General features: G+C 39.9%; 1 protein-coding gene across 2 annotated transcripts; it reads right to left on the reverse strand.

Moving 5' to 3' along the window:
- Window positions 1-20473: 20473 nt before the first annotated feature.
- Window positions 20474-31868, reverse strand: LOC114665280 (KH domain-containing, RNA-binding, signal transduction-associated protein 1-like). Of its 2 annotated transcripts, none has more exons than XM_028819749.2 (9): window positions 31552-31868; window positions 30437-30561; window positions 29895-30011; window positions 26773-26919; window positions 23868-24001; window positions 22986-23184; window positions 22803-22870; window positions 21647-21705; window positions 20474-21556 (listed from the first exon to the last, which is right to left on the reverse strand). In XM_028819749.2, the coding sequence occupies exons 1-9, from the start codon at window positions 31643-31645 to the stop codon at window positions 21465-21467; spliced, it is 1035 nt and encodes a 344-aa protein (XP_028675582.1). In that variant the 5' UTR covers window positions 31646-31868; the 3' UTR covers window positions 20474-21464. The 2 variants fall into 2 exon arrangements, with proteins under 2 accessions (XP_028675582.1, XP_028675581.1); XM_028819748.2 differs by having other exon boundaries at window positions 23868-24004.
- Between the last annotated feature and the right edge of the window lie 40221 nt (window positions 31869-72089).

A 72089-nucleotide genomic window follows, 5' to 3' on the forward strand; every position in this document is an offset into this window, starting at 1 on the left:
AAGCTTTCGAGGCAACTCAGGCCCCTTCTTCAGGCAAGATGTAAACATAAATGCATAAATAAGAGAATAGAAGTTCAAGTGGTCCCAGCTGTACATTGTGCAATCAGCTTTGCTGAGAATCATGGGAATAGGAAGTGTCCTGATATGAAATCCTGATACAAAATGCTGACAAATTATTTCATACTTTTGTTTTTGGTTGACTAGATTACTGTAATGCATTCCTAACTGGTCTACCTAAGAAAGACATCAATCATTTGAGATTAGTTCAGAATTCAGCTGCAAGAACTCTTAACTAGAAAAAAGAAAACCTGAACACACCTCACCAGTGTTAGCGTTTTTACATTGGCTACCCATATCCTTTAAAATTGATTTTAAAATGCTACTAATACTATACAAAGCTTTAAAACAATCTTGCTCCTTCCTATATTTTGTAGTGCTTGTCCCCCCACATCCCAAGTCGTAACTTTAGATCTGCTACTAGTGGTCTGCTTATTATTCTAAGATGCTAAGCATAAAGGGATTGCTGAGACGGACTTTTCCTGTTATGCACCAAACATGTGGAATACTTTACCAACAGAAATATGCCATGCTAACACTGTTTAAATTTGGCTTATTCATAGTTATATTTCAGTTGTACTCCTAATAGAATACACATGCATAGAATGATCATATTCTTAAGGGATTTACAATCATTACTGATCTCTACCTCTTTTTGCACCGCCAGCACCTGACTAAAGCACTGTGGAGCCACATGCGAATCTCAAATGAAGGTGGATGCCCCTGCTATCAATGAGACCTACAGCATCAAATCCTCCTGACAAACCCTGGAAGCAACGAAGAATGAGAATAAAGAAGTCGGTGTTGGGTAGAATGCCCACAAGGGGGTGAGTAGTCTTTTGGCCTTGGAAACCTGCGGATGTTATTTTTTTCTTCCAGCTTTACTGGAGTTTTTCTGACCTTATTAATATTATACATGCTATGCTATGTAAGCTCGCATTTATTTATTTTTTGTTATTTATTCATTATTATTCTGCCAAATTTAACTTGTTTTTTTTTATTGTAACAATTTCTTCTACATTTTGTAAAGCACTTTGTGCTACATTCTGTGTATGAAATAAGAATTATAGAAATGAAATGTTGTTTTGAATCTTATGACTGGTCACTATCTGTGTAGAACTGCATGGGCTTTTCTGGGCTTGGGATTTGAGATTTGGTTACTTGCAGGGACTCTATCCATTCTTCAAAAGGTGAAAGCTGTGCAGAGGAGAGAAACCAAGTGCATTCCAGGACTTAAGAACATGTCCTACTCTGATAGACTCAAGAGAATTCAACCGGTTTAGTCTCAAGAAGAGGTGACTGAATGGGGATGTAATCCAGTTATTTAAAATTCTTAAAGGTATCGATAAAGTAGATTCAGAAACATTCGTTCAGCTTAAGGGTGAATCACATACTCAAAGACATCAGTGGAAATTAAGGGGAAGTGCATTTAAACTGAAGCCAGAAAGCACTTCTTTACATGAAGAGTTGTGGATTCTGGAACAAACTACTGAGACATGTAGTTGAAGCAGAAACCTTGACAGCCTTTAAGAAGATTTTGGATGAGATACTGGGACAGCTAAGTTATTAAGATAAACAAACGGTCTTGATGGACTGAATGGTCTCCTCTCGCTTGTCAAAATATGTTCTTATGTATGAAACCCTCTGTCAAGAAACCAAGAAGAGAGGGCCATTCCTCCAGTCTCGTCTCCACTACCATTAATACAGGAAGTGAATCATTTCAACAATTGTTTCAAGAAAAATATTTTAAACACTAAAACATTTTGTTTTGTTTTTCAGATTTTGTAACAATTTTTCTTTAATTTGATTTGATATGCATTGTTAATTCCCGAGGGGAAATGGAATTTTTGCATTACATTTGGAGGTCAGAGCTCAGGGTCAGTCACTGTACAGCACCCCTAGAGCAATTTTCAGGTTAAGGGCCTTGCTGACACAATATTCTTCCTCTTTATCCTTCTCTCTATACCTTTACAATGTTGGGACAAAACAATATACAGTATGCAAAAAATAATGTTATCCGGTTAGTATTCATTATTGCAGTATGAAAGTTGCATCACAATTCAATGAATTCTGCTAGCATTGTTTAATCTAAATTGTCCCATTGGGAGCAAAATCTTTGAGGGGAAAATTCTGGTATCCCATAGACATGTGAAAACATCACATGTTCTCAACATCAGAGCCAGTGTAGCAAAGACCTGCAACACCAGACTTTCCATTATCACACATCAGGCCATATGGAAATACAAACTATTAGCACAGTATTGTGGGGACGGAAAGGTGATGGGTCATGAGGTGATGCATTTAGGCAAAATCTATATATATAATTCACTAAGTCCATGGCAAGCAAGACGCACACAGACATGGCAAGCAAGACAGAGCCCCGCCCACCAACTCTAACCCTCCTCCCCGAGGCATGCGCACTTCCTGCTCATGTGCCCGCCCCCAACTCCTCACCTGAGTCGCTTTCATCTGTGTAGGTGCGCAAGAGAGACACACACAGGCCCGAGAGAATCACAAACACACACAGGCACACGAGAGAGAGACACACACACACACAGGTGCACGAGAGAGAGACACACACACACAGGCACGCGAGAGAGAGACACACACACACAGGCGTGCGAGAGAGAGACACACACACAGGCGCAAGACAGAGAGGGGGATGGACGCATAAGGCAGAGAAGGCAGTTAAAGAATGCACCAGGCTTGATTTTCTTTTCACTACTGTTTACAGCAATCAGTTCGTAGCATGCATTGTTGCAATGTTTCTTTTCGTGGTGGTTTATTAAATTACGGATTTTTCAAATGTTCATTTTTTTCCCTGTGCTTAAAACTCATTAAAAAGTGTTTTTAGCGAGCAGTTTGTAGCGCTATAGCGCACACTCTTGCAGTGTTAAATTTTCTCTGTTGTTCAAGGTTTTCTCAGTGTTGTTCAATGTTTTTACATTTAGTTTACTATTACGCTGTGCATTCTATGGTATAGTTAACTATATTTAAAAACTTTAAACAATATATATTTACATACAGTTCGTATGGTCTGGAACGGATTAATTGTGTTTACATACAATCCTATGGGGGAAATTACTTCGGTTCACGACATATTATGACCAGAGTTTTGGAACGAATTATGATTGTGAACCGAGGTTCCACTGTACTGGAGTGTAAAACTATCGCAGCTCCTACCTCACAAACTGTCCTTATTCCCCAGATATCCCTGACCCCATCAGATTCAAATTTGCCTTTTACTTTTACACGCAATTTCCTGTTAGATTGGCCTTTGCAATGACAATTAATAAGGCACAGGGACAAAACTTTCAAAACGATATGGGCTGTATCTGCCAAAACCAGTTTTCACTCACGGACAATTGTATGTTGCTCTCGCCAGAGATCCATCTTTTCATTCATCCACAGTCGTATCCTCAAACCCACCCCATTTGGACAACTGTGTCGTTCAGGAAGTATTCACCCATCAATAAATAATTATGCGGCGTAGGCTAGTAATATATATAAGAATATATAAACAATATAAAACTAAAAAAAAAATCACCCACACATTGAGTTCAAATTTCCCAACTGTACATAATACACAAAGGCTGGTCCACAATATCAAGATGCTCCTGCTTAAGGAATCTTCAGAATATCTCTGAAAGTGTTTATTTCAGCAATGATGGTTTTGCAGTTTCCAAAAGTATAAGCAAATACATACTTGACAATGCTGGAGTATTTTTTATCATATATATATATATATATATATATATATATATATATATATATATATATATATATATATATATATATATATATATATATATATATATATATATATATATTATAAAAGAAATCCTGTCCCCTGTCCTGATAGTCTACGATACGTGATCTTTCTCGGAAGATAATTTAAAGACTCGTGAGATGAAAGAGACCTGCCATGGTGCGTCTCACGGGAACATAGAACGAGAGTCTCATAGCTCCAGGGCTCTCAGTGCATATAAAGTGTATAAGGTCAATACGGTAGAAATGAAACGTCGACGATTAAAAGAAGAATAAAGAAAAGCGGGGAGAAAAGAGACTCAAATGCGTTGGACAGAAAAAAGAGCAAAAAAGAATAATCGAGGTGCAAATTCAGAAAATAAGGAAAGTAATTATCAGCCCGGAACAAGTGGAATTGAAAAAAAAGCATGTCCAATCCGGCTCAGAATTAAATGACAGTGAGTAAAATGACAAAGTAGAACTTCATAAAGACGTTTACAAACGTTGGCGCTAAACACATGCAGAGCAGGTTAGAGACTATGAAACCAGGGAAATTAGAAAGGCTCAAAAAAAAAAAGGCTCAAAAAAAAACCTTGGCGCTATACACATATGGAGAAAGTTAAAGGATATGAAAGTAGGAAAATTAGAAAATATAAAAAAGTAAAGATCACAGTAGTCCGAACAAACAAACTGCCTCATTTAACTATGTACCAGTCTAACTTTGGTTTTGCACAATAATTACTACACTATTGAACCTTAACACTTAATTCTACTTTATTCACATAATTTTACTTATTTATTATGTTCTACTATACTGTTATCTTTCGATCTATGACTTTTTGTTAATCTAACTGATATTCTTCTAACTTTGCACAGTTTTTGATAAGCGGATCAGGATGCATTTCACTACATGTTAACCTGTATAACTATACATGTGACAAATAAAGAATCTTGAGAATTTCAAAAACGGAGTTTACTGCACATGCATTTATTGGTTACTTTGTTAGTGTATATATATTTATCTGTCTGCTTATTTAAAAACCAAAATTTACCCCAGGAGTCAAAAACGTTCTGTCTAGCCCTTGTACAAAAACCTAGACAAAAGCTGGGTTATCACCTTGGTAAACCATGTACTTTTGGAACTGTGGAGAGGAAAATAGCATGACTTTACAGACAGGAGTCCAATGCAGAACTCTACTTACTTTGTTACTTTGTAAAAAAAAATGATTAAATGCTGATGATGTAGATCGTTTTGTCTGTGCTGAAATTCCAAACAGAGAAATCTATACTGACCATCATTAAAAAGATTCAGCATATTGGGACTCGCAAGATTACAAATATTGTTTTTTACAGAAGTTCAGAAATAAAAGTGAAACTAATGAAATAGCAACAATTCAAAGAAAAAATAATCTTAAAAGTGTGTATCCGGAAAACCAAACACGGGGGTTGGCGAGCGAAGCGAGCAGGGGGCGAAGCCCCCAGTATATATATATATACAGTGCATCCAGAAAGTATTCACAGCGCATCACTTTTTCCACATTTTGTTATGTTACAGGCTTATTCCAAAATGGATTAAAATTCATTTTTATCCTCAGAATTCTGCACACAACACCCCATAATGACAACGTGAAAAAAGTTTACTTGCGGTTTTTGCAAATTTATTAAAAATAAAAAAACTGAGAAATCACATGTACATAAGTATTCACAGCCTTTGCTCAAGACTTTGTTAATGCACCTTCGGCAGCAATTACAGCCACAAGTCTTTTTGAATATGATGCCACAATCTTGGCACACCTATCCTTGGCCAGTTTTGCCCATTCCTCTTTGCAGCACATCTCAAGCTCCATCAGGTTGGATGGGAAGCGTCGGTGCACAGCCATTTTAAGATCTCTCCAGAGATGTTCAATCGGATTCAAGTCTGGGCTCTGGCTGGGCCACTCAAGGACATTCACAGAGTTGTCTTGAAGGCACTCCTTTGATATCTTGGCTGTGGTGCTTAGGGTCGTTGTCCTACTGAAAGATGAACCATCACTTCAGTCTGAGATCAAGAGCGCTCTGGAGCAGTTTTCATTCAGGATGTCTCTGTACATTGCTGCAGTCATCTTTCCCTTTATCCTGACTAGTCTCCCCAGTCCCTGCCCCTGGAAAAACATCCCCACAGCATGATGCTGCCACCACCATGCTTCACTGTAGGGATGGTGCCAGGTTTCCTCCAAACGTGACGCCTGGCATTCACACCAAAGAGTTCAATCTTTGTCTCATCAGACCAGAGAATTTTCTTTCCTCATTGTCTGAGAGTCCTTCAGGTGGCCTTTTGGCAAACTCCAGGCGGGCTGCCATGTGCCTTCTACTAAGGAGTGGCTTCCATCTGGCCACTCTACCATACAGGCCTGATTGGTGGATTGTTGCAGAGATGGTTGTCCTTCTGGAATGTTCTCCTCTCTCCACAGAGGACCTCTGGAGCTCTGACAGAGTGACCATCGGGTTCTTGGTCACATCCCTGACTAAGGCCTTTCTCCCCCGATCGCTCAGTTTAAATGGCCGGCCAGCTCTAGGAAGAGTCCTGGTGGTTTTGAACTTCTTCCACTTACGGGTGATGGAGGCCACTGTGCTCATTGGGACCTTCAAAGAAGCAGAAATGTTTCTGTAACCTTCCCCAGATATGTGCCTCGAGACAATCCTGTCTCGGAGGTCTACAGACAATTCCTATGACTTCATGCTTGGTTTGTGCTCTGACATGAACTGTCAACTGTGGGACCTTATACAGACAGGTGTGTGCCTTTCCAAATCATGTCCAATCAACTGAAATTTACCACAGGTGGACTCCAATTAAGCTGCAGAAACATCTCAAGGATGATCAGGGGAAACAGGATGCATCTGTGCTCAATTTCGAGCTTCACAGCAAAGGCCATGAATACTTATGTACATGTGCTTTCTCAATTTTTTTATTTTTAATAAATTTGCAAAAAACCTCAAGTAAACTTTTTTCATGTTGTCATTATGGGGGTGTTGTGTGTAGAATTCTGAGGAAAATGAATTTAATCCATTTTGGAATAAGGCTGTAACATAACAAAATGTGGAAAAAGTGATGTGCTGTGAATACTTTCCGGATGCACTGTATATATATATATATATATATATATATATATATTATATATATATATATATATATATATATATATTTCGCAGTTAGGAGACCCGGGTTCGCTTCCCGGGTCCTCCCTGCGTGGAGGTTTGCATGTTCTCCCCGTGTCTGCGTGGGTTTCCTCCGGGCGCTCTGGTTTACTCCCACAGTCCAAAGACATGCAGGTTAGGTGGATTGGCGATTCTAATTGGCCCTAGTGTGTGTTTGGTGTGTGGGTGTGTTTGTGTGTGTCCTGCGGTGGGTTGGCACTCTGCCCGGGATTGGTTCCTGCCTTGTGCCCTGTGTTGGCTGGGATTGGCTCCAGCATACCCCCGTGACCCAGTGTTCGGATTCAGCGGGTTGGAAAACGGATGGATGGATATATATATATATATGATGCATACAGCCGCCCCCTAACCCCGACACAGACGGGCAGGACTTGAGTTCCAGTCCAGTGCACACATTTATTTACAGCTGTAGAGTGGAGTGAGGCGACTCCTTTTATTCAGCTTCTGGGAGTGCTCCAGGTGACTCATCAGTATTACCTGGAATCACTCCCAGGTGTGGTGGAAGTCCACTATAGGGCTGTGCAGCTCTCCCTGGCAGCCCCCACAGAAGCCAAAAGGGCTGTATCCAATTTCAAGTCCCAGAGTGCCCTGCAGGAATCCATGGTGCCACAGCCGCCCAGGAGGGCTACCCTCTAGCATCCCATGGGAGGTAGTGCCTTGCATATGCTCTCTCCCCTAGTCCTTCCATCCAGCTGGTGTCCCGGCCAGGTAATGGCCGAGGTCAGCCATCGCAATATATATATAGTGAGGTTTCTGAATTTTTTAGGACCCCCTCCCCCAACAGGATGACACGCCATGTTAAAATATGTGTTTTTTAGCAGTGTTTTAAAGTGCTCCACTGTATTAGCCTGGCAAAATTTCTATTTGTAAGCTATTCCAGATTTTAGGTGCATAACAGCAGAAGGCAGCCTCACCACTTCTTTTAAGTTTAGCTCTTGGAATTCTAAGTAGACACTCATTTGAAGAGCTAAGGTTACGATTTGGAGTGTAAGGTGTAAGACATTCCGAAATATAAGATGGAGCAACATTACTTAAGGCTTTGTAAACCATAAGCAGTATTTTAAAGTCAATTCTAAATGACACGGGTAACCAATGTAGTGACATCAAAACTGGAGAAATGTGCTTTTTCTTTTCCTAGTTAAGATTCTAGCATCTGCATTCTGCACTAGTTGCAATCGATTCATGTCTTTTTTGAGTAGTCCTGAGAGGAGTGCGATACAGTAATCTCGTCGACTGAAAACAAAAGTGTGAACTAATTATTCAGCATCTTGCAAAGTTATAAGAGATCTAACTTTAGCTACATTTCTTAAGGGAAGAAATGCTGTCCTAGTAATCTCATTATGTGATTTAAAATTTAGGTCAGAGTCGATGATTACCCCTAAATTCTCTACCTTCATCTTGACTTTTAATCCTAATACATCAAGTTTATTTCCAATACCCTCATTATATCCATTTTTGCCAATCACTAAAATTTCTGTTTTCTCCTTATTTAGTTTGAGAAAATTACTACTCATCCATTCAGAAACACAAGTAAGACATTGTTTCAGTGAATCAAGAGTGTCGAGGTAATTTACGTTATGCACCAAGATAATCTGACCTAAGCATGTAAATCGAAAAGAGCAGCGGACCCAGGATAGAGCCTTGTGGAACACCATATAGAATATCATGTCTCTTTGAAGTTTAATTACCACAACTAACGAAAAGGTTTCTACCTGCCAGGTAGGATTCAAACCAATTTAAGACACTGGCAGAGAGACCTACCCATTGACTAAGGCGATTTCTAAGAATACTGTGGTCAATGGTATCAAATGCGGCACTCAGATCTAAGAGGATGAGAACAGATAAATGGCCTCTGTCTGCATTTACCCGCAAATCATTTACTACTTAAACGAGTGCAGTTTCTGTGCTGTGATTTGTTCTAAAACCTGACTGAAACTCAAGAATAGCAATGTTTATTGAGGTGGTCATTTAGCTGCATAATGACTGCCATTTCTAGGATTTTAGAAATAGGTGTAAAATTTTCAAAAAAAAGAGGAGTCAACATTATTTTTCTTGAGCAGGGGTTTAACAACAGCAGTCTTAAGGACAGTCGAGGAAGACCCCTGTATCTAATGATGAATTTACAATGTCAAGAATACTATCAATTAACATGCCGGATACTTCTTTGAAAAAACTTGTTGGTATTGGTCAAGGACACAAGTGGGTCTCAGTTGAGAAATTATTTTATATAAATCAGGAAAATCTATCCTGGTGAAAAAAAATTAATTTTTTTAAAATGGAGTACTGCGGTTTAATTGGATCAGTATTGGGGAGATGTACTATATTATTTTTAATATCATTAATTTTATAATTAAAAAAATATAAGTTTCAATGGAAGTTCTTTGGAGGCATTCCATTGAGTGACCTGGGGTTTAGCAAACGATCAATAGTAGAGAATAAAGCTCTGGGATTACTAGCATTGTTATTTATAATTCTAGAGAAATAGTCTGTCTTGAGAGACGGTGTTATGTTGTTGTATTCTGTTATTTTAGCCTTCAGTATCTTCTAGTGGATAGTCACTTTAGTTTTTCTCCATTTAAGCTCATCTCTCTGGCATGTTTTCTTTAGACCAGACACTCTTTGGGTCTTCCATGGGTGTAATAGTGCTGGAGGATTTTTTAACTATCTTTTCAGGTGCAACTATGTCAGCAGCAGCTCTCACTTTAGTATTAAAATTTTCCACCTTACTATTTACATTATCCTCACTATTGCAGTAAGCACTACAAACGGACTGGTTGCTTAAAATGTTTGTAAACTTTGAATCCACAGATGAATCAAAGAAGCGTTTTTAAAAAATATGTTTCATGTTAATTTTTTCTATCATTATTTCAATATTAAATAGTAAATAACAAAATGTTATTTCCCGTCAGTAGTCAGACAGCAAGCTTCACGAATAGTCAGTGTGTGTTAGTCCCATTGAAGCAAAGCATTACAAAGCAAAGTATTTTTTTAAAGTTAATTGGATAAGTTTATAGAAACTTTATATTGTTAATTTTAAATCAGTAATTATTTGTTATTTGCCTCTTCTCATAAAATTGAAATAAAATTGGAGCAAGGCGCTATCTCTTGGCTGTATGAATCTTTTGTGAAGTTTTCTGGTTCAAACGCTAAAGATGCCCTTGAGCTGTTTGTTTACATTATAGCTCCTGATCCATGTTATGCTATTATATGAACATGCATTAAAGCCAAATGGGATCACCCCCCACTTCCACTCTTCAATTTTATATGCATGTAAAACCTTGTGCAGCAATTACAGAGATATCTGGAAATCCAAAAATGCCCCTGGACCCCTCATGAGCTACTCTACTGTAATATACATTCATGTTTACAAACATTCAAAGAGAACACCCCCACCCTTGACCTTGTATGCAGCATGTCAAGGGTAAGTTCCAGTGACCTAATATAATTATTAATATTTATTATTTGACTGATGTCTATACCCAAGGCAACTTACAACATCTGAGGTACAGTTGGTTGCATTTCTTTTGCTTTTCCAATTGGATAACAGACCGGTGACTTGCTCCTGGTCACAGTGTCAGTAGCAGGCTGTCAACCTCCAACGAGACAGTTTGAAGTCCAGAGCTTTAAGTACTACACTGCTTAGCGATAAAAATTAGTCCTTGGTAAGAGGAAAACGACATATATATTATACAGAAAGTCAGTTACATATTTCTCACACACTTCATTAACTAATGACAGTATAACAGACGGCCAATGATCAGTTGTGCTTAAATGCTGAGAACCTTTCGACCAGTTATAGCAAGAAATACACATAACAGCTTAGATATAGATCGAAGACATTAAAAATGTTAGATCCTTATGTATATCAATTAAACATTTGTTTTAGATTATCATCTAAAGAACCTCATACACAAGAGGTGTGGGCCCCTTCTTTATTACATGGCAACTTTTCAGTAAAGATTCAGCCACACAGACAACATAACCAGGCACAGCATATCGATCTCTGGCTGCCCTGTCAGTAAGAGTGCGTTAGAGTGGTGAGAATGCTGGCCTAGAATGAACTACAGCTCCCATGAGATGCCTTGAAACACAGGATTGTATAGCACTCAGCTTGGCTTTCTCCTCTGCACCTCTTCTCTGAAAACTGACACCAAAAAAGAAGGCAGTCAATAGCAGATGATTATTTTGTATGCAGAAGATATTCTTGGAATGAGTTAAATTACAGCCAGTGCCCTGATAACTTGGAAATTGATCCCAGCACCGCACATGCCCAGCTGTCACTGCCACTCAACATACAGCTCTGTTGTTCTGTTGGCAGATGATCATTTTATATATGAATAAATGTGCACCAAGTTTGTAGCTCCTCACAGTGTATGACAGAATGAGGCCACTCCACTTGTATGGCATTTTCGCAAGCTGGCAGCAATGAGGCGTTTCTTTTTCACACTAGTTTCTGGCAGAGCCATGATTTCATATTTTTTTTCCAATATGCTTCCACCCCTTTGGATGAAGGTGGATCTTGCCGTCGCTGTCCCAGTGTCAAAAAACACACTTTCACCTCGGATGTATGCAGCTCTATTCACATAAATTCAATCTGCTACCATTCCACCACCGATACTACAAAAAGAGTAGGCTGCATTTAAAAGGGGCTTGGAAAATGAACTTTACCTTTCACAATGCTTGCCTTTCTTTTCCCACGGCTTAAAAAGAAGGCAAATAAAATAACTTTTTTTTACAGTACTATTTACAAATTGTGCCATGCAACATCTAATTGAAAAGGGTCAGCATCGCTTTTGTGGGGAAATAGCTGGGTGGTTACCAATAATAGACTGCTCTCTTCAAGCCGTTTTGATGGGATTTAGGTCAGGGATCTGACTAGGCCAAATAGAAACATACATGGGGTCACACATGTCAAAAGGGGAACCATTTTCAACTTTCTGTCCAAGGACCACAGACCTTCTGCAAGTATTTGCCTGTACTTTGCTCCACACATTCTCCTGAGAAGTGCTCAAGTCTCCGATGAAAGGAAACACCTCACCAATAGAATGCTGCCACCACAATGCTTTACAGTAGGATATTACATTCCAAAAACACCTGTTTAATCTTCCTTTCTTCATTTTTGGTTTTACTTTGACCACAGCTCTTACAGTCACTTGGCCACAAAAAAGTGCCTCAAAGACTTAACAAAACAAATGAAACAACTTTTCTGATTTTTGGGCAAAATTTATCCTTAACAAGCTTCCAACTATGTCTCCGTGTTCCTGATGGAACTCATTTTAAAATAACAGTCTCGATCCACTGCACTAATTCCCTTCATAATGTTAAATACTACAATCATGTCACATCTTTTATTACTTAAACTAAAAAGGCTCAGCTCTTTTAATCTTTCTTCATAATTCCTCCCCTGTATCCCTGGAATGAGCCTAGTCCCTTTTGTAGTGCACTGACCAAAACTGCACAAAGTATTCCAGGGGCCTCATGTATAAATGGCACATACGAAGAAAAATGTTGCATTTGCCTGTTTCCACACACACTTTCAGATGTATAAAAACAACTTGGCATAAAGGTTACACACAATTTTATGCCAGCCTCACACGGTGTCTACGCACGTTTCTGCTCCATTTTCCAAACTGATGGCACCACTGTCAAAGCAGTGGAAACTGTTTGTGTGGTCTCCTTTTTTTCAGATTCACAACAATGACATGGGATTTACCAAATTCACAAAAATGAATGGCATCATTTACAAATTTAAATTCACTTGATTGTAATCATTCATGTAACAATGGTGCATAGAATAGTAAAAACTACTCCAACTACCGTAGCTTCTTTAGCATTGTTCGAAGACATTGCAAATGGAAGAATTAGAAGAGAGTGCATAGAACATGGACTCTTCAAAACTTAACATTGAAATATCTTTGTAGTACATGTTTAGTTATTCCAACCTGAGTCACACCAGCCTCAGCACGAGGAAGGAACAATCCCTGAATGGTGTACATTTAATAGGGTGGAAAAAGGTGGTAATCATGCAGAGGTGCCACAGATAAAAGCTTCTGTATCTTCTGAAGTACTTCCAACATTACAGGTGGTGCAGTGGCAGTGCTGCTGCTTTGCAGTTAGGAGACTGTGGAAGATTGTGGGTTCGCTTCCCGGTTCCTCCCTGTGTGGATAGCGCTTTGAGAACTGAGAAAAGCACTATATAAATGTAATGAATTATTAATATTGGTTCCATATTCTGAGTGAAGGAAGCGCAATTGGGTTACTATATTGGCGATGACTTGTATTTATTGGGGTATACAGCAAGGAACATAATGAAGTACTACAGGGTTTTATATCTATTGTGGCCCAAGCCTGTGTATGTTCATCTGTGTCAATGTCCAGGTTTTTACAGCTTGTATATTTGCCACCCGGTAATAAAATTGAAGGTTAGGTAGAGCCATGCCTCTTTCAGCCTTTGTAGGGTTGCCTTTTGGATACATGGATGTTTTGAATTCCAAATAGATTGAATCATAATCATTTTTTAGGAAGTTAAATGAGGTTGTGTATATTAGAATGTTTTTAAATAGAAAAAGCTTAGGAAGGACATTCATCTTGACAGTGTAAATTGTTCCAGCTGAAATGAGATAAAGGGTAGACTATTCAAGTCTTGCTTAATTTTTTTCTATGCAGACAGCACAGTGAGCATATTATATTATACACACACACACGTAAATGTTTTACGTAAAGAGCACCACAAAACAATTACAATCAGGACTTTGCACGATACAATGGCAAACTCTGTAAGCCGTACTGCTTCGTTGAAGGACAGGTGTGGGGCAGACTGACATCGGACCTCTTCCTGTATCCAAGTGGTCCCATCTTTTGCCTGGTGCTGCTGCGTTATGTGTGAGTAGAAGTTTTTTGCGGGGAGGACTTCTGTTCTTTTTCCAACGTAGAATCCTCTATCTGATCCGAATTCACCTCTTGGTATAGCATGTCTATTTGAAAACTAACCACGTCAGACCAGGGGAAGCATGAACGTGACAGAATAAAACAGCTAACCATACATTTAGTCTGTTACTATTATACAGTAAAAACATTTGATTAGTCTGTAACAGTAGGTGCAGCTCACCACTCAAAACCTGAACCAGCGACCTGTTAGGAGTCAGCAGTTGTTACCTACCAAAGCAGTCATGACAAGGCACACAAACCATTTTTTTCTTCGGTTATAGTCTGGAATAAAAAGCTCACTTGTTCTGTTAAATAAGCACTTTCACAAAAGGTACAAATGTGATATTTGGACTTGTCTTTACACACACACACGTCAATTTTTTTCTAAGTACTAAAACATTAAGTTTGTCTTTTAGGTATATGTTCAAAATCTCTTGCATTGACTGTCATCCTACACTTAGATCTTTGTAGAGACGGAACACGTGTTCCAAATAACCATATATTTTTTAGCCTATGGAGCTCTACTGTAGGTACCCGACTCCCTGATAAACGAGGCTTGAGCTGGGAGAGGTTTTTGCCGTTTCTGTGGCAGTGGGAGGATGGGATAGTTGGCTGTTTGGGCTTAACACATTTACAACACAAAAGACATTGATGGAGAGGTGTAAGCAGATTTAAGGTGGGCCGGGTTTATGAGTTTTTTGTAAGCTTTGGAAAATCTAGTGTTAAGGCAAGTAAGTGCATATCTGGTTAACCAGTGGTGTAGGTAAATAACCTAAAAGCAATTAAAAGAAACAAAAATCCCAGTTTAAGGCATGCACCACAGTTAAGGTGGTGTCCAGCTTATGGTGAATCTCACAGGTCCTCCAGTATAAAAGATGGAAAATATCTAGCAGCACGACTGAGGAGTGGTGTTATCCTATAGCTTTGTCCAATTCTTGATTTAATTCTTTGAGAGCAATTTTCTTTAAACAAAATCCTCTAATGTCCTGCCTATTTCACCTACTTTGCAATGGTGGTTTAAATCAAGACTCATTTTAAAACGGTCTAAATTAGAGCAAAGTGCTAGTTTTCATTAAGCATTTTTAAACCGAACATAAGCTATGAATTTACAGTCATGGCCGAAATTATTGGCACCCCTGGAATTTTCCCAGAAAATGCACCATTTCTCCCAGAAAATTGTTGCAATTACAAATGTTTTGGCATACACGTTTATTTCCTTTATGTGCATTGGAACACAATTTTTTTTTTTTTTACACAAAACTCAAAAACCGGGCTGGACGAAGTTATTGGCACCCTCTACTTATTTGGTTGCACACCCTTTGGAAAAAATAACTGAAATCAAGCGATTATAACCATCAACAAGCTTGTTACACCTCAACTGGAATTTCCGACCACTCTTGCAAACTGCTCATGGTCTCAGATTTGAAGGGCACCTTTTCCCCCCCCAACAGCATTTTTGAGATCTCTCCATAAGTGTTCAATCGGATTTAGATCCGGACTCATTGCTGGCCACTTCAGAACTCTCCAGCGCTTTGTCTTCAACCACTTCTGGGTGCTTTTAGAGGCATGTTTGGGGTAATTGTCCTGCTGGAATACCCATGACCTCTGACGCAGACCCAGCTTTGACACTGGGCCCTACATTGCGCCCCAATATCTTTTGGTAGTCTTCAGATTTCATGATGCCTTGCACACAGTCAAGGCATCCAGTGCCAGAGGCAGCAAAACCTCCCCAAAAATATCTTAGAACCTCCACCATGTTTGACTGCAGGTACTGTGTTCTTTTCTTCATAGGCCTCATTCCATTTTCTGTAAACAGTAGAATGATGAGCTTTACCAAAAAGCTTTACCTTGGTCTCATCTGTCCACAAGTCATTCGCCCAGAAGGATTTTGGCTTCCTCAAGTACAATTCTGGCAAACTCCAGTCTGGCTTTTTTGTTTGTGTCAGCAGTGGGGCCCTCCTTACTCTCCTGCTGTAGTGTTTCATTTCGTTCAGATGTCGACGGATAGTTCGAGCTGACACTGTTTCACCGAGTCTGCAGAACAGCTTGAAAATGTTTTGAAGTTGATTGGGGTTGTTTATCCACCATTCGGACTATCCTTCATTGCAGTCTATCAATTTTTCTCTTCCATCCACATCCAGGGAGATTAGCTACAGTGCTATGTGTTGTGAACTTCTTGATTATGTTGCGCACAGTGGACAAAGGAATATGAAGATCTCTGCAGATGGACTTGTAGCCTTGAGATTGTTGAGGTTTTCCCACAATTTTTGTTCAAGTTCAGACAATTCTCTGCTCTTCTTTCTGTTGTGTCTGTGTTCCACACTAAGCATGGAGAACAGAAAGGTTGAGTCAACTTTTCTCCATTTTAACTGGCTTCAGGTGTGATTGCTATATTGCCAGCACCTGTTTCTTGCCACAGGTGAGTTCAAACGAGCATCATATGCTTGAAATAAATGATTTACCCACAATTTTGAAAAGGTGCCAATAATTTTGTCCGGCCCATTTTTGAAGTTCTGTGTGACATGTCAGATTTGGCTTTTTTCTGTTTTTTCGTGTTGTTCCAATGCACATAAAGGAAATAAACATGTATATACCAAAACATTTGTAATTGCAACAATTTTCTGGGAGAAATTGTACATTATCTGGGAAACTTCCAGGGGTGCCGATAATTTCGGCAATGACTGTACAACAGCACTGCATGCCTATAAAGCTGGTAGTTCAATGGGCAAAGTTCACAGAAACATTTAATCTGCAAGAATCATTCAACAGGCAGTGTCAAGGTAATGTCTCCAAATACATGAACAAATACATACAGAAGTCAACTAAAAAAGAATTTACAAAAAAAATTTCTGGAAAGCATTTTATTTGTCAATTCAACAAAGCTTTACACCAACAATAAAAAAAGCTGCTAACAAAGTAGTTTGCATCAGATGCAACAAACCAAACTTTATACATTAACAAGTTCTCTTAACATTTAAACATCTCGGTGTCTGGTACTAATTGCAACACTCAATCAGCTGATAGGTACCCATCATTTACCTTCATGTAGACAGCCAATTTATGGATAACCAGTCCTGCAAAACAAAGACATCTGGCTAAGTTGCATCACAAATTAAATATAGAATTCATGATTTAACTGGTCACTCAATTTACAATTATGAAAATGAAAGTAGAGAGGTTTTTAATGTAGTTCTAATGAAGGATGAAACAAGGTCAATATTACACATTCACATTTGAAAAATATCTGGTGTCTGCAGGAGCTTTATAGCTTTTAACAAAAAATGAAGCAGTTAAACTTGCACATTTTAGCTTTGACTTGTCTTTCCTAAATCCTTACTGGTATCAATTTATTGGTCACAAAGTTTCACAAAAAAAAAAAAAGTCATGCTTTAAATTAAAAAGGCACAACTCTCGCATTAATTACAAAATCCCATGGCAAGCTTTCAAATAGATTAAAACGATCAAATGGGAGGTGGGGGTAACCATGCTCGCTACTATACCTTAGAATTCTGATTGAACTGAAGCTGAAACCAGTTCAGGAACAGCTGCCTCAAGTAACCTTCAGTTGTTGCAACAAGTTAACCTGCGATTTCAAAAAAGCCCATATTTTCAGTGTGATACACACGAGTCTCCTGCTCACCTGTGGACACAAACAAGCTGCAACAAACATCTCTTAATTTTGCAAGTCTCCAACAGCTAAAGTACATTCTATATGCTTATTTAATTACTAAAAAGAACTTAAAGCATGTAATAATGAAAAATATACCTTCAATATTATTGTGACTACAAATCCATCTCTAGTCTTAGATCATGCTTCTATTGTGAACAGAAATGCTACTATACTTGTAAATGAATGGCAGTTTGAATGGAACAAATCAGTCCAACATTAGCATTCTTTAGTGCAAGGCGAGCATCACAATATTCTGGATTGTCAGTTTTATATTAACTGCCTGTGTATATACAGAAGTTTTCAAATTTAAGTTTTGCTCTCCACCTTCAAACCGGCTTATTCATCAGATATCCTTTGCATTTTAAATGCATTTATATTATAAAAGCAACAAACTGAACATAAATGCCCATGACAGCATCTTAAAATTCCAACCTTTAGCAGGATGATAATCTCTTCAAGAATTCTCTCAAGTATGGATTACCTACCAAAGAACAAAACTTTAATACTAAAAGCTTTGAGCAATTAATGCGAGTCTGTAAGGCATTACTTACAGCACCAGAAAATTCCACAGTATATCAACTAAGGACATTAGAGGGCAAATATAAACCATCCTATAAAGGGCAGACACTGTTAATAGGAAAGCATTCACCTATTTACAAGAAGGTAGTCTGGTCTTCTCCCATAGTCCAAAGACATGCAGGTTAGTCATACAGGCCATGGTGAACTGGCCCTTGCACGTGCCATAACCCTGCCCAGGGACTGTTCCTGCCTTGCACTCTACTGCTGGGAAAAGCTCCAGCTTTCCAAAACCCTGCTCTGGTTAAAGATGGTTTAGAAAAAAGGATAGTTATTTCCCTTTGAGGAAACTTAATTGAAATCTGTTATAAAAGTTTCAAAGATTTTATCCAGTGCCAAGGACGCCATTTTGCTATTAAACCTTTTGGAAGGATTACTCATCAAATTTAAGGCTAACATGGGGAGAATTGAAGGAGATTATAAATGCATTCCTACAAAATAATTCTATTCAGAACATGGAGGTTATGTAGCGGAAATAAACTGTTACCCTCAGTACTTCATACTATTTCTGGCACACTGCTTTATGATCATGGTTTTCAAAGCGATGAAACCACCAGGCTTCTGTACAACTTTATAGGCCTACTGTGTTTCTGAAGACATCTTACATGGCTACCACCTTCCTGCTCAGTTTTTGCTCTTTTGTAGTAGTAGCCGCGGCCAACATTAGATAAGATGCAGAGACCCATCAAAATCCATTTTTGCATTGGATACTATAGTCTGACAGATTCACTCCCAAATGTTAGGATTTAAATTCACCTTTGTCAGTCAGGTAAGTCCATCTCTACCAAAAGGTAATCCCAAATTCTACACAGCCAAGTGATGGAGGACCCCTTCCATTACATCAGTGTTTTTCCAATCTGCTTGATGTTGGTCTTAAAGCCTAAAAAGGCATCGCTGACCAGAATCTTGGACTTTGAAACAAATACGTTTTGCCTCCAGTGTTTCCAGTATCAATAGTGGTATGGAATTCACAACTGGCAAAGGCTTGTCTGCCATGCCTATTATGGCAAACAGGCCCATGCTGTAAAAACACTAAGCAGCATGGTGTTGCACTGTTTTAATAGCTACATTCATTATGAGAAATGTCCGTGTAGAAAAATTGGTGAGCTAAGAAAACGGACTCAGACCTGTCAAGGGCTGTTTCACACCTTGGGCTCAGTACTGCATTTAAGGCTTCGGGTCCCTATAACCAACACCCAGATTTACTTTATACTACATTAACAAAGTTGGTCTTACCTGAAGAAAAATGGGCCAAGTCATTTTTCTGGCACATCTTTATTTCCTGCAGAAAAGAAAAACACTTAACTCAGAAAGCCAAAAGAAGAGTCATGCAATGTTTTCTTACTAAAAATGAAAGCATGCAACTCCATCCTTAAACTTCTAAGTTCATGTAAATATTTAAGTTTGTACAAACAGATCAGCAGCAGCTCAACTGTTCACCATAAATGCCAATATCGATTTGTAATTTTAAAGAGTTGCATTACAAATATCACACTGGGGAATATTGAATATTAGAACAAAACTAGTACTAAATTTATCATTTTATGACTACATAATTTATTTTTCTACGAGCTTTTTTTCTCTTTTTTAAACTGAACAGATTTTTTAAGCAAAAATACGGAGGTGCTATCACAGTTTATATAAAATATATTAAATTACAGATTTAGGGTTAGGGTTACCTTTTTTGTGATGCGCTCTAGGTTTACTCATCCCTTCTCTCTCCTGCGATAATTTTCGTTAATAAAACCAGCCACGTTTCTTTGCATCAAGCATGACATAAGTACCCTGCAAGCTGACTTGAATGGTTGTGGAAGTTATTTCAGAGACTACAAATACATTGATCTCATTAAGTGTATATACATTCAGATTATTATTATTTTTTTTTTTTTTTTTTTTTTTTTTTAAGATTGGATTTTATTAATATACAAACCCAGACATTACTTCATTTCTTAACTTGTTTTGACAACATAACCTAAATTAAAAGCAACTATAATTGGTTTTATTTTATATGGGATATAAAAAATTCTTACCTCTAGGGTTTTTTTTTTTTTATAAATATATATATATATATATAAATGAATACACCCAAAAGCAAACAAAAAAAAAAAAAAAAAAAGATACCATAGTCTGGGTGCACTAGTATTTGTTTCAGACATTTTACATTTTTTTTTTTTTAAACTAACTCCAAAAACTACATGCAAAATAAAATTTAATGTTTGAAATGTTAACCACTATCTTTGGAAATTTTTAAAGTCATTTTTTTTTTTTTTTTTTAAAAAAGGGAAAGAAAGTAACAAGTTTAAGTTTGATAAAAAAAAGACTAAACTTTATTGACAAACTGCTGCAAAACATTTTTGGACAGATATTTAGTTACCTATTTAGGCAAGCTTACACATGGAGCATTATGCATTTTAGAGAGAAGGTACAGATTTAAATGCAAATATACACTTGTTTTATGTATATACATAGAATCGAGTTTTAGCTGCAGTGTCCCGCTTTGTAAGCATCCATAGACCCAGTGAAAAATAGCCCCCAAAAGCCAATAAAAAAAAACTACTTCAAATTGTTTTCTAAAATTTTTTTCAGGTAACCAACAAAACCATAGTTTAGGCCACACCTTTGGTTAATTATCCATATACATAAATAAAAAAAAAAAAATCAAACTTGGCTCTTATAACATTTAATGACTATTTCTCAGCAAGGTCTATTGGGGCTATATTTCAAAACTCCTTAAAAAAAGATTTTTACGTAACGTTTTAAGACTATTTAAAATTAATCTTAACTATAGCATTTGCATGAAGTGTTAAAAATGTTCCCTACAATTTACTTAAACCAAGTCTAAATTTTCAGTAGATTTTTACCCAGTTGACATTTTAAACGATGGCATTTAATTCTGGGGGGGGGGGAGGGGGGGTGGAAGAGAAAGAATTTTGAAATGTAGCCGAAATGGGAATCTGCAACTGTAATTTTAAAGTACGGAAAAACAAGTCTTACAGGATTTTAAGCTACACATTTGAAAAATTTTCATTTGTTAGTTCAAAAGGGTATTTTGATTTAGACAAATTTCACCAGGATGCAGAAACGAAGGGAAGATAGAGCTTGTAAACAAAGTTTAGCTCTGCATTGCCTATCTTGGCCAAGATTAATGTTCAATGCATACAGAAGCAATTTTCAAAAATGACTGAAGTCCACAGAGTAGAAAAACAAATGGACAATTACTTTTGTCTGGTAAAGCGAAAGTTGCCACAGAAGACTGAAGTCAGTGAACAATGTGCTTTTTGAAATTAACGCCCTTTCAATATCGCACATATGGGTGATCCCTGTAAGCCCCTTTAAGCGTCCGTGGAGCTTTCATTGATGCCCGAGTACCATTCCAGTCATCCTGACCTATACAGAAGGAAGGAAAAAAAAAAAAAAAATAACTATACATTTCACAAAAAAAAGTAGATGAAAGCAGAGTTCAAGAAGAGGCCTTACCATAGGGTTCATAAGCATCCTGAGCTTCCCCATGTCCATAATCATAATACTCGGTATCCCTGGAAATAAGAAAATCGTCAAACTTTATAACAGAACTCACCCATTTAAAAACCAAACCAAAGTATGAACAGATGACGATCTTCTGCCATCAATGAATCTAAAGAAGGTAGTTTCACGCCAACTCAACATCTCCATTCTGGACAAGCCATTTGGCAGTATGTTGGTCACAGTGTGAATAGGTCATTAGTCAGGCTTGATGGGTCTAGGAGTGTGTGTGTGGGGTGGGGGTTTGATAGCCTGGTGTGGAATTAAAGATTAGGAGTTTCATGATGCTAGCTTCAACTCAAATTGACTAAATGGTGCATGGACGCATTTATCATTCCAAGAAAAGCAGTAAAACAGAAGAAAAATATCCCACAGTTCTCTTAATGGAATTTGCACTACTGTCTAAAGGGTGGGCTGCTTAGTAAACTTAACATTCTACAACTGAGAGCTTGTTCTCTTCACATGCTGAACATTGGCCAACAATCAAACTCTGGAACCCTCTACGTAGAGCTACTACTGCCATGCCAGTACCCTAGCACCGGCATACAGGGTGCCAGGCAAACCCAGGGCCAGATTTTCTCTAACAGGTACGGGGCACTTCCAAAACGGAACTTACTTTTTGCATTTCTATTCTCACTCAAAGCATAGTCCCTCAGAGCTCTTCTACCAGGTTGAAAAAGGGCTGTGCACCTGTTAAACACAACCTTAAAACCCAATACCATTTGAAGAATGGAAGTTGTGTATTCGTGTATTTTTGCTACAAAAATTTAAAGCACACTTCAAATACAAGTAGCGATATCAGGCTACATAGTCAGAGAGCCAGACTACAAGAACAGAGACTATTAACAATGGGGAATGTTCTAGGACAGCAGCTTATTGCCCAACTCCTGTCCCGTTCTCAGACGGCAACAGAGTCCTGACCAGAAATCCTGCCAGAATTGGTAACAAAAGCCTATGATTTATATAAATCAAAGTAAAGACAGCTTAAAAAATGTTAACTAAACTGGCTACCTTATGTAACGCCTTTGACTAGTTTACTTTTCTAAAATAAAGTCTGGAAGTAAAAAAACCACCCACACTGTTTTACAAAAATCATTTAAATGCAACTTACGCCTGGGGTTGACTAAAGTAACTTTCATAAGCATCATAGCTGGGCTCTGCATATGTATCTTCATAAGCCTAAATCAGAGAGAAATTCATAAAGTAAAAAGTGTACAACTAAGCATTCAAATTAGGAACTTCCATGCAAGACTGAACACATTCAGCTAAAAATTCCACTCAAGACATGACTTACATATTCGTCATATGGCTCTGGGTGAGGAGGTAATGGCATTCTCTGCACACCAGGAGCGGGTCCAGCTCGAGAGGAGGGGGCTCTCCCTCTGACAGACTGAGAGGGTGGCCCTCCACGACCAGCCGGTCCACCTCGCACAGAGCCTCCTCTGACTGAACTTCCTCTGGATGCACTGCCACGTGGAGGTACCCCTCTACCCCTGAGACAAATTGAAGACCAAAAAAAAAGCATGAAGATGGAATATCTAAATCATTAACGATATTTCTGTATATTTAGTGCATTTTTATACCACACACGTATTTACAAGTATTCTAAAGGCACAAACCAAATACATGGCTTTAAATAATAATAATAAAAAAAAAAGCACCACATTAAGAATAAGCTGATGCAGTTTAGAACAAAGTGTAAAAATGTTTATTTTACAGTCTTGCTGACAAGTCTATATTTGAACAGAACTCGGATCCTTATGTTCCTAAAATCATACTGGCATCATGCAACCTACAACCTAAAACCTAGGCAGTTCAACTTTACCACGTAAAACAAATCTAAGATAACCTTAAACTTAAGCACATTGTAGAAAATACTTAAATGTGCCAGTACAAACTAGTCATGCACATCATGAATTCACTTAATCCAAATAAAAAACAAAGCAAATCTTACACACCCGTCAAGTCTATTTTAACAAACATTTATCCTGCAAGAGGAAGCACACCGAGATAAAGGAATAAGCATGTTAACTATATTGGTTGTTCCAGCTGGAAGAACGTTATAGTGATTCAACCAATTAAAAAAATACTCAAATGCATATTTTAAAAATAAGTTCACACAAGTACATGAAGATAATTTTGAGACTTTAGCCAGAGCTTCAAAAGATGCGTTTACCTGCTAGCAGATGAAGGTGGAGGAGCACCACGACCCCTCACTGGTGGGCCACCTCTCCCACGAACTGGCTCTTGTCCCCCATTCAGATAGCTCAGCTCCATGAATTGCTCTTGGCAAATATCATCCATCATGTCCTGCTTAGTACGTAATGAGAAAATGCTAGGTTTTAATTAATTGCTCAAAGGTAACAAGCAAATATTTAGAAATTGAAACTCAACATGGAGCTAGACAATGTGTGCAGCATGCAAATGGAAACCCTAATTGCATACCTGAACATGCTTGAAATTGTCAGCAAGATCACTAAAAATTGCAGAACGGTCATTGGAAAAAAAGTACAGTTCTATCAAAGGTGTGATCAACTCAGAAATATGGCAACGCCATTTGGTTTACAATCTAAGGAAAACCTCAAATAGGAAACAGACCATATCCCTTTACACAGGACCAGTTACACCACAAAAATGAGCCAAATAGAACTTGAACCTCTCATTGGTCTGCTACAGTATTCCTGGTATAAAATTTCAGGTTGAGGTGGTTCACACTGCTAATATCGGTTATTCTGGAAAAGTTAACAGTACAGGATTAAAAAAAAAAAAAAAAAGTAAATATGCCAAACTTCAGGTTTCTTCCAAGAGATCTGGCTTCAAAAGGGGCTCACTGTTTCAATGACAACTACTGTAAAATATCAAGGTATAGAATTCTGATCAGGATTCAAACTATTACGATTTTAAACTTGATCAGTGTATTTGCGAGCACCCATGAATTGCATAAGGAAAGAAATAGGTTTTATAATAGGAATTTACTTGAATACAAACTGAATAATCTCTCCAAAATTCTACTATAGGGTGTACATTTCTATACATTTGAAACTGCTTAAATCAAGTTAAAACATCTCCCAGACACAAGGATTGGCAATGAAGAAAATCTTAATGGCAGTAAGGATTAGAAGAGCATAGATTCAACTACCTCACTCTCAGTATATTTTTTAGTTAACTCTCATAACCATGTTAGTTTCTTGTTGGAAAAGAATCGGCCCTTGCCATTTCAACAACTGCAGTAAAAATCAACTTCTTTGCTTTAGCTGGTTAGATAAATTTGAATTTTTACAACTACTTCTAAAAAAACAAAACATTATTCATTTCATATCTACAAAAACATTTGTCAAAAGTATAAGTGATCAGCGGAAAATAATGAATTCATGCATCAACTACTAGAGTGCAACAACTGCAGCAGAAAGCCTAGCAATACAGTTCACGACTGCTTTTGCAACCATTAAGATTAACAGTTCAAATGGAGTGTCCTAGATGAATATTAAACCTACACTTGAATATGAAGGAGAAACAGTACACAACGAAGTCTGCCTCTAATGTAGCCTTAGTAATTCAGTGTGACCCATTAAATGTGACGCTTCTGTTCTGTTAAAGCTATTACTATTTAATACAACAGTTTACCAAAACAAGATCATTTACTTCACACGCTTGTTCAATAATATATTCAATACAATTATATTTAATTTCACTTTCTAGAATCGCCTATTACATGAGAAAAATCACAGGAGCCTCTAGCTTCCAAGAAGCCACAAATGCCTAGCTGTCTCACGGTTCACCAAATATACACTTGTGACTGCCTCAATCATTTATATACTGCTACTTGTGATGCCATGCAATCTTGATGGAAATACTAAGACGAGATAAAAATAGAGTTAACATGGGGACAGGAACATGGTAGTTTGAGGTAATTTACAGTATTTAAATGGTAACCCCATTAAAGCAAAGGGAGTACAAGTGATATCTTTTTTCATTATCACCATTTACAATTTCTACCTTCAAACAGCATTAGAATAGAGACCTCAAATTCCTCTTCAAGGATAACAATGACCTACTGCTGGCTAGCACAGTGAAGTTAAAAACTATACAAACCATTTTTCCTTAGCAGCATTACAGTAATTTGAACAGAGAGCTCAGATTCTTAACATAAAATCCTGCAAAACAGAACTTCACTGGCAGCAAGTACTTTTGCTCTGAAAGAATTCAAACCTATTATAAATGTGGTCCTCAACAGCATTAACACAAAAATCAGCTTCACTTCCTACTTACTATGTGGAAAACTGACCAATTTGTCATGTGATGTGCATGGACCATTAAACTGCTTTGCCTGCTAACATTTTGTAAACATCCATTGGTCTCAAATTTCTACTGGAAAGAGATGCTGCCGATCTACATTATTGAACACTAAACAGCTGCTGCTCTCAAAAAGTATGTTCACAAAGGGAAACCATACAATTTAAGCTCCAATTATTCTAGTCACAAACTACCCTTGGAACAAAACAATCTGAGTTGGGAGCCAAATCAAGGTGCGTCAGTGACAGGCACACTAAACACGAACAACAAAAAAAAAAAAAAAGCGACACCACTAAGTCAGTTTTTCAGCTTTTGTGAACTTTTATGCGTGTTAGAAATCATAAGCACAAAATCTTGTTTTGAGAACAGTGATACTGGATTGCCAACTAAACCACAAACAAATGAGGTGGAAGAGGCAAAAGCCTCTGTCAGAGTTCCAAGACACAGGAAGATCAAAGCAATGGAGATGTTGTCTTGCAAGATTTTAGCCACAAATTGCCTCCCTAATTACAGCACTATTTGTACTAGGAGCTGGTCTTTCAGCTTCAATCAGTTGTTGCCTGATAAGAAAAAATCATGTTTGTAATATGCCATTTTTAGAAGACTGTTTGATGGGAGAAAGATTTAGTAATTTGTGAACCTTGTTTGTACTTGTTAAAACGTAAACACCACTGGGACGACTAACAACAATAACTGTCCTTTACTGTGAAAGGTTCAACAGTTTTGGAATAGCTCAAGTCATGTAGTCTGAGAGTAAACAATGAAAATGTTGCAGGAAAACAACTCACAGGAATGAGGAACTTCTTCACTTCTTCCATTGCATGAGCCATACGAGAGTAAGCCTCTGGGGCTGGTGCAAACACTTCAATAAAGACATGAAGTTCCATGCTTAAATGAGAATATTTTGGCTCACCACCTTTCCGCAGATCTTCCTCCTAAGGGGAAAAAGGGAAAAAAAAACCTGCTATACAGAAAAAAATAGACTTATGCGCTCATTCTCAAATCGAAAGCGATTTCAAATAAACAGTTCAGTCAGAATGAAACATCATACAGGATCAGAAATAGCCTAAAGCATAAAGTGCCTTATAAGCAAGCAATATTCTTTGACAATTTTAACATTTTTCATTCAGCATATTATATAGATAAAAATAATTTAGCTGGTAATGAGCACAGATGAAGCTGGTGTAATGCTCCCTAAATTTGAACAGGATACAATGAACGAAATTCTATTTATAGAATTTATTAAAAGCATACAATTCCATACAAATTGAGTGAAACAAAACTAAAATCAAATCAAAAACCACCCATGAGAAAGAGGAATGCCAACAACTAGGGCAAAACTTAACAGTAGTAAAGACAGAAAGGAGTATTTGCCCTAATATAAATGCTTATTCTAAAATGTTATTGATTAGGTCCTGCCAGATTTTAAATTTCAAATATATAACATCAGTTAACCACTGACTTATGAGGTGGGTGAGGATTCTTCCAGCTGAGCAAGACAAGTCAACGTGCTAATAGTGAAGTAAATGTAATTACAGTTTGTTCTTCGACTTTTAAACCCATCTGGGGAATACACCAAACGCAGCCGTTAATGGATTAGGAGCAATTGGGACACCAAGGCGGTCTCACAGGCATTTAAAAAAAAATTTTTCGGCCAGAATGTTGTTAATTTGGTACTCGCCCAAAACATGTGGCCCAGTGAAGCTGGGCCTTGTCTGCAAAGATTGCAGGTTGGATCTTGCTCTGGAAACATCTTGGACAATTTCAAACAAGATGATGTGCCCAATAAAAGATTAAGTTGAATAATTGAATATTTTAGAGCTAGAGTGAATTCTGTGTTTGCTTGCCTTCTACTCAAGTTTCTATAATGTTGAGTAAGAGATCCTTTTCCCCACTGTACTCTGGGATCTTTGAAAGGAAGGGACTTGTTTTTATATACAGTGGAACCTCTAGATACGAGTTTAATTCATTCCAGAACTGAGCTTGTATAGCGAATTTCTCGTATCTAGAACAAACTTCCCCATTGAAAATAATGGAAATCCAGTTAATCCGTTCTGCACCCCAAATATATTAACATAAAAATCAATTTTCCTAACAAATAACACTGATAAATTATTTATACTGTAGTCTACCTTTAATAAATAACACTGGTAAATAATATAACTGATTATTAAAAGAATCAAAAACAGGTGTCCAAAGTGCAGTAGAGCATTCAATAAATCTTTTAAATAAATAATCCTTAAAACAGTTGTGAAGTGGAGGTTTAAAATACACAAGAATAACAATCCTTTAACACGAGGTTAAAACGTCAACAAGAAGCAGTGTTTAAAAACAGATGACAATCCCCGGTGCTTCTTCTCTGTTAGCGTCTCACCTGCGGGGCTCTGCAACAGGCGAGACACTCTTAATGCAGCTGACCTTCTCTACACCGTCCTGCTTCAGCTGTTTGGCTCGCCTGTTCAGCTACACGTGAGCCTGCGCAAGCCTGCACTTGCCTGCCTTCTCTCTCTCACTCTTTTTTTTCTCCCCCTTAACCGGCTCGCGCTTCTCTATATATGCGGGGAGGACATGGCAGCTGCAGCCCATCAGCCACAGGACATATCATGGATGTGGGCAGTTTCCCACCTGTGCACTTAAGTGAGAAACGCAGACACCGCAGATCGCGGCTCGCAACTGCTACCACGCCCCCTTGCTAAGCCGCGAGCTATACCCACAGCCTGGCTCGTGGCTCGTTACGCGAACCAATGCTCGTATTTAGAGCTGAATTTTTCGCTCATACTTTCCTCGTATTTTGAATTTCTCGTATACAGAGGTGCTCGTATCTCGAGGTTCCACTGTATTATACAAATGTCCGAGTCCCCAACAGTGATCAATCTCTCTTCTAGAACAGAAACAAGTGGGAGATGAGGAAAACTGGGCAGATTTCATGTACCAAACTTTAATTTGGAGAGTGTAAAAAGTGTGTTCATGGGAGATTAAATTTGAAGTATAATTGCTCACAGGATGCAAAGACATTTATATACAATTCTCTAAATGATTTAATCCCAAATGTTTTCCAAACTGTAAAAACTAAGGTCGAGTGGGTGGAAAAAGGTGGTGACCATGTAGAGGCGCCACAGATAAAATATTCTCTAACTTAAAGTGCTTTCTATATTGGTTTCATATTCTGAGTGAATGACGGACAATTGGGTTGTTAGTATATTGGCAATACATTGTGTTTACTGGTGTACGAAGCAAGGAATATAAAAAGTGCTGCAGGATTTCATTTCTATTGCAGACCAAACTATTTTGTGTTCATCATCTATTTGTGTCAAATGTCCAAGTTTTTATAGCTTGTATGTTTGCCACCCAGTAATAAAATTGAAAATTAGGAACAGCCATGCCACCTTCTGATTTAGGTTGTTGTATGGTCACCTTTGTGTGGATTTTTTGAAATTCCAAATAAATTAGGTTATTATAGAATCTAATTTCTTTTAAAAAAAGTGTTAATGTATATGGAGATGTTTTGAAATAGGAACAGAAGCTTAGGAAGGATAATCTGCACAATGTTAATTCTTCCTGCTAAAGTAAAGATGGAGGGTGGACCATCTAGGCATGTCTTATTTAATTTTATCCATGCAAACAAAATTGTTGAAAATGTTTTAAATCTACTTGAAATGTTGACCCCTAGGTATTTACACTGATCTGCAATGATAAAATGGAAGGTGCCCAATCTAATATTTGCTAGACAATTCACTGGAAAGAGCACATTTTTGTTAAAATCAATTTTAAGTCCAGATGTCTGTTGAAATTCTAAAAAGGGTACAATCTGTTTAGGGTAAACAGCATGGATTACTAAAATACAATACAGAAGGGACCATTTACCACCAACCACGTTCAGTTGCATACTTTTTTCTTTATATATAGATACCTTTGCTTTATCTCTCATTGACCCCTTTCCAAGAACTGAAATTTTTGCGCCCGTTTCTTCTTGAAGTCTCCTGATTGTGTTTCCTTGGGGACCCAAGATTTTTCCAACAAAATTGAACTATGGGGAAAGGAGGAACAAATAAACCAATGCATTACTTTTGACATGTAAAATGCTTTTAGATTAGAAAAATCTATTAAATTATTATACTTTAGTACAAATGTTTTTGAAATTAAATGAGGTAAATGACTAAATTACACCAACCTATACTGCATTTATTTTAAAAAACATGAATGCAACTTGTGTGCACCATTAACTTGGGATATTCAAACTTCAGAATATGCATTGCCACTTAAGGCTGTAAACTATTGGGGGGGGGATGAGACCTGCAGTGGACTAAACACTAACACTAAACAAACCCGTACTGGTCCGCACAATACTGAAAAAATTACCCTTGCCAGGAAGACAAAATGCATAATGAAATCATAACATATACCTTTCATGAATGCCGATCGACATTTCATAAGAAAGTCTTCTCTACAAACCTTTGGGTACTGCTTCACTGGAATGAGTATTCGTTCTTTCAACTTGATATTCTTGTGTGAAAACAAATCCAAATAACCATCGTCATCCTCCTTTTTGGGTTCCCCTTTTTGAAGCCGATCGATTTCTTAAAATAAAAACAATGAAATTTACAAAATACTTCAATATAAATTAAAATATATTTTGCTTCACTGGTGGTAGCTGGGTACTGAGAATATAACTTAAGATTCCCGTCATCCTCACTCCTTGCACTTAGTATTACAATCAAAAAGGTTTGGTGGGAAATGCTTAACAGGCCAGTTATACTGCCTGAAATTATTTATTACAGTCAAAACTATACTCGCAGTTTGGACTCAACAAATCACATCCCATTGTGGCCAGTTCCTCGTCGTCGTGACAAGAAAGCGATTTTTTACACCATTAGTTTAATACGCGGCACATTAAAAAATGTGGGTTTGGAGACTTCCCATCACATCTTCCAAACACCAACTACCCCTCTCCCTTGGTGAATGTGATACAACCAAATTCTGCTCTTTTTAAACACTAAAATAGAAAAAGGGGGAGGTATACTAAAGTATACAAGGAATGCGACCGTGACAAGCAAATTGAAACTAAACAACGAAACTACTAAGTGGGATATTTAAAATGTAATAAAGATGAAAAAATGCGCACACTTTGATCCATTATGGTTTACGTATCAAAAGATTTTTCTCAAAATGCCCACTGCCTGTAAATACGTGTGCTTCTAAGGCCCAGTCTGAGCCTCGGGGGAAGGAACAAAAAACAAAAAAAGGGGGGGGGGGGGCAAACAATTAATAAAAGATTAAAATTGTGTTTCATACAGCTCGGACACAAAAGCCTCACCAATCAACGACCCCTCCCAATTAGTAGGCCTTCTAGAAGGCCACAATGCATGGCATTCGTAAGCTCCCCTCCCCCTTTACATAAAACAAAGGCCCAACAACGTGCTAACGAGAAAGAAAGAAAAATCGGCCTACATGTCTGCTGTATCACCGCGCACGCCTGCTGCGTGGTGCAACCCATCCTCGCGCCAAATCAAAAGAAACGGTACAACGATAATTCAAAATGGTTTCTCCAAATTGTACATATCACCTACCCTGAGTTATTAGCTTCATTGCGTGAGTGAAGGAAGCATCCAGACTATCCTTTTCTGCCAACAGTTCAGGAAGGTATTTGCTCTCGGCCTCCATTTTGTCGTAATGCCTTCAATTAAAAAGTCCGAAGGAAAAATTACCGAAATATAATCTTCCGAATTTACTTTAAATACTTGAAAATAAAATATTTAATGTTGGTGCACAACGCTTTACTGTATATGGCACGCTTTAATACTTAGCTAATGTCCAACTACAAAATGCCGCGCAGTTAATGGCGTCCGCTCCTCCTAGAAATGGAAGCCAAGTGAGAAAACAAAATGAAGTGGTGAAGATAAAGACTGGCCTCCCACACCGGAAGTGAGCTCTTGTACTGCCTTCTGCACTACCAACTACCAATCAGATATCCGTATTAACAATCACTGTCATAGACGCCCCATTTATCGACAGCCAATAATTCCAGCGATAGTTAGATGGTTTCTGAAAGAACGGAAAAGTAGTAACTGGACGTTTCGTAGAATATGCGAATCTACATTAATGTAACTGTATCGTATTTTAAACAGTGAAGTCACGTAGATGAAGAAATCAAATTAGTTTATAAGTATACATCATAAGCAGGTCATTGGTAACTTAATATATCTCAGCGTGTTTAGGGGCGGAGTGGTGGCTCTGAAGCTAAGGATCTGTGCTGGTATCCAGCAGGTTGCCGGTTCAAATTCCCGTCAGTGCCAAAAGAGATCCTGCTCTGCTGGCTCCTTGAGCAAGACCCTTAACCTGTAATTGCTCCAGGGGCGCTGTATAATGGCTGACCCTGCGCTCTGACCTCAAGGGGTATGGGAAAACCAACAAATTCCTAATACAAGAAATTGTATAAGGCGAACAAAAAGTGTAATAACCAACAATACGTATTTCCACAATATGTTCGCAGTTTTACAGCTAAATATTAGGATATATAAATGAGTCTGTGTCCACCACTTAATTGGTAATTACCTCAGCTTACTAAATATACTTATAATATGAATTGTAAATTCTGCATAATGTTGCTGTTTATAGTTATAAAATCGATCTAAGTGGTAAAGGCATAAGGTTTAGATTCCACTTCTGTCAGTTTCACTTTAGCTGCTCCAGCAGACCCCCCGTGACCCTGTAGTTAGGATATAGCGGGTTGGATAATGGATGGATGTAAGACTAGCACATTGCATATCCTGTAGGTCAGTGAAGTGTGCTGGTATGACAATAGATATTACATGTAATCATATCGTTAATTTTCAAACCGACTTATTTAAATTCTAGGTCATGGGGTTTCATGTTAATGTTATAAAACAAACACAAGAGACTAATATGCTTAGGTAGTAGTTTAACCGAAACACTTAATTTGTAACACAATTAAGCTAGTGTACAACTTGGTGATGTTCCTCCAGATAACAACCTTCAAATCCCGTTCACTCTGGGCTAACACACAAGTATGTTGCAATGTACTGTATAGTAGTGCATTCTTGGAGAACATGGCAAGGGCTGAATTTCAAGTTAAAACTCAAGTTGTCTAACTGCAGAAAAACGTTTTCTGGCGCATAATGTTGAAAAATTACAGTTTATTGATAAAACCAGAATCAACAAGTTTAATTATGTTGCAAAACACATTTAACACAACCTTTTATTTCACTGAAAATATGTAGATGATGAAAGTCGGGTAGTAGAAAAAAAAATTAAATTTGGGGAGTAGGTCTAATTAATATTTGTGCTTTTGTAGTTGTGTTCTTTGTTGTTTGAATGTCCCAATTTAAAATTCTCTATTTGTTCTCAATCACACCACAAACACAATCAAGTAGTGATATGCCGCACATTTAACATTGTATTATGTTTGTTATTTAGGACATCTCGTTGCAATTTTGACAGCTTCTTACTATTTTAAAATACAGTCTGTGTTTTAACATTTTTGGAAATGTTACCTGACTTTTTTCAGAAAATAAAATTAATCCATTTAACAGCGTGACATGGAGGCATCACATCAGCCCTTTTTAAATTAAGTGGAGTAAATATTAGTGATGCTGTGCTTCAAGCAGAAAACTGCAGGAGCTACTTTGGATGGTGCTACAAGGTTTGGAAACCTTTCTCTATCTTCAGGCGTTATTACACAACCAGGGGGCTCCGCCCCCTGCTCGCTTTGCTCACCAACCCCTGGCGTTGGGTAATCCAAAATAAATTGATGTATGTATGAGATACATTGGAGTGTAAAGGTGTAGATGACGAAGAAAGGAATTAAAGAACCCATAGCATGGCACATTAGAAAGATTTATTGGAATATTTCTTTATATACAACATTTGTAGTAAAGATGGTGTGTTGTCCTTGAATGAGTTTTCCTTGGGATGGAGTATGTACAACTTTAACTTTAATGTCAGATGAACGCCGAACTCTTGAGAAGGCAACATAAAGTTGTCTATCTCCAAATACAGGCTCAGAGAGGTATATGCCAACTCTGTCCATGGTTTGTCCTTGGGATTTGTTAATTGTCATGGCAAATGCAGGTTTAATGGGAAATTGGCGTCGTTTAAGTGTAAAAGGTACTTCCAGGTCAGAACTTGTAAGGTCAACTCTAGGAATCAAAACAGTATTGTTAGAATGTGATCCTGTAAGTACTTTTGCTTCAATAACATTGTCTGTCATGGTGTTGATGACTAAACGTGTACCGTTGCATAAACCTTGTTTAGTATTAAGGTTTCTTAATAGCATGACTATTGTCCCGACTTTAAGGTTAAGATTGTGTTGTGGTAACCCGGCCGGGTTAATAGTGTTTAAATATTCTAAGGGGAAATTAAGATGCTCATTCTCGTCCTCAGAATCAATATTGTCAGTACTTAGAAAGAGGCGGCTTTCTCCAGGAAGTAACGCAATGACCTGCTTATTTATGCGATCAACGTCAATATTCTTTGGACATAATATAGCCCGTTGTGTTAATAGTGGTATCTGGTCTAATGAGATTGCTGTTCCAATCACCTCCGTCACTAAGTCGTCGCAGATAAAGGCTTGAGGGATCTGAATAATATCTGGGTGAAGTCCAAATGGACCTCTGCGGACCCCGTAGTGCAGAAGCGCGTTGTAGGCGCGTTAGTAATATGGATAATTGCACTCACTATTAATACAGAGCGTTTTCTGTGGTTGTACTTTTAATAACGCATCACTGTAATGTGATTCACATATGCTATATGGTTTGGACGTGTGAGGATGCCGTACGTTTAATACGGAGAGTTCGTTTATTCTTATTACCCGGACCATGCTGTGTAGTGTGGACGTTTAGTTCAGAAGCGCGTTGTAGGCGCATGCGCCTTTCCGTACTATCTTTGTGGACCTTTGCGGACCCCGTAGTGTCTTCCATTTGACTCTGGGCTGCAGTGCAGAATCCTCGACTCTGTGTGCAGAATCATCTTTTCTGTGTGGCGTCAGTTGAGCTCTTTCGTTTTTGAGCGGTGACTCCTGCGTTAGTTGAGCTCTTTCGTTTTTGAGTGGTCCTTCGTTCGCGGTGGAGCAGACTTGGTTGCGGTTTATGAGACGCGCGCTATCGGCGCCTGCGCACTATGTCTCCTGCATCCATCGCCGTGTACCTGAGTCCATGCCTTCCGGTTAACCATTCTCGGTTAGTAATATGGATCATACTGTAAATATTTTGCCGCTAAACCTGTACACCTCACTTGAGTGGGCTGGCAAAGACCAAAGTTAGCCTTCACCAACAGTAGGGTTCCAATCTAAAGACTGATACAAAATGGCCTGGGGGTTCCTGGCTGTTGATCTTACCCTAGGTTCCTTATCTCCTTTTCTTAAGAAACTGACAAGTCCTTGTGATGATTATAGTTGTTTGTTGCACTGATCCTCTATTGTTCCACCCATCTAGTAAACTCCGTCAGGATCTTATCATGCTGCCATCTGCAACAACCTTCTCCAAGTGCTTTGGGACATCCAGCCAAAATGTGGTTCAACTTACAGAGGGTTACACAGCATTGTTTACAAGAAGAGTCTTCCTGCTTGCCCCAGATTTTTAGGTTACTTGTGTGTGGCAAGAGGTCAGCCATGGTGCGCAGGATGAAGGTCAATTTATCCTTGTCAGTATTCCTTCCAAGATAATAGGCGCTCAAGTGCCTTGTTCTACTGCATCCATTGAGCTTGGTTCAAGAGTCCTACTGTCCTTAAACAGCAATCTTATTCAGTCACTTCTCTGTCCCATTGCACTACAAATTTTCTTTTGCTTTTCAAAGTGGCCCTACTCTATATTTTTCTGCTGTAATTACTAAGTCCCAGGCCAACTTCACAGACAGTTTCCTGTTGTTTACAGAATGTTTCTACTTCCATTACTGCTTTCTGTGGCTTCCACTCCCTGTCTCTCTGGATGGATTATGACATGCCAAAATTTTTCCTCTGTGGACAATAACAGTATGTTGACTACTCTTGCCTTGGCAACTTCATATTCCTCCACAACTGATGAAGGTGGTAGGCTAAACGTGGAGGTCTTGCTATAAAGATTGACTGTGCTAAATACTGGGGGAACACCCAACCACCTTCACACAAACTTACTGCATAATCCTTTGTCACACACGTGCGATTAGGAGGCAGTCAAAAAAGCCTAAAGATGAGTGAAATATTGCAAGATAAAGGATTGTCACATGATACTTACCTGAATCTCTTCTCTCTACAGAAAAACAGAGGAAAAATAATTACCTCCACTCCGGGTTCCAAAATGGCCGCCATGACGTCACTTGCGGTGACTCGATATGACGTCACATCCGGCCATCACAACGAACTTCACTTCCGGTTCCACCAAGATGACGCTGTGTCCGACTCCTGCATTCAGCATCACTTCCTGCCAACTATTTCCTGTTCCCATAATTCATTACTGTATTTAAATGCCATTTTGTACCATAAACTTTGTCAATTGTTACCTCCCAGGACTTTTGATAATTTATTTTTGCATTTTTGCTTTAATTGTCCACAGGACAGTATACGGGGACAGTCCCCAAAACTTTATCTTTGTGGAGTTTCTTCTTTTTTTGGGACATATTTCCACAATTGGCGTAGCTGGCAGGATTTGCTTTTTTTTGAAAAAATGACAGAAGAGCAGGACCTCAACACAGTGTTAACAACAGTCATGGGCGAGCTCCATATTCTAAAGGTGCAGATGGGTGAAACCCGGACACAACTAGCCGAGTCCGAGACTCGAGCTGCGGCTGCAGTACGGACGGAGGCAGCTCGGTCATTACCAACTCAATTAACTAATTTAATGGAGGACGATGACATTGAAACCTATTTTTTGGTCTTTGAGCGAACCGCAAAGCAGAACGCATGGCCGAGGTCGGAATGGGTGTACCTACTGGCTCCCTACATGAAGGGGATAGTGCAGAGATCCTATTATGATTTAACCAAGGAGCAGGCCTCTGATTACGACGTTCTCAAAACCGAGGTGTTCAAATGCTACGCTACGGCATATCTCTGGAACAGCCGGCGAGAGAATGGAGGGAGTGGTAGTTCGATCCTGAACGGCCTTGAAGAACCCAAGTGTTCGAGGCTTGGAGTAAGGTTTGTTAGTGCCTACGGCCCAACATAAACAACTCTCACAAGATGGCCGAGCTGCTTGTGTGTGAGACCTTCGTTCAAGCCCTCCTTGACAATATCGCCCAGCAAATCCGGAAGCAAAACTTTGAGGTCATGGACACTTTGATCAAGGTGGCTGAGCGTCACTGGGCGATCAGAACGATTCTCTCGCCTTAACCCAGCAGGCACGTGGGGCAGCCCCTGAGCCCACCTGACAAGCTCCCGAGCCTGCAGTCCATAAAAGGGATAAACAATTCAACCTTCCCTGCTGTTTCAAGTGTGGGGAGGTTGGTCATCTGTCCCCAAACTGCACTAACGAGCCCATGGACTGCTCATTGGTGAAGGGAGAAAGGTATGGTGCCACTGTGATTTACCCTTTGTCTCTTCCTTATACAGGTGCAGTTATTATAAATGGCCGGGAGGTGAGGGCAATGTTCGATTCTGGGAGTAACATTTCCATTGTTGCATCCCTATTCGTTTTACCGCGACAGTGGCTTAAAATAAAAACTAGCCTAAGATGTATGCATGGGGACGTCTGGTATTATAAGACTGCTAACTGTGTGGTCTCGGTGGTTCATGTCATGACTAAAATGGCCATGGCAGTATTGCCAGATCCCCCATTTCCAGTCATATTATGGAGAGATTGGAAAGAAATTAACAGTGGTAAAAACGTAACTGCTCCTGAAAAGAATTTGGGCTTAACAATGGAGAGTTCTACTCTGACTGCATCCACGCCATGTTCAACAGTCGCTAGGACCCATACAGGTACCCAGTGCAGAGGAGTCGATGTCCCATCGTCCTCTGCGGGAGCTATTACAGTTAACGTAGAGGACGTGGTGGCAGAAGCCCCTCCCATTGAAGTCAATAGAGACCCTATCCAAAATTTATAAGCCCAATTCCTAATTACTCCTTCTTCTTTTAAAAGAGAACAATGGAATGACAATTCCTTAAAATTTGCAAGGAATGCAATATTATCTACCGAGGGTTATACGACCCTAGATCCCATGCCACTGATGCCTTTCTTTGTAATGAAAAATGAATTATTGTATCGAGTGGCAGAACACGGGGTGAAGTGCGAGCATTGCTGCTAGTACCACACACTTTTTGATTTTATTGGCCGGGATGGGAGGTCCGATGATTTTGCGCTTCATGTCCCGAATGCCAGCTTCGTCAGATTCCTAGGAGGGACCGAGCTCCTCTCGTTCCCCTTCCCCTTATTGATGTACCATTTGAACGAGTCAGTATTGACCTCGTAGGACTGTTAGAACCCTCGTTAAAAGGCTTTAAATATATTTTAGTTCTAGTAAACTGTGCCACTCGATTTCCCGAAGCTGTTCCCTTGCTAACAGGATTAGGAGCCATGTTGAGCCAATGCGTCGATGGTGCTGAACACCCCATTATGTACCTCAGCCAGAAACTGTCTGCACAGGGAGACCAGGTATGCCGCGGTGGAGTGAGAGGCCTTGGCGATTAAATGGGCTATCACGCAGTTAAGGTACTACCTGTTGGGACGAGAATTTACTCTGGTGACGGATCATGGTGCTCTACAGCGGAAGTCCCTTCACCGGGAGTCTAATCCCCGTGTCACTAGGTGGTTTTTAGACCTTCAACTTTATCATTTTAGTGTTGTTTATCGTAAAGGTTCCTTGCAGGCCAATGTGGATGCTGTCTCTCATGCCCACGACCTCTCGGTGCAGGTCACCCGACCCGGTGGGTCTGGGCTGAAGGGGGGGGTCATGTCACACACGTGCGATTAGGAGGCAGTCAAAAAGCCTAAAGGTGAGTGAAATATCGTGAGATAAAGGATTGTTACGTGGTACTTACCTGAATCTCTTCTCTCTACAGAAAAACCGAGGAAAAATAATTACCTCCACTTCTGGGTTTCAAAATGACCGCCATGACATTACGTCCGGCGACTCAATATGACGTCACATCCGGCCATCACAATTGACTTTATTCCCGGTTCCACCAAGATGACGCTGTTTCCGACTCTTGTATTCAGCGTCACTTCCTGCCAACCATTTCCTGTTCCCTTAATTCAATACTGTATTTAAACGCCATTTTGTACCATAAACTTTGTCAATTGTTACCTCTCAGGACTTTTGATCATTTATTTTTGCATTTTTGCTTTAATTGTCCGTAGGACAATATATGGGGACGGTCCCCAAAACTTTATCTTTGTGGAGTTTCTTCTTTTTTGGGATATATTTCCACACCTTCCATTACTTCCATTCAGGTCATGGAAAAATCATATAGCAGAAATGCTATAAATTATAAATTATAATCTAGATATGTTTTTGTACTGGAAGCACCACACCTTAAATCTCCAAAACAGTTGGCTGTTGTCAACTGCCTTGTGCCAATCTCTCAGCTCATGCTTTGTATCCTTAAGGTTTCTGATGTCCTTCAGATTACTATCAAAACTTTTCCCGAGGCATCAGACTCCTTGATCTTGAGTAGATGGGATCTCTGTTCCTTGAATTCTGAAGCTGTTCTTTATTAGTTTCTATTTCAGGATACTAAGACTCTTAGATTTTTGCTGCTTTAAATTACATCTGTGTCCATGTAGCTGTCTTTTCCGAGGAACTCAGGATCCACTGTACTCCTTGGATCAATGGAGTCATCACAGTTATGTCATCCATAAAAGCTCTCCAGGCTGGATATCTTGTGCCATCTTCTGCCTTTGGCCCCAAACACTGGTCCCTGCTTGCCTTTAGGAATAGGTTCATGGGAGCCACAAACAGGACCACTGATATTGTGTATCCTGTCATAATGCCTTTCTTAAATCTCTGCCATTTGGTGTTAAAGTTTCTCACAGCAAACCTCAGGTTCAGTGAATTCATGTGTGACATCATGAGGTTAACTACTTCCAAAGGTATTCTGCAATATTCAAATGATATTTTAATCAGTTGGTGGGGTACATTTGGATTGGCTTTGGCAAGATCTAGCTGTACCACTGATATTGTGTTGTTGTTACTCTTTGCTTACATGATGAGCTGGCTTATCACTGCTGTATGCTCTAGGCATCCAGAGACTCTTGGAACACCTCTTTTATGCAATGTCAATATACTCATTAGCAAGAAGATAAGTTTGTTAATCCACAGTAGGTTAGATAGCCTCTTCAGAAGCTGAAGGCAGTTTTTATAGATGTTATATGCAATGCCCAATTGTCCTGGAGTGGATCCTGCCTGAGCTTTTATCATTACTGTCCTTAGTTCTTCAAGGGAGAAATCTACCATACAGAAAGGGTTTTGTGGCTCAAGGATTGGTGATTGAAAAGAGCAATCCCCCAACAGGATATCTCTGCTGACATTATTGTGTGCTGCTGCCACATTATCTTCCACATCCTCTTTACAGCAAATCAGTCTCCCACTTTTTCATTCTTCAAATAGTCTGGCTGTGAACTGTAGTAGGTTGTTAAAAATGCTTTTCTCAGTCTCTACTTTTTCCAGATCTTCTTTGTTTTTGCACAGTTAAAGTAAGTTCTTTTGCACTTCTGTGCTTAGCTGGTTCAAGGCTGCTCTTTTCCCATCTTCTGCTTTCTGCCACCTTTTCTTGAGTATACTTAGCTCTTTCATTATCTGATGCTGCCTCCTATTGGGACTTGCTGATGACTTCATGAACTTGCCTCCCTTTAAACCAAAAGTATCTTGACATGTTTGATACACAACACACATCAAATTCTTTATCGTCTTGATTGCATCCCCTTTTAGGGTGTTGTCCAATATAATATTCAGATCTTAATCCATTTGTGCCCATCTGTGATCTGCAACTGGTGGTAGATTCAGCCATGGCTTCCTCTTGAAATCCTTCATGGTTTCAGATTCATTTCTTCTTGTGCTCTGAGCAAATTCAACGAAGAGGTTCGAAAGGCTGTGTTTTGCCTCCTTGCACTGGTTCCTCAGGCTTGGTGTATTCTTTCTGTTTAGCATTTGTAAGTTGTTTGTGCAGTGTTTCAGGGTGCAGTCTTTCTAAGCTATTATCCATTCTTTCATGGATGTCAGTCGTTCTTTCCCCAATGCCAAAGGACCTTTTCTCATGTTCATGACAGTACAAGTGAAGTAAACATCAGAGACGCTATGGTACAAGGAGAAAAATGCAGAAGCTAAGATTGTTTCATGGAAAGTGCCACCCAATCTAGATGTGAAGATTCCCACCTTTTCCAAAGTTTATCTGTTGGAGGTAGGAAGAAAGTCTTTAAAGATGATGTGAATCAAGAGCACATAAACCTTTAATGTTCACAAACTAGCAGGAAGTACTTAAAGCCAGGAAAGTTTCTAAAAACATTACCTGCATTAGTATTTGTATATCCTCCTTATTAAACATGTTCCTCGGTCATACTATTTCTAAAGAAAAAATACTTAAAATAATCTACAATTGAACTGGTACCTGAACCATTTAAGAGAAACAAATTATTGAACAGAGGAAGACTCCATAGTTTACAAAACCAGGTCTTCTTTTGTGCAGGAATTCACTTACTTTATTTATATATATATATTTGGTAACAGTGGGTCAAACAGTTGCTTTAATGTAGTGACAAACTTAAATGCTATGTGTTAAAGCTCTAGTGACCTTTATCTTTGTCTTCTGATTTTACACTAGTTTGTAATACACAGAAGCTGATTGCTAGACTCAGATTCTCTCAAGTACCCCCTTTGACCTCCCACACATGCCCAGAGTTTAGAACAGACAATACTGAAAACAGCTTTTAAAATTTGAGTAGTATAGTTAGTTCTTTTAATTTCACAGTACCAAAAAAGGAAAAACTCAATAAATTTCTATGCAATTTCAGGTACTTAAATACAGCTTATTGCCATTCAAGGTTTTATAGGTTTCAGAACAAATCCTACTAGAAATAAATGCATGAATTAATTTCTCAATATCTTGCATATTTAGAAAGTGTCTTAATCTTCTAACATTTTTAATATTGCAAAAATATGTTTTAGATAGTTTTGTAGACATTTATTGACATCCCTTCCAGTTCTGATTAATCATGTGCCTAGTGCTGCTTGGAGATTGTCAGGTTCCCTGTTACCCTAGAAATGGATAAACTAGAATAAAAAATGGTGGATGACTATAATACCAGTTGATCATAACCATTTCCAGAAATGTATGCATTATAACCACCAGCTCTAACAAAAGTATGCTGAATTAATATCATCAGTTTTCAACCTTAATTTGAATGGTTTAATGTGATTTTGTTTTAAATAATCTAATTTAAAACCATTTTTAATAAATATAGATTATGTTAATCAAAATATAGATGATTGTTAAACAGAGTAGAGAAAGATGGGGAGTAGAGAGTACACATTTTTTAGGAAGGATAGACACAACGGAAAAGGAGGTGGGGTTGCTGTTTATGCCAAGCAGGATTTAAATGTAAGTCTTCTTCAGTTGGATGATGAGCCCCATCGTAGTGAGGACATGTGGCTTCTCTTGGAAAATATTAGGGAAAGAGGTCTTATTTTAGGAGTGTGTTATAGACCACCCAATTCAGAAAGTAATTTCAACACACATCTTTTTAGTAATATCAAAAAGGCAAGTTTACAGGGAGATATTATAGTCATGGGGGACTTTAATTATCCAAATATTAACTGGGGTAACCTTACAGTTGGCGGAGTACAAGAGCAGGAGTTTTTAGAAGTAATCAATGACTGTTTTTTCACACAGCATGTTAAAGCACCAACACGGGGTGAAGCCTGTCTGGATTTAGTATTTTGTAATAATCAGGATAGAATTGAGGGTGCAGAGGTGATTGAACCACTAGGGTCAAGTGACCATAATGTAATACTGTGGGGTCTGAGCACAGAACCCCAGAATGCAAATGTTCTATTTGTGATTGGTCTGAAAAAGTGGGATGGGAACTTTGTTTGTGAACAAGGCATGCTGGGTGCTGATGGCGGTTTCGAAATAAAAAGCTGTTGTTTGTTGTTACCTAAAAGGTCTGCTGCTCATTTTTTTGGCATAAAAGCCCTCACGAACCACCACCTTTTTGGTGAGTAGGCAAAAGACAGAACAGTGGCGACGAATATCGGATAGGAGCAAACGCAATATGGCTTTTGGTAAGCCGGAAGATTTTCACTGCGAAGAAAGTGAGGAAAGTTTCGAAGCCTATTTAGATAGGCTAGAGCAATATTTTGAAGCTAATGGTCTCCAACGCACGGATGAAAAGACGAAAGCTGTATTTTTAACAATAGTTGGAAAGAAAGCACATAGTTTGCTAATGGACTTATGTGCGCCATTGAAACCATCCCAAAAGACGTTTCCGGAGCTCGTAGAGCTTTTGAAAAAACACTACGTGCCGAGAACAAATTTTATTGCCGAGAGATGCAAGTTGCATGCTAGAAATTAACTGGATGGAGAATCAGTGAGCGAGTATGTCGCTATTCTGAGAAAGTTAGCAGCAACCTGCAAATTCGGAACTTTTTTGGATGAAGCACTGCGTGATAGATTCGTATGTGGTGTTAAAAGCGCAGAGCTGAGGGATAGGTTGTTGAATGCGGCTCACAGCGACGACTTGACTTTAGCCCTGGCAATTGAAATGGGATTAGCGTACGAAGTAACAAAGAACAGTGCGCAACAATTTGCTCAGAGGACGCTTAAAACTAACGTCTTAAAAGAAATGTTGACCATGAAAACTAAAGTTTTTGGAAAGAAACCGGAGGTCGTAGAGAAAGCGTGTTATCGATGCAATGGCAAGGGTCACCTATCAGATAACTGCAGATATAAAGACATGGAGTGCAAGAAGAGAGGGCGTATAGCTCGCGCTTGCCGTGCACGCCAGGAAGGCCAAAATAATAAACCTGCAAAGTGGACAAGGCACCTGGATATTGCTGAAACAGACACCACCTATGCAGCATTTCAGCGAACGTCGGAACCTTCGCGAAGGATACAGGCTGGACCGCTCGTGGTGGGGCGTCTCAGCACAGGGACCCTGAAAGGCTTGCCTTAAAGCAGTCTGAGATACAAGGACAAGAAGTTGATTTGACAACAGACTACAGCCCGGTTTTTGAAGGTGACATACAAGGAACTGAGTTATTTTCTTTAGAGACTACCAGAGACAGTAATAAGCCCTACTATGTATATGTGAGTATAAATGGTGTCAGAGTGAAAATGGAGATCGATACAGGTGCAGCTGTATCAGTCATTTCTGAGAAACTGTACAATTGTAAATTTAAAAAGATAACCTTAAGCCCTGCTAATTGTAATTTGAAGACTTATAGTAATGAAATGCTTTCTCTAAAAGGAAACATCAGTGTTTGGGTAAAATGTAAAGAATGTGTAAAAAATTTAGACTTACTGGTGGTTAAAGGAAATGGGCCAGCATTGATGGGTAGAGACTGGATTAGTTGCTTAAGGTTAGACTGGTCTAATGTAAACAAGGTCACCAGTGAAACTCTGGCAGAGTTGTGTGACAGGTACTCCACAGTTTTTCACCCTAAATTAGGAACACTTAAGGGAATCAAAGCCAAGCTTTTTGTTAAGGATGGTGTGGTACCAAAATTTTGTAAGCCACGCACAGTGCCATACGCGTTACGTGAAGCAGTAGAAAGGGAGCTGTCTAAATTACAGGATGAAGGTGTTATTTGCCCCATTAGTTACAGTGAGTGGGCGGCCCCAATTGTTTGTATTCCAAAGAAAGATAATACTGTGAGAGTCTGTGGAGATTATAAGGTAACGATCAACCCGGGTTTGGAAATGGAGCAGTACCCCTTGCCTAAAGTGCAAGATTTATTTACAAGACTGTCAGGGGGTCAACAGTTCACCAAACTTGATTTGTCACAAGCATATCAGCAGGTGGAGCTGGAGGAAGGCTCAAAACCCTACCTTACCATAAATACACATAAAGGCTTGTTCATATATAATAGGCTTCCATATGGGGTTGCTAGTGCCCCTGCCCCTTTTCAGAAAATCATGGACCAAATATTACAAGGCCTAGATGGTGTAATATGTTATCTGGATGATATACTGTATTGTTTTAGTTTGGGAAAATGGTTCCAAGGTTTTAAGAGAAAATAAGCAGGCAGGAATCAAAGAGGAAAGGTCCAATACTTCAATTGTGTTTACTTGTTCAAATATAATATCAGTTACATACAATATAATAGCAATATACATGCAGATATAGGAATTGTACTATTGACTTACAGTAATATATAATATATATATATATATATATATATATAAAAATTATACTATTGACTTACAGTAATACAGATATATGAATTATACTATACTTACAGTAATATCAAAAGACCCAGAGCCATCATCCTAGACCAGTAGACTGAGGGAGCCCGCGTGTCAGTCTCGTCAGAGGATCAACTCGTGAGCCTGGTCCAATACCGGGCGGTGTGCACGTTCCCCACGGTTGAGCTTCCAAAGAAACTGAGGGCGGAACCTTCCCTTATATACTAATTGAGTGTCCTTGCCCAAAATGGCTTACGTGTAAGCAGTGTATACAGAAGTGATCAGTTTCTGCACACCTCTTCCCACGGGACAACTTATGTGTTATCTCTACTAAGCCTAAAACAACCCTTCTTAGAGACATCAAAACAACTTACAGAAAAACATCTTGCATTAATTAACCTTTCCCTAAAACATTCTGAAACCCTTTATGAGAAGTTTTTGCACATTCTTTCGCTATCATCCCAAACATTCCAATCTTTGTAGCTGGTTTTGCACTGAAGCGACCAACCCCCCCCCTTACTCCTTTATTTCATCCCTTCTGTTACAGAGAAAACTTTTTATTACAATCGGTCCCTTGCTCAGCGCAAAATCAGCAACCTTGTCTGTCGTGCTCTATTATTAATTCGTTTTAAAACACAAAACACATAGCAATTAAATATAGTCATTAAAGCAATAATAATAATAAGCAGCACCAAGGGTGTCCGTGTGCAACAACAGGTAAAACGTGATATCTACACAAGGTTATCATAGTGGTAACATTATATTGAAACCAATACCCATTACATATTGTATCATTACACTCAGTATTTCAGGTTTAACCGTTAACCATAAGCTACTGCTAAAGTTCCATATATCATGCCATATTTGCATATTATTTTTTCTGTATCTGTGCTTGTAATATGTTAAAAGTGCATACAGTCCAGTTCATGAAAGTTGAGACATTTAGCCATCGAGTGTCATTGCTAGCCATGATTATCCAATCTGAAGCGCGTTTGATCCCAGTTTACTGTTTGCTGATGAGAGACCATGGACTGAGGTAACCACTTAGCCATTTGGTCTGCCACTTTGTGAGTATGTCGTCCCACATTCTCAAGCTTGTTTGCAGTTATTTCATTATCTACGGTGTTTAAAGTTCCTAGGGGTGGTGCCAACCCCTCCTAAGAAAGTGTCGTACCATGCCCGTTTAGCACGCTTACACTGTGGCAACAGTGGAAACGTCACTTGCCATGTAACCTTAGTCCTTTTTGCTGTCATAGAAACAAGTTTACATGTGTCAATTATTGGTTCTACATGTGACTGTCTCGTTATGGGGGTTCTGGCCCACACGGCTATGGCAAGCATTGGTATAGTCCTGTTAATAATATCGGTTGCATTAATCCAGTCAATGGGCCCAGTCTTATTAGAGGTGTATTCGCCTGATGTTGCATTGACCTCGCACTGTACCTTGGAGCCGTTCCAGGGCCCCATACACCAAGTTACTTTCGACGTCCAGGTAATATTTAAGTTTTCAGAGCACTCAATCAGATACTTCTGTGGTTTTACCCCCGGCACCTTCAAGTTCGAGGAGTAGATGGTGCACCCGTCACCAGTCGTAATGGTGAGGACATTGCAAGACTGATTCTCCGGACACGTGGTGTTCTCCTGACGTTTGGGCTTAGTGGAATTGTTCCACCGCCATCGGACCTGAGTCGTCTCTGTTGCCTCGCCTCCTAATGTGGTGGCTCCTACTTCATTCAGAACACCCCCAATTCTGTAAAACAAGAACACAGCATGTTGCACCCACTCCTCTCCTCCTCCCGAAACAGAATTTATGATTACGATACTACCTATTTACATTGTGTTAATTCTAAAAAAAAAAATAAATTTTAACTTACACTTTAGCTTTACCCTTAACAATTTCGTGCTGCATGTTCTAATTCTTCAACGGGATATAAAGTCCTTCCTTTATTTTTCCCTTTTTCTTTGCCCTTGGCTTTCTTTCCTCCTTTCTTGTGTTTACTCTTGCGCCGGTTTTTCTCCTTATCTTAACATTACCCTGTGCATCAGCATAAAGTCTGCGACGCATCACGGGTTTAGCCTGTAGAGGCAGAGGGTCAATTACCGACCCTGCATCGGGTCTGTCATCATCCTCATAATCATCATCCCAAATGTTACCGTCCCATTTTTCAGGATCCCACTCATGGACGTTAACTGCTGCTACAAACGCTTTGATCTTCGCAACATCCGGTCTATGCTTCTTTTTCGCATTCACCTTGGCTATGCAAAAGGCTGCCTTTTCCGCCATCCCCTCGGCTCTCTGTACCCGCGGCAATAATACAGCTACCTGGGATTCGGCCATTGAGGCCCGCCCTAACGCATCCGCCAAGTCCATTTGCATTTTCTTAATCTCCCTTTCTTTTTCGTCTACCAGACTATCCAGACTTCTAACCGCAGTTAGCAAAACCCACCCCCGCGTCTGCAAGCCCGTTATGGGTTCCTTTACAGACACCTGACATTTCTTAAACATCTCTGATTTCCTTTGCCTCACTTAGTAATTCAATATTTTACCAAATTCCCCAAAATCCTGCAGCGACTACGCCAAAATGTTTTAGTTTGGGAAAATGGTTCCAAGGTTTTAAGAGAAAATAAGCAGGCAGGAATCAAAGAGGAAAGGTCCAATACTTCAATTGTGTTTACTTGTTCAAATATAATATCAGTTACATACAATATAATAGCAATATACATGCAGATATAGGAATTGTACTATTGACTTACAGTAATACAGATATATGAATTATACTATACTTACAGTAATATCAAAAGACCCAGAGCCATCATCCTAGACCAGTAGACTGAGGGAGCCCGCGTGTCAGTCTCGTCAGAGGATCAACTCGTGAGCCTGGTCCAATACCGGGCGGTGTGCACGTTCCCCACGGTTGAGCTTCCAAAGAAACTGAGGGCGGAACCTTCCCTTATATACTAATTGAGTGTCCTTGCCCAAAATGGCTTACGTGTAAGCAGTGTATACAGAAGTGATCAGTTTCTGCACACCTTCTTCCCACGGGACATCTTATGTGTTATCTCTACTAAGCCTAAAACAACCCTTCTTAGAGACATCAAAACAACTTACAGAAAAACATCTTGCATTAATTAACCTTTCCCTAAAACATTCTGAAACCCTTTATGAGAAAGAAGTTTTTGCACATTCTTTCGCTATCATCCCAAACATTCCAATCTTTGTAGCTGGTTTTTGCACTGAAGCGACCAACCCCCCCCCCCCCCCCCCCTTACTCCTTTATTTCATCCCTTCTGTTACAGAGAAAACTTTTTTTATTACATGTATTAATAACGGGAAGGGACTTGGAAGAGTATTTGAGAAACCTGGAGGAAATGTGTAAAAAAGGCATGTAAATCAATTGTTAAATACAAAAACTAACACAGAATGGTGAAATTGGCGTGGAGGAGGCTGATTTAGTTCAAACTGGAGGATCTCTGGATATCGATGATATTGAGATGAACATTGTAGCGGACACAGGCACTGACAGGAGTCATTGCAACATGGAAACCGGGACTATGCAAGTGCCTCCACCTGAACCTCCACCACAGGTGGATTCACAAGTTCGCCCAGTTCGCATAAGGCGGGCACCACAGAGGTTAGATCTATGAAAAAAAAAAAAAAGAACAATTTGGTAACTGTATTACTGAGCTGTCAATGTAATTTAAGGAGACTGTTTTCTGGTTTGCTGTTCAACCTGGGTTAGTATTTATAGGGGAGGAGCTGTGGTGTCTGAGCACAGAACCCCAGAATGCAAATGTTCTATTTGTGATTGGTCTGAAAAAGTGGGATGGGAACTTTGTTTTTGAACAAGGCATGCTGGGTGCTGATGGCGGGGTTCGAAATAAAAAGCTGTTGTTTGTTGTTACCTAAAAGGTCTGCTGCTCATTTTTTTTGGCATAAAAGCCCTCACGAACCACCACCTTTTTGGTGAGTAGGCAAAAGACAGAACAAATACAATTCTCAGTATTTTGTAAGAGTGCAGATGCAAAGACTAAAATTGTTAAGTTGAACTTTGGTAGGGCTAATTTTGAGCAGATGCAACAAAGCCTAAGTAGGATACACTGGGATAAGCTTTTAAGTGTGGAGACAGTCGAGGAGCAGTGGAACAGGTTTAAAAATGTTTTACATGTAATGCAGGACAGATACATACCTAAATTTGGAATTAATAGGAAACTAAAAAAAACTCCACGGTGGATTAATAAAGATTTAAAAAAGAAGTTGCAAAGGAAAAAACTGCTTTATAAGGCATATAAGACTAATGACTGCAAAGTGAATTGTAGAGCGTATGAGAACATGAGGGCAGCCATTAAGAAGGATATCAGGAAGGCTAAAAGACAGTTGGAGAGGAATATAGCAGATAAGGTGAAAGAAGACCCTAAGAGATTCTTTCAGTATTTTAGTAGTAAAAGAACAGTCAAAGAGGAGGTCAAGTGCATCAGGAATAGTAAAGGGGGAATTAAAAGATACAGACAGTGAAACAGCGGATGCCTTAAACTTACATTTTTCTGAGGTGTTTACAAGTGAGCAAGTGGATAACCTCCCAGAGGTAACAGGGACTACTAAGGAGGTACTGAGGGATTTGGAAATTGTAGAGGGAGAAGTACTGCTCAGATTAAATAAACTGAAATCGAACAAATCACCAGGACCAGATAATATTTATCCTCGTGTTCTTAAGGAGGCTAGTGAGTACATATGTGTTTTAGTTTGGGAAAATGGTTCCAAGGTTTTAAGAGAAAATAAGCAGGCAGGAATCAAAGAGGAAAGGTCCAATACTTCAATTGTGTTTACTTGTTCAAATATAATATCAGTTACATACAATATAATAGCAATATACATGCAGATATAGGAATTGTACTATTGACTTACAGTAATACAGATATATGAATTATACTATACTTACAGTAATATCAAAAGACCCAGAGCCATCATCCTAGACCAGTAGACTGAGGGAGCCCGCGTGTCAGTCTCGTCAGAGGATCAACTCGTGAGCCTGGTCCAATACCGGGCGGTGTGCACGTTCCCCACGGTTGAGCTTCCAAAGAAACTGAGGGCGGAACCTTCCCTTATATACTAATTGAGTGTCCTTGCCCAAAATGGCTTACGTGTAAGCAGTGTATACAGAAGTGATCAGTTTCTGCACACCTTCTTCCCACGGGACATCTTATGTGTTATCTCTACTAAGCCTAAAACAACCCTTCTTAGAGACATCAAAACAACTTACAGAAAAACATCTTGCATTAATTAACCTTTCCCTAAAACATTCTGAAACCCTTTATGAGAAAGAAGTTTTTGCACATTCTTTCGCTATCATCCCAAACATTCCAATCTTTGTAGCTGGTTTTGCACTGAAGCGACCAACCCCCCCCCCCCCCCCCCCCTCTTACTCCTTTATTTCATCCCTTCTGTTACAGAGAAAACTTTTTTTATTACATGTATTAATAACGGGAAGGGACTTGGAAGAGTATTTGAGAAACCTGGAGGAAATGTGTAAAAAGGCATGTAAATCAATTGTTAAATACAAAACTAACACAGAATGGTGAAATTGGCGTGGAGGAGGCTGATTTAGTTCAAACTGGAGGATCTCTGGATATCGATGATATTGAGATGAACATTGTAGCGGACACAGGCACTGACAGGAGTCATTGCAACATGGAAACCGGGACTATGCAAGTGCCTCCACCTGAACCTCCACCACAGGTGGATTCACAAGTTCGCCCAGTTCGCATAAGGCGGGCACCACAGAGGTTAGATCTATGAAAAAAAAAAAAAGAACAATTTGGTAACTGTATTACTGAGCTGTCAATGTAATTTAAGGAGACTGTTTTCTGGTTTGCTGTTCAACCTGGGTTAGTATTTATAGGGGAGGAGCTGTGGTGTCTGAGCACAGAACCCCAGAATGCAAATGTTCTATTTGTGATTGGTCTGAAAAAGTGGGATGGGAACTTTGTTTTTGAACAAGGCATGCTGGGTGCTGATGGCGGGTTCGAAATAAAAAGCTGTTGTTTGTTGTTACCTAAAAGGTCTGCTGCTCATTTTTTTGGCATAAAAGCCCTCACGAACCACCACCTTTTTGGTGAGTAGGCAAAAGACAGAACAAATACAATTCTCAGTATTTTGTAAGAGTGCAGATGCAAAGACTAAAATTGTTAAGTTGAACTTTGGTAGGGCTAATTTTGAGCAGATGCAACAAAGCCTAAGTAGGATACACTGGGATAAGCTTTTAAGTGTGGAGACAGTCGAGGAGCAGTGGAACAGGTTTAAAAATGTTTTACATGTAATGCAGGACAGATACATACCTAAATTTGGAATTAATAGGAAACTAAAAAAAACTCCACGGTGGATTAATAAAGATTTAAAAAAGAAGTTGCAAAGGAAAAAACTGCTTTATAAGGCATATAAGACTAATGACTGCAAAGTGAATTGTAGAGCGTATGAGAACATGAGGGCAGCCATTAAGAAGGATATCAGGAAGGCTAAAAGACAGTTGGAGAGGAATATAGCAGATAAGGTGAAAGAAGACCCTAAGAGATTCTTTCAGTATTTTAGTAGTAAAAGAACAGTCAAAGAGGAGGTCAAGTGCATCAGGAATAGTAAAGGGGAATTAAAAGATACAGACAGTGAAACAGCGGATGCCTTAAACTTACATTTTTCTGAGGTGTTTACAAGTGAGCAAGTGGATAACCTCCCAGAGGTAACAGGGACTACTAAGGAGGTACTGAGGGATTTGGAAATTGTAGAGGGAGAAGTACTGCTCAGATTAAATAAACTGAAATCGAACAAATCACCAGGACCAGATAATATTTATCCTCGTGTTCTTAAGGAGGCTAGTGAGTACATATGTGTTTTAGTTTGGGAAAATGGTTCAAAGGTTTTAACAGAAAATAAGCAGGCAAGAATCAGAGAGGAAAGGTCCAATACTTCAATTGTTTACTTGTTCAAATATAATATCAGTTACATACAATATAATAGCAATATACATGCAGATATAGGAATTGTACTATTGACTTACAGTAATATATATAAAGATATATGATTTATACTATTAACTTACAGTAATACAGATATGTGAATTATACTATACTTACAGTAATATCAAAAGACCCAGAGCCATCATCCTAGACCAGTAGACTGAGGGAGCCCGCGTGTCAGTCTCGTCAGAGGATCAACTCGTGAGCCTGGTCCAATACCGGGCGGTGTGCACGTTCCCCACGGTTGAGCTTCCGAAGAAACTGAGGGCGGAACCTTCCCTTATATTCTAATTGAGTGTCCTTACCCAAAATGGCTTACGTGTAAGCAGTGTATACAGAAGTGATCAGTTTCAGCACACACCCTTCCACGGGACGCAGTATTGTTTTTCTTCTACTTGGCCCTCACTGAGATGGTGCCTAGTATCAGAAGACACACAATAACAAGCGTTGCTTGCAATGAAGCCCCTCGAAGTGAAAAAACAAGTACATGGCCTTGACTGTATTCCCATAACATTCTGAAACTCTTTATGAGAAGCAAGTTTTTGCACATTCTTTCGCTATCATCCCAAACATTCCAATCTTTGTAGCTGGTTTTGCACTGAAGCGACCAATCCCCCCCCTCTTACTCCTTTATTTCATCCCTTCTCCTGTTACAGAGAAAACCTTTTTTATTACAATATGTAAACCCTTGATGCATATTTTTAGGAAGTCACTGCGCACTGGAGAGATTCCAAAGGACTGGAAAATGGCAAATATCATCCCATTATATAAAAAGGGTGACAGGGCAGATCCAAGCAACTATAGGCCAGTAAGTTTAACATGCATCACATGAAAATTAATGGAAGGAATTATTAAGGATAAGATCGAGCAACACCTGGCAAGGACAGGAGTTATTCTAAGCAGTCAGCATGGGTTCAGAAGAGGGAGGTCGTGTTTTACTAACATACTGGAATTCTATGAGGAGGCAACAAAAGGATACGATCAAAGTGGAGCTTATGATATTATTTATCTGGACTTTCAGAAAGCATTTGATAAGGTGCCACATGAGAGGTTGGGCATCAAATTAAAAGAGGTGGGACTTCAGGGTGATGTTTGTAGATGGGTGCAGAATTGGCTCAGACACAGGAAGCAGAGGGTGATGGTGCGAGGAACCTCATCAGAACTGGCTGATGTTAAGAGTGGTGTTCCACAGGGGTCAGTGCTAGGGCCGCTGCTATTTTTAATATATATAAATGATTTAGATAGGAATATAAGTAACAAGCTGGTTAAGTTTGCAGATGATACCAAGATAGGTGGATTAGCAGATAATTTGGAATCCGTTATATCATTACAGAAGGACTTGGATAGCATACAGGCTTGGGCAGATTTGTGGCAGATGAAATTTAATGTCAGTAAATGTAAAGTATTACACATTGGAAGTAAAAATGTTAGGTTTGAATACACAATGGGCGGTCGGAAAATCGAGAGTACACCTTATGAGAAGGATTTAGGAGTCATAGTGGACTCTAAGCTTTCGACTTCCCGACAGTGTTCAGAAGCCATTAAGAAGGCTAACAGAATGTTAGGATATATAGCATGATGTGTGGAGTACAAGTCCAAGGAGGTTATGCTCAACCTTTTATAATGCACTGGTGAGGCCTCATCTTGAGTACTGTGTGCAGTTTTGGTCTCCAGGCTACAAAAAGGACATAGCAGCGCAAGAAAAGGTCCAGAGAAGAGCGACTAGGCTGATTCCAGGGCTACAAGGGTTGAATTATAAGGAAAGATTAAAAGAGCTGAGCCTTTACAGTTTAAACAAAAGAAGATTAAGAGGTGACATGATTGAAGTGTTTAAAATTATGAAGGGAATTAGTACAGTGGATTGAGACTGTTATTTTAAAATGAGTTCATCAAGAACACGGGGACACAGTTGGAAACTTGTTAAGGGTAAATTTCGCACAAACATTAGGAAGTTTTTCTTTACACAAAGAACGATAGAAACTTGGAATAAGCTACCAAGTAGTGTGGTAGACAGTAAGACGTTAGGGTCTTTCAAAACTCGACTTGATGTTTTCTTGGAAGAAATAAGTGGATAGTACTGGCGAGCTTTGTTGGGCTGTATGGCCTGTTCTCGTCTAGAGTGTTTTAATGTGCTAATGTTCTAAAATGACACCTTTTATTGGCTCACTACATCCATAATGGCAAAAGGCAGGTCAAATAAAGATTGCTTCTGGAAATGTAAGGCAGTCATATGCAAAAGATAATGCTAAATGTAATGAATTATTTTTATTACTATTATTATTATTATTATTTGATCAACCTACTCTTGAACTTGATGGATAGGTGGACTCTACATGGCTGGTTCCTGCATTGAACCTTATGCTGCCAGAACAGATTTAAGCTCCCAGTGATCCTAAACATGGATTAAGCAGGTTCATGTAACAGATGGATTGGTGACTTTGTTTTCTTCCAGTTATGTTTAGAACAAACTTTAAAACCCACCTTCTCACATATAAAGTCGTAAATAGTTCAGCCCTATCTTACATTGGAGAACTTATAATTGCTTGTACTCAGTGGCTTAGTTAATGTCCTTAAGATGCATGGCTGCTTAAAATACTTAGTATAAATCAGACAGATGTTTTAGGAAGAGCCTATATCTTTAGCGTGTCCAAACTTTGGAAAAATCTGCTCCCTAAAATTTGAACGCCCCACTGGACTTGGCAGACTTGTTAAGCGTAAAACCAGACTGCTCCGATTGCTGGAAGGTGAGCAAATGATCACGGATCTTATTGAGGATGACCCTAACAAGGACCTTACCTGGCATCAAGAGCAGTGTTATTTCCCTTGTAATTGTTGCAAACCAGGTGATCACCTTTCTCTTTCCAGATAGGGATGACAAGTCCCATTTTCCAGTCAGTTGGGATGATGCCAGTCTCCCAAATGGAAGCAAAGATTGCTTGCAATACCAGGAGGTCAGCCTTACCACCAGCCTGGACAAGTTCACCTCAGATACCACAGATCCCTGCAGCCTTCCCTACCATCAGCTGGTTCACCACTTGTGCAATGTCAATGTGATTGGGTGGTTCACAGCTAATTGGTGGATCAGCCTCAAGAACTGTGGACCCAGAGATATCCAATGTTCTAGCCGGAGGATCAGCTTTTAACAGCTGCTCAAAGTAGCTAGCCCAGCAAGTCACAACTGCAGTGTCATCCGCAAGGACTGTTCCATCAGCTGCTCTGACTGCGAATCTCTGAGGAACAGATATGGATGTGTGTAATGCACCTTCCTATGGGTCACTAGACCATAGCTGTTGTGTCACTTGCTCACAGATTCCTCTAACAAATGCCTCCTTATCTTCCCTCAGAGCACTCGCAACCATCCTTCTCAGTTTCAGAATCAGAATGTCTTTATTGTCATTGTAACAAATACAATGAAATTAGGTGCAGTCCCTGCAGTGTCAAAATATAAATAAATATAATTACAAAAGGATAAGAAAGGATAAGAAGAAATAATGTAGAACACAAACATTCAACGTAAGACCTTAATTGCACATGAACACTATTGCATAAGATGTCATCTATTGCACTGCTGCATTGGAGGTGATTAGGTGGCATTCAGTGCCCTAATAGCAACAGGGTAGAAACTGCTTTTCAGTCTATTAGTCTTTGTTTTGATGCTCCTATATCTTTTGCCTGATGGCAACAGTTGGAACATGTCATGAGTGGTGTGTGAGGAGTCTTTTAAGATATTTTCTGCTTTCCTGAGGCAGCGAGAGCTGTGCAGTTCATCCAGAGAGGGTAAAGAGCAGCTGATGATCTGCTGGGCAGTCTTTATGATCTGCTGAAGTGTTTTCTTCTGCGCTGTTGTGCAGCTGGAAAACCACACACAGAGGCAGTAGCACATGATACTCTCAATAGAGCAGCGATAGAAGGACACCAGCAGTTTTTGGGGAATGTTATTTTTCCTGAGGACTCTCAGGAAATAAAGTCTCTGCTGAGCCTTCTTCGCCAGCTCAGCTGTGTTCACACCCCAAGGCAGGTCTTCCATGATGTGGACTCCCAGGAAGTGGAAGTCTGACACCCTCTCCACACAGTACCCTCCGATGTAGAGTGGTTTGATGTGGTTACCGGGGCAGACCAGAGTTGCCATCAAGCCGTGCATTGTGACTCCTCTCGATGATATCCAGAGTGCACTGTGAGATGAAACACCTCCTTCTGGGAACACTGGTAACACCCACACAGTCCTCAGCATCTTTCAGGGTCTTGTCACGGAAAGTCTGCCACATCACATTAGGATCGGCAGTTGCAACCAAATCCATAAGTTCCTCACACAAACAGCTTGCAAAAAGCCTGATCTTGGAGTTTGGCCAAGTCCAGCCTCATTTTCCAAGCAGGTAGCAACAAGAAGTCTGTGGTCGGAATTCATAAATTGGGCACTTCTGTAGACCCTGCAGTTTTGTAAGAGCCTCCAGCGTCTGCCCATAATGATGTGATCGATCTCCTACACTGCACCACTAGTATTGGAGTACCAAGTACCAAGTACCAAGTGTTTAAGTCTCAAGATAAAATTATTGGGTACTTTGGACCATGACATAGAGTAGTTCGGAAACTTTACTGGTAAATTACAGCATCAGAGAAATATTGAATATGTTGTTTCTATTGTAACAGAAATACTAATAAGTACATATTTGTTCACTTTGTGCTCACAGAACAACACTTACATAATTTCATAATTTACGCAGCCAGGCAGATGGAAACACAGACAGACACGCAGACACGGCAACCACAACAGATGTTTTTTATCTTTACATGCAAATGCACCTAAAATGATTTCCCTATAGTTCAAAATTCAGAAATCATGACTGCCTGCCTTGGTGAATAAATTCTTACATATGGTGAAACTATAATGCTCAAAAAAATAAAGGAACACTTTTTAATCAGAGTATAGCATCAAGTCAATGAAACTTCTGGGATTGATCTGGTTAGTTAAGTAGCAGAGGAGGTTATTAATCAGTTTCAACCGCTTTGGTGTTAAAGAAATTAACAACAGGTACACTAGAGTCATACTTAGACCATACTTTTATTGTATGTTAATTAGTGTTCCCTACTTCTATTTGCTTATTTTTTTTCTTTTTTCACTTTCTTCATCATGTAATGCACTTTGAGCTACATCATTTGTATGAAAATGTGCTATATAAATAAATGTTGTTATTGTAGAGGAGCAACAATGAGACAAACCCCAAAAAAGGAATGGTTTAACAGGTGGAGGCCACTAGTATTGTTCCTTCCTCATCTTTTCTGAGTGTTTTTTCACTAGTTTTGCATTTGGCTGTGGTAAGTGTCACTACTGGTAGCATGAGGCGATACTTGGACCCTACAGAGGTTGCACAGGTAGTCCAACTTCTTCCGGGTGGCACTTCAACACATACCATTGCCAGAAGGTTTGCTGTGTCTCCCAGCACAGTCTCAAAGGCATGGAGGAAATTCCAGGAGACAGGCAGTTACTCTAGGAGAGCTGGACAGGTCTGTAGAAGGTCCTTTACTCGTCAGCAGGACTGGTATCTGCTCCTTTGGGCAAGGAGGAACAGGATGAGCACTGCCAGAGCCCCACAAAATGACCTCCAGCAGGCCACTGGTGTGAATATCTCTGACCAAATAATAAGAAGCAGACTTCATGAGGGTGGCCTGAGGGCCCGATGTCCTATAGTGGGCCCTGTGCTAGCTGCCCATCACAGTGGAGCTCGATTGGCATTTGCCTTAGAATACCAGAATTGGCAGGTCCACCACTGGTGCCCTGTGCTTTTCACAGATGAGAGCAGGTTCACTCCTGAGCACATGTGACAGATGTGAAAGGGTCTGCAGAAGCCATGGAGAATGTTATGCTGCCTGTAACATTGTTCAGCATGACCGGTTTGGTGGTGGGTCAGTGATGGTCTGGGGAGGCATATCCATGGAGGGATGCACAGACCTCTACAGGCTAGACAACAGCACCTTGACTGCCGTTAGGTATCGGGATGAAATCCTTGGACCCATTGTCAGACCCTATGCTGGTGCAGTGGGTCCTGGCTTTCTCCTGGTGCATGACAATGCCCGACCTCATGTGACGAGAGTATGCAGGCAGTTCCTGGAGGATGAAGTAATTGAAACCATTGACTAGCCCCCACACTTGCCTATCCTAAATCCAATAGAACATCTCTGGAACATTATGTTTTGGTCCATCCAACGTCACCAAGTTGGACCTCAGACTGTCCAGGAGCTCAGTGGTGCCCTGGTCCATATCTGGGAGGAGATCCCCCAAGGTACCATCTGTCGTCTCATTAGGAGCATGCCCCAACAATGTCAGGCATGCATACAAGCATGTGGGGGCCATACAAACTACTGAGTACGATTTTCAGTTGCTGCAGTGAAATTTCAGCAAAATGGACTAGCCTGCCGAATCATTTTTTCACTTTGATTTTTGGGGTGTCTTTGAATTCAGCCCTCTGTTGATATTTTTCATTTCCATCAAACAATGTGGCATCCATTGATTCCTAACACATTACCCAGTCCATATCAGTATAGATATCCAGCATGATTTTTTTCCCATTGAGTTCTGATGTGTTTTTTGAGCAGTTTACTTTCAGATAAATTCTAAACAGATGACATTGTCTCACTTTTCCTATGGAATAACCTGCTTTCAGAATGTGTCTCTCCTGCAGCAAACAAAATATGGACTTAACTCCTCCCTGTATAAACAGTATGTATAATAAAACATATTATTCTCAAACTCGTTTATCTAATTTAAGGTCACTGGTGGGGCAGAGCCTACTCCAGCAGAATTGAGTGAAAGGCAGGAACGTTTTTCTTTTACAGGGCTCCTTACTAGTTAATTTAAAAAACTGTTAGTTAAGTGCCGTTGCAGCAAGTATGGCTTGCAGCTTCACTTTATTAATGTAATCCACATTTTTTGTGTACCCAGTATTGTGTTGTATTATTCAGATGTGAATTTCCCCTTGGGATATCTATCTATCTATCTATCTATCTATCTATCTATCTATCTATCTATCTATCTATCTATCTATCTATCTATCTATCTATCTATCTATTGTTATAAATAAATTAAATATTACTGAGATTTACTTCCATTTCTATTGTCAGTTTATGTTGTCAAACAAAATACTTCTGTAAGAGAAATAGGACAGCATCAAATTATTGTGTGTTGGAGCCATCATTCTTTATAGTAGAGTATTCAGCAAAGCAATCCAAACAAACTGACAGGTACATAAAGTAGCAAAAAGTCAAATCAAAGGAAATTCATGTTATTGTTTTGATGATTAATTCTGATACACCACACACTAAACACCATGCAAAGAATTCAACTGTTTAGAATTGGTTTATCCTGAGACTAAAATTGGCCAGGCTCCAGATCAGAAAAAATACAAAGTAATGAACCCAATTTTCAGGCACTGGCATTCTGTGCAATTTGTTGTTGGCTATGCTATCCTGGTTATTTTCCCATGGTTCCCAGAGGAGCAATGTTTTATGTTATTGCGTCAAATATATAAAAGATGGTGGCACCTTTTGCCTTCTGTCCAAGTTCCTGCATAAAATTCTAAAAGATGTACATGTTATTTATTTATTTTTAATTGGGACTTGAATTCTTTCATTGTTCATCCTACTTTTTTAAGGCTTCCTTTATGTATTTCTGAATTTCTGCTACTTGCCTGCATTTCAACTCACATTTATTCTTGTACATATTTGGAAACTTTTGTTTTTTCCTGTTTGAATATCTGTTTATGATTTTTGTCTGTTGTTTGGACTCTGCTCTTATAGTGTGCCCTATTGTATTTTGTTGGTTTTGCTGTCTACATGTCTTCTGATGTTACCTTTTTGATGATGGCCCTTAAACAAAATGCAATTTGCTTTTAATATTGTTTACATGGCTACTTTCTTGTCCACATTATCATATATATGGAAAAGGCTAGGTTGTATGTAGTGTATCATTCTTTACAGGGCTGTGCATTGGCCTTTGACTACCGGAAGGCTGGCCCTAAGATATTCCAATCTCTGAGGGTGCAAGCGGCTAGTGAGTGTGTGATACAAACCATGACACAAACTGGAGGACAGAGAGCAAGGAATGTTTGATTAGAAAGAAAAATCAAGGTAAGCTAAAAAAGACTACAATTACCAAGGTATTGGAATAACAAAAGACCTCTTTCAACTCTTCCTTTTCTCTTCAAAAAGGTATGCAAAACAACTACAGTAGAATTAAAATGTCAGGTTTTTAACGTTAACTGTGGGCATCTCTTTGGTTATAGAACATACTCCTATATGCTTTTCATCATGAATTGTGTTCAAACACTGTCCATCAGTAAGCTTTGGGCCACAAAGACAATATGTTATTTGCCTTTTGTCATGCTTCTAATTAGCAGATGCCCTTCAACTACAATTATATTGAAATCTCCTGAACCAATTTTGTTTAGTTACTGGTTTTAATTACCTGGCTATTGACCTTCCTTTGTACTTCAGTCATTGAGTGTTACCCTGATTTTCATGTTCATTATAGGTCCATTAATATTTGTGCACGGCACCCTACTGTAACTGGTATAGTTTGTTTCAGTTTTTCTGCCCCTTTCATGACTATCTTAGTCTAGAACTTTGCAAAATACTGTAAAGAATTTAAAGTTTATAATTAAATCATGGATTCTATACTCTTCTAAAAATATTTATTTTACCCATCAATTGCCTTGAACATGTTCGATCATTCATATTTTTCATAGACATTTAAACAGACTTATTTTATCATTTCGTATATAAATATAGACAGTATACTATCCTTTGAATACTAGAATTGCCAAGGCTATGCCATTTGGCATTTGAATCCTTTTGTACTTAGTAATGGTCTATCAACTCAGCATTTGATAACACATTCACTGTCCTACCCCCAAAAGCCACTGATAGCCTAAGTTGAGTGAATATAAAAATAAATAGTTTCTTGATACACAGCATATATTGTTTATATATATTTTCACTTTAAATGTTAGCATACCTTTTAGTACAAAAAAGGGTGCAGCAGAGCAAAAAATGCAGGCAGAAAGAAATTTCAGTATTTATTAATGAAAACCTAAATAACACATTTCAATTAGCTGGGCACATAAAATAATACATGAAATAGAAACTAATTTCATGATGACACTTTACATAGTGGGTCGCACAGTAGTAGCACTGCTGCCTTGCAGTCAGAAGACCAGGGTTCATGTCCCAGGTCCTCCCTGCATATTGCATATTGTCCCTGTGTCTGCGTGAGTTTCTGCCCGGTGCTCTAATTTCCTCCCTCAGTCCAAAGACATACAGGTTAGGTGGATTGGCAATACTAAACTGGCCCTAGTGTGATGTTGGGATATGTATGTGGGTGTTCGTCCTGTCCCAGGAATATTCCCGCTCTGTGACTGCTCTAGCTGGGATAGGCACTGGCACCCCCTATGACTCTATTCAAGACTAAGTGGGTTAGAAAATGACTGACTTTACACAGTAGTCTTTTTGTTAAATTGGGTGTCCATTCTCAGATTTTGCACTGTTTTGTTCTACTGGGAATGACAAAGAACTGCAGGGATAGTGTGACACGACCAGCTTTCTAAAGTTGCCCTCTGACATTGCATAAATACACCATATTATTTAATTGTAAAAAGAAAAACAAATGGGCCCACATATTACTTTAGTAAGAGTGGCATTTTCATGTAAAGTTTTTTTAACATTATGAAATAACATTACAAAAAAGTTAGGTATAAACTTTAAGAATTACACACACATCTGTCATCCTTCCAGTGTTTTATTTATATACCAGCTTTTTAAATGGTGAGAAATATTTTCATATTAAGTTTGATATTTGGCATAAGGCAGTTCGCAGCTCCTTGGCACATTGTGAGCATCTGGTAAAGCATTTTTCAGCCACATTAGCTTGTCCATGTTATTGGCATTCAATTACCTGATACCAATCCTGAATATGCAAAATTAATAACAATTAATTAATCTGACAGATGTGACCTTATAAACATGAATAGCAGTTTTATGCTGGCTTCAAATTCTTTACAAGCCAGGAGCCTCATTTATAAAACCTTACATGGATTTGAGCATGAAAATATGTGCACACTGAAAAAAACCTCAGAAAAATGCATAAGACAAATATATATATATATATATATCCATCCATTTTCCAACCCGCTGAATCCGAACACAGGGTCACGGGGGTCTGCTGGAGCCAATCCCAGCCAACACAGGGCACAAGGCAGGGAACCAATCCCGGGCAGGGTGCCAACCCACCGCAGTATATATATATATATATATATATACAGTAAACTATTTCAACCATATATATAAAAATCAAAAAAAAAATTATCAATATCAAAATTATAAAACCCAGCATTAGCACATTTGAACAGAATTTATTGTTTATAAATCACAATCAATATGTAAATATGTGTACAGTGAATGGCCCCTTTACAATGCCCTGAAACATCCATATTTGTAGCCTGCTAGTCAACCTCATACATATGCAATCAACAGATGCTGCATAACTTCACTGGCTGGTAAAGCAGCGCCCACCTGATGCGCTGAGACCCCCCCCCCCCCCCCCCCCCCCCCATGCATTCATGAGTATCTGGCTGTGCCCTGCAACTGAAAGTGAAAGGTCATGTGCAGCATTATAGCACCCCATCCTCTGTGCTCTGGAGGATCCAGATAGGTACTCTTACCTGGCAAATATAATGACTTGTTTGCTGTTACAATGAGTAATGCAGGCATTATGAAAACATAGGGTTTAGCCAGTTATCTTACCAACAAGCCATTCACCACATACAGCACCATCAAGTATGCCAAAGCTACTTTGCCTCAAAATAAATAAATCACAGGTTGACCCAGGCCACTGAGTCATGATTTTTGCCAGTCACATCTTGGATGACTTGTGCATTAATGGAGTGTAACAACTTACAGTTAACAAAACAGCTTCATTCTTGCTAGGTAGCCTTATTGCAATATGAGTGCAATAAATTGTTCTGATTATGCCAAGAAACCTAGACACTGTTTATATAGGCAAAAATATGTTTGTTTGTTTTTTTTGCATTTACTCTCAAACCAATGAAAATTCACCCTACAGGCATGATAGGGTGAACCTAAGATGAAATATTCTTGACCTGTTCCCTGAGAAGGGACAAGAGGTAGCTGATATAAATATGAACTTTTTTTGTTTTGTATTTCACATTTCTGTAAAGAGAGTGTAACCTGTCACAAGTGAAAAAATATCACTCTTGAATGATACTTATCCTTTGAATTAATTCCATCTTTAGTAGTGCATTTAAGGTCTACCTGTATAGTTGCAGTTCAACTCAGTTGATCGAGCTGCCTTATGAGACAAATTTTGAAACTTTGTGGGATCCCCCCAAATTTGCTGGACTTCATGGCCGACCTGGACACTGGTACTGTGCAGAGTGGAGGCAGAACCTCTGCATTTTTCCCAGTTGATTCTGGGGTTTATCATGGGTGTGTTCTTGCTCCTACTCTGTTCAATGCTTGCATGGACTAGGTGTTGGGCAGGGTTGTGGTGTCCAGCTGCTGTGGGGTATCAGTTGGTGAAGAAAGATTCACTGATCATGACTTTGATGATGATTCTATGATCTTCACGGGGTCAAAGGAGGCTCTGATTGGGGCTCTCGAGAGACTGAGTGAGGAGTCTGAGTGTCTGGGCTTGCCATTGTCCTGGATAAAAACTAAGATCCAGGCCTTTAATGACCTCTTGGGCGTTGCCATTGTAAAAACATAAAATGATGTAATTGAACAAAATGTATGTGTGTAAGTACAGAAAATAGAACAGAATGATCAAACTTGTTTGTGTTTTGCGTACGTGACAAAAAGCATGTATACTTTCTGGAAGTTTTCTTTCAATGATGTGTGTGACAAGAAAATATACCTTTAGGGTAAGGACTTTACAAATTGGAATAATACAAAATGAGTCAGGACGCTATTTTTATTGCTTACGTGGTCAACGATCAGGAGACTAGAAAGGTATAAAAGAGCAAGGATATCTGCGCTCGAGGCAGATGAAGTGCGGTGTCCTAGGACTGTGTTTCTCTGTCATTTTACCCTTGTCTGGTATGTATCAATAAAAGGTTTTTACTAATTTTAATTTTCTTCTCTGTCTTCAGTCACAAAAAGTGTCCACAGTTTTTTGGCGCCCGGACGTGGGGCAAGAGACGGCTGGTCGACTCCTCCAGCGAGACCATTTCAGTGATCCGTCTTACCAGCGGACTGCCGTCAACTTGAGTGCTCCGGCAGCAGAGCATGCAGCTCCGGCAAAAGTTAGGACTGCCCTGTCCTGAAAGAGTTCTTGCATGAGGAGCCCCTGGTCTCCTCTTTGCTACATCCACAGTGACTGAACGGATTTCCAGACAGAGCTTGCACACTTCCAGGCTGGGGTAAGCACCGGGGAATTTCCGAACATTTTTTTTTTTTCTAAATTACGGGAGGGCGAGTTTCCTGTTGACCGTCTAGTCATACTCATATCTCAACGGGTTGCTTAAGGTGATGGAGACTTGACCCAAGCAGTTTGATGCATACGAAAGGTCTGACGAAAGGATACTGGCCTCACCCATATCCTAGACTCGGCTGGACGTATTGATGTAGTATTCTGCTGAACCGAATCGGACACGAAGTCACCTGAGCTGGAATCCGGGGATGTGAGCGGACAGGCTAACGGGACGAGTAACGGGGTGGTATATATATGTATGGAAACATAAACAGAAAAAGAGCACAGATTGCAGGATTGCTGTTAGGACGGAATAAATAAATCTACATACTAATAGCAATACCGTGTTCTCCTGGGAACTGGGACAGGACCGATAGTTAGGTGTCTCCCCTTGGGAAAAAAGAAGGGAACAGTGAGTGGCACACTTAATACCTCGCTGATTCATATGTACAAGGGATTAGGCGAATCAGTATATAGTTGGAAAATTAAATACAGGACCCGGGAAGAGCAAGGGGACATAATGGGAACTTATAACAGTAAGCCTGTTAATCGCCGCACAGGGGGATCAAAATCATTAATGCTGGAAGAATTATTTTCGGAGGATCAACAGACGCCCCGTAAAAATGGGTCTCCTAGGAAATTTATAGAAAAGAAGACAGGTTTAGATTTCAAGAAGGCATGTAAGAAATGGAATAGACAGAGTGGTGGGCGTTGGCCGATAGAGGGGACAGGAGATGTAAGTGAAATACAGGAAACTAGGAAGATCCTGTGTAGGAATAAGCAGGGTTGTTATAATAGTGGACCGTATCGAATGGATATGTTCGATAGATGGGAATTAGTAATAAAAGACAGAAATTTAGAAGCAGTACAGAAACAGAATGAATTGTTGCGGGCAAATGAGGGAAAGGCTAAAAAGGAGAAAGAGGAATTACTAATTACATTACAGAAAGTTCAGACAGGCACTGAACCACAGGCAGACGGGAGGAAAAGGAAGAATAATCCAAATAAAGACCCCCTTTATCCTATTATTTTTTCCCCTCCTCAGTACCAACCTCAGGCACCTCCATTATCCCCTCCTCTATCCCCCATTCCGACTGCCCCCCCCTGCACTACAACTAGCAGAAGTTTCCCCTGATGATCCCCCAGGCACAGATCACTATGACCCCTCTACCCATCGTGATGACCCACCCTGTACTAGACAAACCCCCGTCTCCAAATGCACTCGAAGTCAAACCTCCACTCACAAACCAGCTCCAACTTTTTTCTCTTCTGATCCTTCACCTTTACTTACTTGCCCTTTAATAGAAGTTCCCAATCCTCATTATAACCCTGCCCATCCAGCCGGACCCCAAAATCCTACAACAGTTATGATAAATCGGAACTGGGACATCCAAGAACTAAAGGATGTCGTAAATGCACTTCCAGATCCAAAGGAAGTAGGAGGACTAAAATTTGTTGAACAACTTGATCAGTTAGATAGCATGTATAAGCCTAACGCTGCTGAATGGACCCAGGTACTTCGTCGAAAGCTTGGGACCACATGGGCCACTGTTAGCAGGGGTGTCCGCAATGACGTTCCATGGGTATGGAACCCAGCTTTAACTCGAGGACAGGGGATAGGTGGAGAAGGCGAATTTAACCCACAATGGGAGGCGTTGAGACAAAATATTGCAGAAAAATATAAAAAAGGAACGGACTGGTCCCTTATTTCTGCTGCAAAACAAAAGAGAGACGAGACGGTTGATGAATGGGCACATAGGATTCAAGACCTTATGGCTAATCACTCGGGCTTGGAAAATGTTGATGACCGCACTAGAGCTGCAGTTCCACCTTTTGTTTCCGGTTTGCGCCTTGATATACAAAACAAGGTCCGCACTTCCTGTATTGAGTGGGAAAGTGCCACGTTTGATGAAGTCAAACGACATGCCGAACATGCCGAAAAACAAACTAAGCAGAAGGAATCGGACTCTCATGCCCAATTATTGGCAGCACAGATGAACTATTATACCAGGAATACTCCTGACCGAGGCCGAGGATATGGCCTTAGAGGAAGGGGACGAGGACGAGGAAGAGGACGAGGTGGTTTTAGAGCTCCTCCTGTTGACCACAATAAGAATCCTTTTATTCCCTCTCCCTTAAATTCCAATGCTAATTCCTACTCTTGCTACGCCTGTGGTGAAACTGGACATTTTCGTCGGGAGTGCCCTCACAGACAGCAACAGCCCCCACCTCCCCTTATTCCACCTGTTTTTTCTGACACCCCTGACCAACAATACTGGCCATAGGAAAACGCAGGGACCTCCAGCCACTCTTTTCAACTACCTTTGCTCACCCATAATTCAGAGACTGATCCTTTGTTCGTTGATGGCACTGAGACTATTTTCTTAATCGACACTGGTGCCACTCGATCTACCCTCTCGCTGGCAAAGGTCCCTGCCTCGAACGAGACTGTTACTGTGCTTACTGCTTCTGGACAACCTCACCTTCTTCAAGTATCAAAACCTCTTCAAGTCCAGTCACGTCCTGGCGGACATACCTTACTGCATCGTTTTCTTTTGAATCAGCTCTGTCCAGTTAACCTTTTAGGAAGAGATCTCATGACAAAACTTTCTCTTTCTATTTCTATGACTGACAAAGGTTTTTTCTGTTCTACCCCCAAGTTGTTGTGTCAAATTGCCCCTTACCCCAAACCCTCTTTTGCAGCTTGGACTTTAGATATTTCCCCACACACCATTCTCCTCAAAGCCCTACACTCTTTTTCCCCCTGTCTCTTTCCCAATTTACAGGCCCCTGACATTTTACACTGTACTGCCCAATACTTCCCTATAGAAGTAGACACCCCCTGGCTAGAATCTTTCCTTACTTCTGGTACTTGCCCCGAAACCCTTCACATCTCCTGTGTTTTTATTTCATCTACAAAGGCAGCTGCTTCTGTTCATCTTACATGCTCACAGCATATATATTATCTTGGCGGCTCAGTGCCTCATATTTCCTTAGCTAAATCACGCACTGTTAAATGGGGGGAAATAGGACCATGGGTAGAAAAATGCCTTGAAAGAACAGACTGGTTACAAGTTACTCCGGGTATTTTTGATACTCCTGACCGTTTAATAACTAAAGTGGTGTTTCAAACTGATTTTTTAGTACATCGCGCTTTGTGCCGTCCTTCCTCTTTTGCTTGTTCATTGCAAACCACTTTCCCTTCTTGGCTCTCTATGCTCCCTGATTCACTATGGTCCCAGGGAAAGAATGATTATGGAAGGATAGCCCATTGTGAGCCTCTGGTGATCCACCCGAAATCCTCCTTCCGCCCGCACCGTGCCCAATATCCTCTGTCTCCCGAAGCAGAGGCTGGCATCTCCGCCGTACATTCCGATCTCGTCAAACGCGGTACCGCCGTTGGACATGGACCGTCATGCCTCAGGGATACACTGAAGCCCCTTGTGTTTATGGACAAGCTCTTGCCCAAAATTTAGAAGGCTTTTGGCCGGAAAGAGGTAGTACATTGATACAGTATGTAGATGGAAATGATATGTAGCGCTACGGAAGATGATTGTACAAAAGATACCCAGAAATTGTTGCTGTTTTTGGGGGACAATGGCCATAAAGTTTCTAAAGTTAAGCTGCAGCTAATCAAAACAACTGTAAAATATCTAGGTCATGACATTACGTATGGAACAAGAGCTCTCTCTAGCGATCGCATTACAGCCATCCAAAATCTTCCTAGACCGGTCACAAAACAACAGGTTATGTCTGTTTTAGGTATTCTGGGCTACTGCAGACAGTGGGTTCTAAATTTTACTGAAAGAGCACAGCCGTTGCAACAATTGGCTAATACTCCTGGCATCCCCCTTTCTGGCCAGGTCCAATGGAATGAACAGGCTGAGAAGGCTCTCTGTGACCTCAAAACTGCTCTTCTATCTGCGCCCGCGCTTGGTTTGCCTGATCATTCTCGTCCATTCACTTTGTTCGTGGACGAAAAGCAGGGATTTATGAATGCAGTACTGACGCAACAACATGGAGATAAACAAAGACCGGTGGCTTATTTTTCTAAAAAACTGGATCCAGTGGCCGCAGCACTTCCTCCGTGTCTTCGTGCTGTGGCTGCAACAACAGAAGCTGTATTAGCAAGCACGGATGTAGTTCTCATGAGCCCCCTAACAGTTAAAGTGCCTCACGCTGTACATTCTATCCTAGTACAAGCCAAAACTTCACATCTCACTACTGCTAGGGCAATACACTATCAGAATGTACTCTGTACTTTGTCAAATGTTACAATTGAAAGATGCTCCACTTTAAATCCAGCCACTCTTCTCCCAATTAACAACGAAGGAGAACCACATAATTGCCATGATGAAATAGCAAAGGTTGTAAAACCTAGAGTAGATCTACAGGAAACACCTTTAGAAACTGGAGAAATGATTTTTGTGGATGGATGTTCCTTGCGATTGAAAAATGGAGCACCCTCAACCAGTTACGCAGTGGTCCAAGGGGACCGCCTGCTGGAAGCAAATGGAATTTCATCAAGCTTGAGTGCACAAGCAGCTGAACTCGTAGCACTCACTCGAGCATGTCAGCTGTCTGAAGGGAAGATCGTAACAATTTATACGGATTCCAGGTATGCTTTTGGAGTCTGCCATGATCATGGAGCACTATGGAAACTAAGGGGATTTAAGACCAGTACTGGCAAACCCATCCAACATCATAAATTGATCGAATCCCTTTTAGAAGCTATAACCAAACCATCGAAGCTAGCGATTGTTAAATGTCAAGCTCACACAGGAAAACAGGATCCTGTTAGCAAAGGAAATGAATTAGCTGACCACTTTGCTAAAGAGGCTGCATATAATAACACACCAATTTCTTTATTCCAACAGAGAAATGACCAGGACCCTGATAATCAAATTATTTCTTTACAGAGTGCAGCCACGGATATCGAAAGGAGAAAATGGTCCAAAGAAGGGTCCCTCTCTGATGGAGTCTGGACTCATAAACACACTAACAAACCTTTTCTCCCAAAAGCCTCTTTCCCAGGAATGGCAAAAATCGCCCATGGCCTCGATCACGCAGGTAGAGATGCCATGGTTCGAGATGTTGAAAAACATTGGGAAGCTGTAGGTTTCTCTACATATGCAGAGCAATTTTGCAGACGCTGTGCAATATGTCAAAAGTTTAATGTGGGAAAAGGTACCCAGGTAAGTCCCGCCGTTACCCCTAATCCAATGGGTCCGTTTGAACACCTCCAAATGGATTTCATTGAACTAACCCCGTCTAAAGGGTACCGATATTGTCTTGTGATTGTCGATGTGTTCTCCCGATGGGTAGAGGCTTTCCCTTCAAAACACAACGATGCCAAAACAGTAGCTAAAGCACTAATTAAAGAGATTATTCCAAGATGGGGTATCCCTCAAAAGTTACAAACAGATAATGGCACTCATTTTGTGAACTCCGTTATAAATGAATTAACCACCTGGCTCCAAATTAATGTGCACCATTATTGTAAATACCATCCCCAAAGCGGAGGCATCGTAGAACGATGCAATGGCACTTTAAAAGCTAAACTCGCAAAAATTTGTGAACAAACTAATTTATCATGGCCGGATGCACTACCCTTAGCTTTAATGGGACTAAGGGGACGGACACACCGACAACTGGGACTATCGCCGTTTGAGATTCTGACCGGACGTCCCATGCCCATTGGCATGGTTGTAGGAAATGTGAATTTGCATACTGTGGACAATGATCTTCTCTCTAGTCTTGCAGGTCTGCGAACCTCGTTGAAGGAAATCCACCAGCAGGTTAATCAAGCCTGGAGGACCAGCCCACCTTCTAAGGATTTACCAATTCCCTTGGGCACCTGGATCCTGGTTCGAGATACTCGGAGGAAACACTGGCATCAGCCTAGGTGGAGAGGACCATTCCAAATTCTTCTATCCACACCACACGCCGTGAAAGTTGAAGGACTGCCTGCCTGGATCCACACATCACATTGCAAGAAATGGCTATCTTAAAAATACTTTTTCTGTTGACTGTTACCCGCACCCTCTCAGGCTACCCAAGGATGGGTGGTGATCTCTATCTAAGTACTTTACTGCCTCTATGGAAAGGGCATATATGCTACATGAGGAGCACATGTCTCGTATAGCTTCTTCCATTTTCTCCTCCCCATCCGATTTTTCCCCCCCTTCCCCTTCATCAACCATTTCAATTTAATTATATATTGCCCACATCATTTTGTTCAAAAAGGGAGGAGTGTAAAAACATAAAATGATGTAATTGAACAAAATGTATGTGTGTAAGTACAGAAAATAGAACAGAATGATCAAACTTGTTTGTGTTTTGCGTACGTGACAAAAAGCATGTATACTTTCTGGAAGTTTTCTTTCAATGATGTGTGTGACAAGAAAATATACGTTTAGGGTAAGGACTTTACAAATTGGAATAATACAAAATGAGTCAGGACGCTATTTTTATTGCTTACGTGGTCAACGATCAGGAGACTAGAAAGGTATAAAAGAGCAAGGATATCTGCGCTCGAGGCAGATGAAGTGCGGTGTCCTAGGACTGTGTTTCTCTGTCATTTTACCCTTGTCTGGTATGTATCAATAAAAGGTTTTTACTAATTTTAATTTTCTTCTCTGTCTTCAGTCACAAAAAGTGTCCACACCATCATTAGTGTCTGTCTGCAGAGAGAATGTTGACCTTGTCGAGAGGCTTACTTACCTTGGCAGCGACATTCATGTCTCTGGTGACTCTTCCTATGAAATCAGTAGATGGATTAGGAGAGCTTGGGGGTCACAGGCCATGGGAAAGGGGTGTGTGGCACTCCTGATATTCATCCATCCATCCATCCATCCTCTTCCGCTTATCTGAGGTCGGGTCGCGGGGGCAGCAGCTTGAGCAGAGATGCCCAGACTTCCCTCTCCCTGGCCACTTCTAGCTCTACCAGGAGAATCCCGAGGCGTTACCAGGCCAGCCGGGTGACATAGTCCCTCCAGCGTGTCCTGAGGCATCCAGGAGGCATCCTGATCAGATGCCCGAGCCACCTCATCTGACTCCTCTCGATGCGGAGGAGCAGCGGCTCTACTCTGAGCCTCTCCCAGGGAGAGCCCAGACACCCTGCGGAGGAAACTCATTTCAGCCGCTTGTATTCTCAATCTCGTTCTTTCGGTCACTACCCATAGCTCATGACCATAGGTGAGGTGACATCAATCGACTGGTAAATTGAGAGCTTTGCCTTACGGCTCAGCTCCTTTTTCACCACGACAGACCAATGTAGAGCCCGCATCACTGCGGACGCT

This window comes from Erpetoichthys calabaricus, chromosome 14 (genome assembly GCF_900747795.2).
Source record: "Erpetoichthys calabaricus chromosome 14, fErpCal1.3, whole genome shotgun sequence".
Taxonomy (NCBI): domain Eukaryota; kingdom Metazoa; phylum Chordata; class Cladistia; order Polypteriformes; family Polypteridae; genus Erpetoichthys; species Erpetoichthys calabaricus.

Excerpts from the sequence above, each read along its gene's own strand:
- LOC114665280 (XM_028819748.2), bottom strand. The coding sequence starts at position 31,645 with ATGGAGGCCGAGAGCAAATACCTTCCTGAACTGTTGGCAGAAAAGGAT. Across the intron at positions 30,562-31,551 it reads AATGAAGCTAATAACTCAGG|AAATCGATCGGCTTCAAAAA; the intron begins GTAGGTGATATG and ends TTTTATTTTAAG. Across the intron at positions 22,871-22,985 it reads CAGAGCCATATGACGAATAT|GCTTATGAAGATACATATGC; the intron begins GTAAGTCATGTC and ends TCTCTGATTTAG.